Source organism: Durio zibethinus, chromosome 9 (genome assembly GCF_047325235.1).
Source record: "Durio zibethinus cultivar Kanyao isolate XHJ-2024 chromosome 9, ASM4732523v1, whole genome shotgun sequence".
Classification (NCBI taxonomy): Eukaryota; Viridiplantae; Streptophyta; class Magnoliopsida; order Malvales; family Malvaceae; genus Durio; species Durio zibethinus.
In genome coordinates this window covers 9,584,177-9,656,265 of record NC_143170.1, presented here as the reverse complement: position 1 = coordinate 9,656,265, position 72,089 = coordinate 9,584,177, and the positions used below count along the sequence as shown (strand labels likewise).

General features: G+C 30.8%; 3 protein-coding genes and 1 pseudogene across 4 annotated transcripts; 2 read left to right on the top strand and 2 right to left on the bottom strand.

The window, feature by feature from the left end:
• The first annotated feature begins 19,522 nt into the window (after positions 1–19,522).
• Positions 19,523–28,551, top strand: CYP77A5P (cytochrome P450, family 77, subfamily A, polypeptide 5). Of its 2 annotated transcripts, XM_089765810.1 has the most exons (7): positions 19,523–20,154; positions 21,294–21,404; positions 21,586–21,802; positions 22,012–22,345; positions 22,488–22,549; positions 22,663–22,735; positions 28,233–28,551. In XM_089765810.1, coding segments are annotated over exons 1-7 (1,275 nt in total). In that variant the 5' UTR covers positions 19,523–19,677; the 3' UTR covers positions 28,234–28,551. The 2 variants fall into 2 exon arrangements, with proteins under 2 accessions (XP_089621936.1, XP_022766075.2); XM_022910340.2 differs by lacking the exon at positions 28,233–28,551 and having other exon boundaries at positions 22,663–22,739.
• A 19,608-nt stretch (positions 28,552–48,159) lies between these two features.
• Positions 48,160–48,787, top strand: LOC149516784 (non-specific lipid-transfer protein 2 pseudogene; annotated as a pseudogene).
• A 2,262-nt stretch (positions 48,788–51,049) lies between these two features.
• Positions 51,050–56,940, bottom strand: LOC111310930 (kinesin-like protein NACK1). Its single transcript, XM_022910327.2, has 15 exons — positions 56,603–56,940; positions 55,636–55,967; positions 55,465–55,551; positions 55,260–55,360; positions 55,009–55,125; positions 54,816–54,897; positions 54,659–54,726; positions 54,512–54,571; positions 54,179–54,303; positions 53,538–53,736; positions 53,319–53,429; positions 53,134–53,226; positions 52,074–53,033; positions 51,661–51,983; positions 51,050–51,522 (listed from the first exon to the last, which is right to left on the bottom strand). The coding sequence occupies exons 2-15, from the start codon at positions 55,874–55,876 to the stop codon at positions 51,195–51,197; spliced, it is 2,895 nt and encodes a 964-aa protein (XP_022766062.2). The 5' UTR covers positions 55,877–55,967; positions 56,603–56,940; the 3' UTR covers positions 51,050–51,194.
• Positions 56,941–59,673: 2,733 nt separating this feature from the next.
• Positions 59,674–65,285, bottom strand: LOC111310919 (uncharacterized). Its single transcript, XM_022910296.2, has 6 exons — positions 64,468–65,285; positions 63,911–64,122; positions 61,930–62,221; positions 61,740–61,825; positions 61,567–61,658; positions 59,674–60,069 (listed from the first exon to the last, which is right to left on the bottom strand). The coding sequence occupies exons 1-6, from the start codon at positions 64,804–64,806 to the stop codon at positions 59,822–59,824; spliced, it is 1,269 nt and encodes a 422-aa protein (XP_022766031.2). The 5' UTR covers positions 64,807–65,285; the 3' UTR covers positions 59,674–59,821.
• Positions 65,286–72,089: the final 6,804 nt, after the last annotated feature.

Genomic DNA, 72,089 nt, shown 5'->3' with positions numbered 1-72,089 from the left:
CACCATGGCTTATTAGATATTAGAGTTTAAAAGTTATCTAACATAGATTTTCTACTTACTATTATTTAGTTGTGCACTGTGATTTTATCTGCATAAATAAATGAAACAAATTTATTTAGTTTATTTTCTTAATTTTTTTTAAATCATAATAAAAAGGATGTTAGCTTAAGTGGGTTCTAATTAAATTTATTTTGAATTGAGAAATAAAAAAAATGTTACAACTAATTTGAAAAAAAAAAATCTTACCTGATAGAGTAATAGTATATTTAGTGAAATAGTACCTATCATAAAAAAAAGCATGTTAGTTCCTATAGCAAGAATAGACTAATAAAAAGATAGATTAAATTAATAGTAAGAAAAATACGTTTAGCTCATATGCTTTGTGGGACATTGGGAAAGCTATATAACTAAAAACTACTAATAATGATGACTTTCTTGAAGTTGTTATGGTATTTATATTTTATTTTTTCACATTTTCTTAAAATACTAATATTAAAAGTCTATGGCAAATCTTGATTTAAATTTAAGTTTTACTTTAATTCAAATATATCTAAATCAACTTTTAAAGTTTGTGGATTGTTTATTAAAATTATCTTTATCTATAACTAATATATTTAAAAGCTGAAAATAATACAAGAATTATTTATAAAAAATATTAAAAATATTAAATAATATTTTTAAAAGTTTTTTAAGTTTAAATAATCATGTTAAGTGCAGATAAATTGAAATAGATAAATTATTTTAAAATTGATTTTAAATTTAGATAAGGTAATATCCAGGAGAAAGGAATTTCATTAAAATTTAAATTGGTTTTTTTATTAAATTTTAAAATTTTAGATAATTTAATAATTATTGAAATATATTTTTATAAATAATTTAAAATAAATATCTTATGTGTCATCATAATGAAAAATTTTAAGAATTATCTTACGTGAAGAAAAAAGAAGATGCCCATATGTTATCAAATGTTAGCAAATGTTATCTAGTAACTATGTCTATTGTAATATAATATAATATAATATATATATATATATGATGTGTAAAGAATCCATACTTTTAATCTCTATTATTTACACAGATCTAATACCATACGGTGCTGTTCTCAGCCACTTCGCATAATTCTTTTATTTCGCCTTAGATCTTGTTTGAGCTTTTGGAATTTTTGTTTATGTCTAGAAATTAGATATGTGTTTTGCTTTGTTAAAAAGCAAAATGGAAATTTTATAACATTTAACAGGTTTATAATATTATTAATGAATAAGGGTAAAGTAATAATTTTAAAATAATAAATAGCTGTCACATAATCAGTGTCTTGAGGATTCTTTTAATCTAGGTTAGTATAGATATGTTTCATATTTTTTTCTTAAATAATATTTCTAATTGTTAAAAATACTATTCCTTTAAACATTAAATGTTTCAAAGTATTATTGGTCAAAAAAATATTTCATAGTATTTTTATATTTTTAAAATTTAAAATTTTAATTATTATTATTTTTCATAAAATCTTATTTATTTTAATATAGAATAATGTGTAAATATTTGTCATAACGGTTTTGGGATTGCCAGACGTAAAGAATTTTAAAATAGAGAAAAATAAAATGGGAGTCGTCACCTATCTTTGTTAGGGTGTGATTAGTCACCCAAAAATTTATCTTTTTAATAAAACTATAAAAACGGATTTAAAGTTTATCAAAAAGATAAATTTTAGTCTAAGAAAAATCAAATTAGGCTAGGGAGTCGGTTACATGTGCGAAAGGATTAGCATCCTCACAGCACTTATAAATTGGTACCATTTAATCATGTGCTATTTCTGATGTTGGATAAAATGGTTTTGATTTGAAATTTAATAATAATCCATTTTGTATTATTTTAAAAGAAAGAAAATTAATTCTATCAAAATTCTTTATTTAGGAATATCGAGAAAATATTTAAGTTAAAAAATTATCTCAAAATTCTCCAACATCTAGGCAAAACTTTGAAAATAATGTTTTTAACTGATATTTACCATGATATCCCTTAAAAATAAAAATAACATTCTTTGGGAAAGATAATTGTTGATAACTCTCTAACATCTAAGCAGAGTATCAAAAATTATTCCCTTCAGGATGTTATTTTTGTTTTATTTCACATTTTTAAATTAAACACATTTTTTATGTGAAAATGCCAACGATGGTATTATTAGACAACAAATGATAAGTAAAAGCACAAACATGGGAATTGAGTGCAATCAATAATAAATAGATGCATTAATAGATGTTGTGCGTAATAATGAAATGCAATTTTGAAATTGGATTCTTAAATATAATGAGACTGCATTAACTCTCTAACATCTAGGCAGAGCTTAGGTGCGACTATTTATATTTAAGATCCCATTTTATTATTATACATTTTTATTAATTAGTTATTAACCCCATTGTTAAAGCGAATTAAGAACCCGTTTGAAAAACTTAATGGAATAAAGTTTCCTAAATACTCCATAATATAGGTAGCATTCAGGAATAAATTACTTAACTTGGGATTTGCGCACGTATCATTCGAGTTTCTGAATGGTTTTAAGTAAAGGCTCAGGTAAAGGTTTTAAAGGTTAGGGTTTCAAGATTTTGAAGATTTGGATTTTAGGGTTTTGGTTTGAGTTTTAAGGGTTTTAGGGTTTGGTTTTAATGTATGGAAGGTTTAGGGTTTTGATTTTAGGGTTTGAAGATTTTAGAGTTTTGGTTTTAAAATTCGAGGTTTGAGGTTTTGATTTTAGGGTTTAGAAATTTTGGGTTTAGGTTTTAAAAGTTTTGGGGTTTGGATTTTAGGGTTTTGAATTTAAAGGTTTGGATTTTAGGGTTTTGAATTTTAGGGGTTTGGATTTAAGGTTTTGGAATTTAGGGGTTTAGAAATTTTAGGTTTTGATTTTTATTTTTTTTTAATTTTAAAACAAGAACATCTCTAAAAATCTCCAATATCTAGGTGAACTTTCGAAGCAAGTTTAATTTTTTATCATTTTTCAAAAATTAATTAAAAAATCTCTTTTTTTAATGAAAATTTATTATTAAAAAATCTATTTATTATTATTATTATTATTAAAAAAACATTTGATATAATTTCCCAACATCTAGGCAGAATTATAATTTTTTTTATTCCCTCTAACATCTATGCAAGGAAAATAAAAATATTCTATTCTTATTATTGTTAGATTATTATTATTATTATTTTAGCATTTTAATATTTTTTTAATTATCATTCTATTTGTTTTCATTTTGTTATTATTAAAAACAATCAAATATTTATTCTAACAAATTTAAAACTTTATTATGCATAAATGTAAAAAAATAAAACTAAAAATAATAATATAAAAAATTAGAAAGAAAAAAATAAAAATAAAAACTAAAATAAAGAAAAATACCCGAACCGGACCAGTCAACGGTCCGATCAATATAGGTTCGACCGGTTCGGGTGGTTCAAGGAATAGGTGGTTCAGACCGATTCAATTGGATCCATCAAGGCTAAGGGCTAAAGGGTGCTAGATCGTCAGGTCGATTTACGCGGATCCGGGTTGACGCGCGAATCTTCCCTGCCTAAAATGACGTCTTTTTAAGCTTTCTTAACCCTATATAAAACCTAATTTTTTTTACTTCATTGCTTCTTCTATTTTCTAAAAAAAAAAAAAAAAGCCAAATTCTCTTAACCAAAAACAAACAAATGGCTAGCCATTTGCCAGAAACTTGTCGTCGGTGGCCGTACAAGCCGCTGTGCTTCACCGCAAGCCGCCAATCACCGATATAAAAAAATCTTCAAAATCTCCCTAAAGCTCTCTTTTCACCTCCTCTTCACGAATCCAAGCCCTGTTTCGTACAAAATGACCTCAAAATCACCAGATTTGAACCTAAAGCTGAAACTTTCAAATCACCAAAACTTTCTCATCCGTCGTTAGATCTTTTTGATTTTGTAGTATGTTGTTCTCCTCACCTTCCTCCCCCTTTTCACCTTCACCGATCGCCCAAAATAAGCCACAATTGTTCCTTTGTGGTTTTTGAGCTTTTTTTTCTTTTTTTTTTAAAAAAAAATTGACTTTTTATTTTTTGTTTGTTTTGTAGGGTTTGCTCGACGTTATGGTTCCTCGCCTGTGGCGAGGACTGTGTTTTTCTTGTTTGTTTTTTTTTTTTTTTGTTTTTCTGGTGTTTTGGTTTCTTGGTGGACGGAAAGTTTAGTGGGGGTCTCTAGTTTTTTGGTAGATGGGGGGAAGGATGTTTGAGCTTGAAGGTTTTTGGTAGAGGTGGAATGAATGGGTTCTTGGGTGTTCGAAAGCCTCGAAGGTGTTTTTTAGCAGTGGAAAGAAGAGAGGATCGATGCTTCAAGCTTTATGGGTTTTTAGGAGCTTCAAAAGGGGAGCAGGAGATGGCTGGTATGACAGAGTAAAGGTTCTGGCAGTGCAAAGTATGGGCGTGGCCAAAGGGGTGGGTGGCCAATGGTGCCGTGCAATGCACCACTGCCACCCAAGTCTTCTATTTTTATTTTTATTAATTACTATATTTTATAATAATATCAAAAATATTAATAAACAAAACTTGAAAATCAAGATTAATCTAGTAGACCCGAACAAAATTCGGTGTCTACAGCTGTCCCTCTTTGCACATTATTGAGAATCAAAATTAGGGCAAAGACAAAGAGATCAATTTTGTCTGAAAGCAAATAGTGAATTTTTTAAAAGTTTTTTTTTTTAATCACAAGTCAAGTGATAAAGAAAATGACCGAGATGACACCGCGAGTCGAGAAGTAAGAAAATGATTGGGCAACACCACGAGTCAAAAAGTAAAAAAATGATTGGGATAACACCGTGAGTCGAGAAGTAAAGAATTGACTGGGACAACTCCGCAAGTCGAAAAATAAAGAATCGATCGAGACAACACCGCAATCAAAATTATGCCTGGAGTTCTTAAAGATTAAGTTTGGAGGTCTTAAAAATTATACCCGAAGGTCTTACAGAATTGATTGGGATAACACCGCAAGTTAAAAAATAAAGAATCAATTGAGATAATATCGTGAATCAAAATTATGCCTAGAGGTCTTACAAATCATGCCCGAAGGTCTTACAAAATCGATCGGGACAACACTGCAAGTTGAAATTAAAAAATCGATCGGGTTAATACTGCGAATTGAAATTATGCTCAGAAGTCTTAAAGATTATGCCTGGAGATCTTAGAAATCACGTTCGAAGGTCTTGAAAAATCGACTAGGACAACACCATAAGTCAAAAAATAAAGAATCCATCAGGACAACATCACAAATCGAAATTATGCTTAGAGGTCTTAAAGATTATGCCCGGAGGTCTTACAGAATTGACTAGGATAACACCGTAAGTCAAAAAATAAAGAATCGATCGGGACAACACCGTAAATTGAAATTATGCTTGGAGGTCTTAAATATTATACCTAGAGGTCTTACAAATCATGTACGGAGGTCTTACATAATTGATTAGGACAACACCACAAGTTAAAAAATAAAGATTCGATTGAGACAACACCACAAGTCAAAATTAAGGAATCGTTAATTTGGGATTACATGCTAGCTAAATTGGCTTAAAAAAAATTACTGAAGGCCAGATAAACTGACTTAAATCTTTCTTTAAAGGTTAGATAAACTAGGCTTTCATTAAAGGTTAGCTACGCTGGGCTTTAAACTTCATTTAGGGCTATATAAATTAGGCTTAGATCTTTTTTGATGGCCAGCTAAATTGGACTTAAAACTTCATTAATGGCCAGATAAATTGGGCTTAGAATTTTATTGATGGCCAGATACACTAGGCTTAAATCTTCTTTGAAGGCCAGATAGACTGAGCTTAAATTTCATTGAAGGCCAGCTAAACTAGGCTTCAAACCTCTTAATGGCCAGATAAATTAGGCTTAAAACTTCATTAATGGCCAGATAAACTGGGCTAAAATTTTATTAAAGGCTAGCTAAACTAGGCTTAATTGGAGGCTAGCTACACTAGGCTTAAAATTTATGTAGATTTGAATTTTTTTTAAAAACTAACAATTTCTATTAGGAATGAAAAGAATGAAAAATCTCTCTCATTGGACTGGTTGATTTAGCACCCAAAGTTCTTCCTAATTCAAAAAGATCCCACCACTTAGAAGTGATAAAAGAGGTATACACTTTTTCACCTAATCTGAGCTTATGTGTCAGTTGAACTGGGCTCATATGCCATCTAATCTGGACTTGCATGTTAGCTATACTAGGCTTAACTTTTCATTGGTGCCAACTAAACTGGGCTTTAAACTTCATTGGTGCTAGATAATCTGGGCTTATGTGCCAGCTAAACGGGCTTAAAACCTTATTTGAGGCCAAATAAACTAGGCTTAAAACTTTGTTAATGGCTAGGTAAACTGGGCTTAAGATTTCTTTAGGGACTAGCTAAATTGGCTTAAAATTTTTTAGAATTTGGAAATCCCTATCAGAAATGAAAAAGGTGGGAATTTTTTTTCAAATGGATGCAATGGTTTTGTAGACATTGATTTTTATTTATTCAAAAGGTTTCAAGACTTGAAGGGAGTGAAAGAGGCAAATAATTTTTCACACAAGCTCACAGATGAAACATAAGCTTTTTTAAAAAACATGAATTCCATGAAAATCAAACATATTCAACATTTTCCTTAGTCTTCAAATGCGATATTTTGATATATGTTAAGGTCAGCTGTAAGGGCTTGAGATTTTAAAAGGTTATTTGAAAATGAAAAAAAGTTGAGATTTTCGAAATCAACCCATCTCAGACATCCGTGGCTTTGATATTTTAGATCTTTCAAAAATGTTTGGCTTTACTTTTGTTCAGCATCCACCATATTTAGCATCAATAGTAGTCTTTCAGGGTTTACTCTAAATTACCCTTTTGAGGGTTTTCACCTTAGAGCTGTTTTTATTTTTATTTTTTCTTTCTTTTTTTTGCTTGATTTTTTTTACACACCATGCATTTAAAAAATTTAAACCTAATCCGAAAGAGGAAAAAAATTTTCAAAAGGATTTAACGATTCAAATAGGAAATTAGGTAATAAAGATAAACTCATAAGATTCATGTTCATTTTTTCAAAAGAAACTCTTCAAGTTTAAACCTTCATACTTGATCTAATAAGGACTTTTTAAAGGTTGTAACGTAGCTTAAGGTTCATGGTTGCCAAGGAAAAGGATAAAAAAGGCCCAAAACAAGTATTTAAGGGTATTTGAAATTAAGGATCATTTTTCATTTGAAGGATACAATCTAAGGTATATTCCCTTTTATGCTTTCCACCCATCTATTTCTTTTTTTTCTTTTCTTTTTTCCTCTTCCATTCCTTTCACTTTTTCTTTTTTTCTTTTGCATTTTTTCATTGATGGATTCAAAAATTTTGTGAACTTTTATATTAGGCTTTTGCCCTCCACCACATGAGATTCCACTAGACATCCCTATTTTTATCCCTCAAACGATTCCTTTTTGCTCTTTAATGTGGAGGGTGATCCTTAGTCAAGGTTTATTTTGAAAGAATTCAATTAGGCTCAAAGAGGTAACAAGGGATAAATTTTTATTTTTATGAAGGGATAATGAAATATGGCCATTTCTCATTTCAAGCATAAACACTTAAATTGAAAAGCAATTCTCTTCAAGAAAATAAACTTGAAGAAAGGTTTTTATCTCAAAAGTTTTTTTTTGTTTTTTTTTATTATAGGCTCTTTTCTATTTTAGGTTTTTTTTTTCGTCTTTTTTCAAAACTTTGACTTTGTTAGGACTTTTTTTGGATTTGCTCAAATTTTTTAAGTGCATGATGTCATAACCATTTTTTTTTCTTTTTTTTATATGCCTCATAGTTCACACCTAAATTCATTTTGTCAGTAATACATTTCATGAAAGATACTCTATTTTAACAAACCACCCTTAATGAAAGTAATTACAAGAGACTGATCATATGGAAAGAATGAGAAAAAGATTATGTGGGGTAAATATGTTTAAGGTATCAGATGATCTAAGTTACTCCACAAAAAGAGGATAAAAAGGGTGATCATAACTCAAGTTGCCTTAAAGACAATGAGGTATTTCTTTTCTAACAAACATACCTCAGGATAAAAGATCGGGTTAATTTTGGGGCAAAATGCTAAAAGGGTAGTATGTTTGAGTGCCTTTTACAAACTTGGGTTTGAAAATTTTAGAATTGTAACATAACCTTGACACATCAAATTATCACATTTGAATTCTTAAAAAAAAAGTCATATACACTTGATTTTCTAGGAACCACACGTTTTTTCAATGGCTGTTTCATTGTTCATTGTTTTAGAAAAAAAACATTACCCTTTCGATATAATAACAATATCAGGTGAAAGCAAGGTCCACAAATTTGAATTCAAGGCTGTCAATGGGTCATGGTTGATGAATGGGATCAACTGAATGATTAAAGCGAATTAGTGTTTAGGTATTTAGGAAATTCTTAATAGTGATCGCCAATTCATCTTAGACTTAAAACTTTTCTTTTTCTTTTTTTATTTTTTTATTTTTTCATTTTTTTTATTTTTTAAGATATTCTATAGCCTCGACACTTAACTACGTGGGAGCTTTATTCATATCAACATCTTCCCCTTTTTTACTAATTTTTTTTAAAAGAAAACCAACCATATATCGAAAACTTAAACGAAGAAAAAGATCGCAAATGATAATATAACCACAAAACACTATGATGCACAATGTCCACTCATGCAATGCAAACCTTCGAACCTGACAAAAAAATTTGCCATCCTGATGTACTCTTAAGATGACATTCAAAGTTACATAAACAAAAGCTTCCCTCTTTGAAGTTCTAACTTTAGCATCACTAACTTGCAACTCTATTACCATCAATCATCACGACTACCAACTAGCTCTTTAAACTTTGCAGCATTTGCATCAATCAAAGCTTGAACTGTATCCTTGAAGGTAATACAATCTTCTATGGAATGCCCTTTAACTCTATCATGAAATTTACATTTAGCATTAAGATTATACCACTTCGGGTACGGAGGCTTCCTGGGTCTTGTAAGAATAACAAAGATCATATGATCTTGATCAGTAAGGTAAAAAGCTCAGTGTAAGGTATTGAAAGTGAATGATACACTTTGACTCTCTTTCTTTATTGCTTCGTGAATGGCTTGAGTTTATCCTTGGTTCTATTTATGGTGAAAAAATTTGAGCACACAGATGAAGTGGTCGAGAAAAATCATCGATCTGAAATATCGATTGGAGACAATATGGTGACCATTGCGAATAGTCATCCATTAAATTTCTTGCATCATGATGAAGTTTCTCTCATTTTGCCCTTTAATAATTATTTTTTGGGCTTGTTCTACAAAAATATCTCCCCTCATTTCATCACTAACATCTATAATTCTTTCTCTTTTTATCACATCCTTAATTCTACCCATAACAAATAATAAATTCGCAAACTCTGATGAAGTATTATTGATCAAGTTATCATAATAGAGAGAAGAAAGGGTATACGCAAATAGAGAATTCAGTTCCCTATTGGTAAGAGGCGGTTGCACTTGTGATGTCATCTTTTTCCATCTATCAGCATATTCTTTATAGCTCTCATTAGGGCTCTTTCTCATATTTTGAAGGGTTAATAGGTTTGGGGCCAACTCTAACATATACTGATATTACTTTAAGAACGCCTGTGATAAATCTCTCCAAGTACGAATTTGATTGCTCTTCATACTATAATACCAATTAGCTATTGCCCTAGTCAAACTTTCTTGAAAAAAATGAATAAGCAGCTTTTTGTCACCAGCATATCCAACCATTTTGTGACAGTATTGAGCCAAATGTATTTTAAGACATCCAATTCTATTATACTTTTCAAATGTCGAAACCTTGAACTTGAGTGGAATAACCACATCTAGAACTAGCTGAAATTCCTTTACATTACAAGATTTATCCTTACCCTCAATAGCTTGAACTCTTTCTTCCAATAGATTGTACATTCACTGTTGATTTAGATTCCTTGATTTTTCTCTTATGAGTCTTAAGCCAAGTCCTTCAGGATGATTATTTCCCTAAACACACTGTCCATCGATGATATTCTCTATCTCTTCCAAACAGATCAATATTCTCTAGATCCTTAGAAAAAATTGTAGAGATTATTCTCGAAAAGAATTTTTTCTTTTAGAGCACATAAGAATTGCATTATATTGAATGAATGAGTGCACAAATGAATGAAGGAATGAATGCACAAATGAATGAATGAATGAGTGAATGCACGACTAACAAAACTTTTTAGTGAAGACTACGAAAATTAGCAAAAGGGCAAAAATGAAAGATGAACCATAATTCACATATCTAAGTTCAACAAACAATGTCATGTCAATGTAAAAAAATTTCAAACAGAAGAAATTCATAAGGTATTTTATTTTTTGAATAGCCTATCACTTGAAGACCCTCTTTAAACAAAAGTTTCATCCAAGTTTATCATCATCCTTTTTTCAAAATTCTTATATCTTTTAATCTCCTATTGTAGTTAGATCGGACCATTTCGCCTCTATGAATAATTGTACCTTGTGTTTGAAACCCTTACAATTCTCAATAGAATGCCTTGTATTCCCATTATGATATTCGCATCTTGCATTTGAGTCAAAATATTTTAGGTGTGGAAGCTTTAAAGGCTCTGAAGCCACAGCGATAATAATGTGCCTCTCAAACAGATAGAAAAAAATTTTTCATATGAAATAGGGAAAGGATCTAACTATTTCTTTTTCTTGGATAATTTTTGGGTAACAGGTCAACTAAGAGTCCTAGGATTCGACAGTGGTGCAAAGGTTTAGACTTGAGTAATCGGTTGAACAGGTGGTTGGGAAATGAAAGGTTGAATATTTTGGTTCAAATATGGACTTTTTGGAGATTGTATGAAATTTGAGGGCCTGATCATAGATGTCTAGAAAATAGGTCGAAAACAGTCATGGGAATGATTTGAATGCAAGTTTGAGCTTGAAACAATTAGTGAAGTTGCATTGAACCTAGTAACCTCGTCCTGAAAATCAAATTCTAGAGCTCAAACACTTGAATAGTTAGATCACTCATCCCACTCATGATCTTGTCGAGACCTTCATTATTACTCAAACCATTGAATGATTCAGCACGCTTTAAAAGTGTACCAGGCCTAGTGAGAATCAATTGATCATGACTTTATGAATTCATAAGACTCACTTGGGCTAAAATTGGTAAGGACTTTTTTGAAAATGTGTCAAAATAAATTTCTTAAATCTATCCAAGGTTTTCATCAACTCAATAAGCTATTTTGAATGTCATGACCAAACTCTTCTTGATTTCATTTTAACACACTAATTCAGACTTCCAAGTGATTTTCTATATTTTTGGCTTCTTATACCCAATAACAACAATATTATTTCAAAGGTTTAACACCAACAATGCTTATGCTATTATTCTTACTAAATGAATGGTACAATTCCTAATTTATGTGTAACATGTTAGTGAATGCTTGAATATGATAATGATGAAAGTTATATACAAAAATGGAATAACTCAAAAATATACAAACCAACCTAATGATGAAAAGAATGACTAAATTGCAAAAAGAAAACAAAACTTCTTACTTATCCAAATCTTTTTTTTTTTGCTTTTTTCTTTTTTTTTCATCTCTTTTTGTTTATCCTAACTTTATTTACACTATTATTACCATTAAACACAAACTGTATCCAAGTGCCCCATATATCCTAATTTGGGTAATGAAAAAAAAAATGGTATGGCTTTGGACTTCTAAATGATTTTTACAAAAGGTTGACACCACTAATGGCTCCATGAGAACTCTTTTTTTTTTTGCCTTTCTTTTGTTCTTTTTTCTTTTTTTTTTCAATGATTGCCCTAAAATAAATGCCACATCTTAAGATACAATGCACAAAATTAAAGAATATATAAAAAATAAATAACTCAAGAATTCAAAACAAACAAGTTAGAGAAATAATATAACAACCATACAACAAAATAATATAATGTATAATGTCCTAACTTTTGGTAATTTTCTAAAAGGTGGCATGACTCTATCCTAGGCAGGTTTCCTATGGCTCTCAATATGCTGGGTTGGAATTTATTTATCTAAGGTTTTCAGACTATTCCTTACATCATCATCTATTATAGATGAGTATGACTCCCCGATCCTCACCCATTGTAGGCTACTAATGGAAAGGGTTCAATCTGAGTGAAAGCATTTTGTTAGCAAATGTGAAGGTTATCACCTCATGAGAGCGTAGCTACTTCACTTTCTCCTAAAAGGGATAGAGCCCGGGTCTAGAGCTCATGCATGTAAGTGCATATACATAATGTGTGCAAAGAGATGTATTAATTAAAATTATATGAATAAATCACAAGTACAAAATCAAATAAAGTAGTAACAAACATCCAGTTTATGTTATTCATTAACTTCTATATTTTTGAAAAATAAAATAAAAGGAATTAAATTAAATATCAAATAAAACTAATTAAATCCAATAATTATTAATAGTGCATAATTAAAGTTTTGGCCTGACTTTCAAAGTCCCCAGTGGAGTCGCCAAGCCGTCATAATGGTTTTGAGACCGCTAGACGTAAAGAATTTTAAAATCGAGAAAAATAAAAGGGGAGTCGCCACCTATCTTTGTTAGGGTGTGATTGACCACCCAAAAGTTTATCTTTTTAATAAAACTATAAAAACGGGTTTAAAGTTATCAAAAAGATAAATTTTGGTTTACGAAAAATCAGGTTAGGCTCGAAAGTTGGTTACATATGAGGAAGGATTAGCACCCCTACAACGCCCATAATTGGTACCATTTAATCATGCGCTATTTTTTATGTTGGATGAAATGATTTTGATTTGAAATTTAATAATAATCCCTTTTTATTATTTTAAAAGAAAGAAAATTAATTCTATCAAAATTATTTATTTAGGAAAATCGAGAAAATATTTAAGTTAAAAAATTATCTCAAAATTCTCCAACATCTAAGCAGAACTTTGAAAATAATGTTTTTAACTAATATTTACCATGATATCCCTTAAAAATAAAAACAACATTCTTTGGAAAAGATAATTATTGATAACTCTCCAATATCTAGGCAGAGTATTAAGAATTATTTCCTTCGATTTTTTTTTATTTCACATTTTTAAATTAAACACATTTTTTATGCAAAAATGCCAATGACGGTATTATTAGACAACAAATGATAAGTAAAAGCACAAATATGGGAATTAAGTGCAATCAATAATAAATAGATGCATTAACAGATGTTGTGCATAATGATGAAATGTAATTTTGAAATTGGATTCTTAAATATAATGAGACCACCTTGACTTTATAACATCTAGGCAGAGCTTAGGTGCGACTATTTATATTTAAAATCTAATTTTATTATTATACCTTTTTATTAATCAGTTATTAACCCCATTGTTAAAGCGAATTAAATACCTGTTTGAAAAACTTGATGGAATAAAGTTTCCTCAATACCTCATCATCTAGGTGACATTCAGGAACAAATTACTCAACTAAGGATTTTCACACATATCGTTAGTGTTTCAGAATGGTTTTGAGTAAAGGCTTGGGTAGAAGTTTTAAAGGTTAGGGTTTCAAGATTTTGAAGATTTAGATTTTAGGGTTTTGGTTTAAGTTTTAAGGGTTTTATTAGAGGGTCTTAAGCTTGAATTTTAGGATATGGAAGGTTTAGGGTTTTGATTTTAGGGTTTTCAAATTAAATATTTAGATTTTAGGGTTTTGAATTTTAGGAGTTTTGATTTTAGGGTTTTAGATTTTAATTTTTTTTAATTTTAAAACGCGAATATCTCTAAAAATCTCCAACATCTAGGCAGATTTTCAGAGCAAGTTCAATTTTTTTATCATTTTTTAAAAATTAATTAAAAAATCTCATTTTTTATGAAAATTTATTATTAAAAAATAAATTTATTATTATTATTATTATTATTAAAATTTTTATATAATTCCCCAACATCTATGTGAAATTATATTTTTTTTATTCTCTCGAACATCTAGGCAGAAAAAATAAAAATATTATATTATTATTATTATTATTATTATTATTTTAGCATTTTTAATATTTTTTAATTATCATCCTATTTTTTTTCATTTTGTTATTATTAAAAACAATCAAATATTTTTTCTAACAAATTTAAAACTTTATTATGCATAAATATAAAAAAAATAAAACTAGAAATAATAATATAAAAAATTAAAAAGAAAAATAAAGAAAAATACCTGAACCGGACCGGTCAACAGTCCGATCAATACTGGTTCGACCGACTCAGGTGGTTCAAGGAATAGACAGTTCATATCGATTCAGTTGGACAGATCAAGGCCAAGGGCTAAAGGGCATTAGGTCATCGGGCTAATTTACGGGGATCCCAGGTCGAATTCGAGTTGACGCCTAGATCTTTCCTACCCAAAACAACATCGTTTTGAGCTTCTTTAACCCTATATAAAACCCAATTTTTGTTTTACTTCATTGCTTCTTCTGTTTTCTAAAAAAAATGAGCCAAATTTTCTTAACAAAAAACAAACAAATGGCTAGCCATTTGCCAGAAATTAGTCATCGATGGTCGCATCGACCACCGTGCTTTACCGCCGGCCACTGACGTCAAAAAATCTTCAAAATCTCCCTAGAGCTTCCTTCTCACCTCATCTTCATGAATTCTAGCCCTATTTCGCACAAAATAGCCTCAGAATCACCAAATTTGAACCCAAAGCCAAAACTTTCAAATCACCAAAACTTTCTCATCTGTCGTTAAATCTTTTTGATTTTGTAGTATGTTGTTCTCCTCACCTTCCTCCCCCTTTTCACCGTCACCGATCTCTCAAATAAGCCACCACCGTTCCTTTGTGGTTTCTGAGCTTCTTTTTTTAAAAAAAAAATTAACTTTTTATTTTTTGTTTGTTTTGTAGGGCTTTCTCGACGCTGATGGTTCTTCACCTACAACGAAGACTATATTTTTCTTGTTTGTTTTGTTTTTTTTTGGTTTTTCTTGTGTGTTTTGGTTTCTTGGTGGATGGAAAGTTTAGTAAGGGTCTTTGGTTTTCTAGTAGGTGAAGGAAAAGATGTCTGACCTTGAGGGTTTCTGGTAGGGGTGGAATGAATGGGTTCTTAGGCATCCGAATTCGATACATTAGTACTGGTAATGGTGTGTAAATGAATGGGTTTTGGTAGGGGTGTAAATGATACATTAGTACTCGCAAACTACTCGGGTTCGATTCGAAAAAAACTCAAATTCGATTCGATTATTGTCGAGTCTAGCTCGAGCTCGAGTAGCTCGACTTATCGATCGAGCCGAATTTGAGTATTCTTATATCTGACTCGAGTAGCTCGCAAGCCTAATCGAGCTTTTATATTTACATATATTTTTATTATTTTAATTAATAAAATATTTCGAGTCCGAGTTCGAATTCGAGCATGAATAATCGAACTCTTATCGAGTATACGAATCGAGCTTATTTTTACATATTAATCGAGCTTAATCGAGCGAGCTCGAGGAGCTCGATTCGAGCTCGAGCTTGAAAAATAAAACTCGATCGAGCTCGAGCCGAGTATCGAGTCCAGAGTCCCGAGTTATGAGTCGAGCTCGAGCTCGAGCTTCTCACTATTTGGCTCGGCTCAGCTCGTTTACACCCCTAGCTAGGCCAACGCTTCACATGTTCAAACCATCACAAACAACCCTCTTTCATCTTTTCTTTAATTCGGACTACCCTTAATTTTTTTCAAATCTTTTCATTTTTTATTTTGTCTCTTTTAGTCTTATCACACATCTATGTAAGCATCATCATCTATGTTACGTTTATTTTCTTCTCATGTTATTTTTTAATAGTCCAACACTCAGTTCCATATAGCAATGCAAGCCTTACAATTATTTTATACAATTTCGCTTTTAACTTTAAAGATATTTTACGATCACATAACACACCTAACACACTTCACCATTTCGCCCATCCTACTTGAATCCTATGCTTGACATCCTCTTCTATCTCAATATGACTCTAAATAATTGATCCTAAATATTAAAATTGGCTACTCTTTAGTACTGCCTTACCATCCAACTTAATCACATTGGTACTCGTTTCCTTATGATTACTAAACTTGCATTTAATATATTCAATTTTACATCTACTCAATTTAAAACTTCAAAATTCTAATGTACTCCTACATAATTGTAATTTCGTATTCAGGTTATCATTAGTTTCAACAACTAAGACTACGACTCCATTTGTTTCGCAAAAAATGACTTTCGAAAAACGAGTTTTGGAAAATGTTTACATTTTTTTAATTGAAAAATATTTTTTATTATCTGGATGAGTTAAAGAAAAATGTATTCTGTTGTTTAATTATTTTCTGAAAAATCTTTTTTTTTCAAATAATATTAATATAACTATTAAAATATTAAAAATTATTTGTTATTAAAATATATTGAAATTATTTATTATTAAAATTATTAATATTAAAATAATTATATTTTAATAATAATATTTAATATTAAAATATTACGTTAATGTAAAAAATATTTAAAATAAAACTATTTATTATTCTTTATATTATTTATTAATATAATATAATATTATTTATTAATAATATTTATTATATTATATTAATAGTATATTATTTATTAATATATTATTATAATATTTATTAATTAAATTAATATTATTTATTATTATATTATTTATTAATATATTACAATATTATTTATTAATATAAGATTTATTAATATAATATTATTTTATTAAAATTAATATATGAGTATAATATTTATTTATAATAATATTTATTAATATATTATTTATTAACATATTATAATATTATTTATTAATATCATATTATTTATGAATATATTATAATAATATTATTAATAGTATATTATTTATTTATATGATATTATTTATTAATATTATTTATAAGTAAAATTATACTCAAAAGTATTAATAAATAGATCTACTCATAGACAGCTTTTTTCTGAAAAATATCTTTCTTTTTTCGAATCCATAAGACATTTCTAAAAAAATAGCTTCATTTTTCATTGATCAAGAAGTCATTTTTCGTTAATCAGCTAGTTTTTTGTCGAATAAACACCTAAAAATGCAAAAGTCATTTTTCAAAAATCAATTTTTACTAAACAAATGGAACCTATATCATCAACATATAATATACACCACGATATCTTATCTTAGATACATTTGTCCATAACTAATATAAAAAGAAATGGATTTAGTGCTGAGCCTTGATATAATCCTAAGGTAATGAGGAAGCTATCTATCACGTCTCTAACCGTCCTCACATTCGTTACCACTCCTTAATACATATCTTTAACTATGTTGATGTACTTTAAGGGGACTCTTTTCTTCATTAAGGCCCACCAAAACACATCTCGATGGACTTTATTGTATGCTTTTTTCAAGTTAATAAATGTCATATGTAAATCTTTCTTTCTCACCTGAAAACTCTCTAATAAAAGCCCCAAAAAATGGATCACCTTTATTGTGGAGCATCCTAACATAAACCCAAATTGGTTTTCAGAGATAGTGACCTTATGTCTCAACCTACATTTAATTACTCTTTCCCAAAGTTTGATAGTATGACTCATAAGTTTTATTCCTCAATAGTTCAAACTATCTTGTATATCACTTTTATTCTTGTATAAAGGCACAAGAGTGTTCTTCCTCTATTCTTCTAACCTCTTTTAAGTACGTCAAATTTTGTTAAAAGATTCATCAACTATCTTATCACTATTTCACCAAAGTATTTCTAGACTTCAATAGAAATTCTATCTGGTCTTATAGCTTTCTTTACTCTCATCTTTCTCAAAGCTTCTTTAACCTTATAGCTTTTAATATTATGCTTAAACATATAATTCACATCTTGAGAAGGTATGTTTAATGCACCTATATCATGCTTAAAACTGTTATTAAAGAGATTATCAAAATAACCTTTTCATCTTTTCTTAATCTCTTTATTCTTCATTGAAACTCTTCTGTTATCGTCTTTGATGTATCAACACCATTAAGATCCTTACTCTTCTTATCCCTCATCTTAGCAATTTTGAACAGTTCTTTTTCTTCCTCTTTTGTTTTTAGTTTTCTATATAACTTTTCATGTATCCTACTCTTTGAGTCTTGAATAGCCTTCTTGGTTTTCTTTTTTATTGTCTTATACTTTAGATAACTCTCTTCATCCTTATTGTTCCATAAATTCTTACAACATTTTCGCTTAGCTTTAATTGCCATTTTCATATCTTCGTTTCACCACCAAAATTCCTTTCCTAATGGTGTACTCTTCTTAGATTAGCCAAGTATCTCTTTAACAACCCTTTAAATTCCAACTATAATATTTTCCCACATCACGTCTACATTTTCATCAGGCTTCCACTCAATTTCTGTTACTATTCTATCCCTAAACACTATCATTTTGTCCCCCTTCAAGTTCCACCACTTAATACGTAGTTCATGACTCTGATGTCTCTTTTTTAACCCCATGAGGTGAAATAAATTGAATAATAACAATCTATGTTGTGTTGTCAAACTCTCATTCAGTATAACTTTACAATATTTATAACTACTTCTATTCTCTTTTCTCGTAAAAAAGAAATTAATTTGACTAGCATTTAATTCATTTCTAAATGTCATTGAGTGTGATTCTTTTTTTTTAAAACACGTGTTTAATATAGTTAAGTCAAATGTAATGGCAAACTCTAGAAAAATATTTCCAATATCATTTTTTTTTTCAAAACTATATCCTACATATACTCTCTCAAAGTCATTACCATATTTGCCTATGTGACCATTTATATCTCCACAAATAAACAAATTTTCTCTATACGGTATAACTCACACTATCTTGTCTAAATCTTCCTAAAGTTTTTGCTTACTCTCTTGATTCAAAGCTATTTATGGGACATATGCACTAATGACGTTAACCTCTTTCTAAAATAAATTTAATAAGTAAAATTTTCTTTCTTTTATTTTTTAACCTCAACTACATTATTGATTAGATTCTTATCTACAATTAACTCCACTCCATTTTTACTCTTATGCTTAACTATGTACCAAAACTTAGAGCTCTATGTTTTTAACTCTTTGGTCTTTTCTTCGAAACATATAATATTAATTCATTTTTTAACCATTATTATTTTTCGAGTCAATTTAACCATTCATCCAATTAATTAATTAATTAATTCTAGGACAAGTTTAAAAACCACAATAAAAAGCAGCAAAATTAAATTTATTTTGGACTAAACTCAAGAATTAACCGGCCTGCATCACCAGATTTGTAGCAAAAATCTACGCATGCACAGAAATCTTATTATCAACAAAGCAAGTTGCTAATTATTTAAGTTTGATCCACAATTTTTGAAAAAAAAAAAATCAAATTACTTTTTAATATTTTATAATATATACACCGTGCAAATAAAAAATATCAAAAATAAATTACTCAGGTCAGGTGAGGTCAGGAACAATTTGCTCAAACGCATGCATACAATAGCATGAAGACGGACATGTCCAATATAAAATAAGCATTTCAAGTATTTTTTCAACATTTTTCAAACAAAGCCCACTCGAAAGAAGAATCGCGAGCAATGGTTATGGCAGCTTCTCTTCATATCATTCTATTTCTCTCACTCTCACGAACCAATCAAAGTCTCCCAAAACAAAACCCCACTGCGGGAAATGTTTTCAATTGGGTCTCTTTCTGTCTTCCCGAAAACCCCTTTCAATCCCTCAATATCCCACAAACGCCTCAAACTCCAACTGCCCATTTGCAATCTGTACGTCAAAAATTCGATGGAACTGCCCGCTACTGCTTATGCAACAAATTTTGGGTTCAAGAATTTGATGGAAACTTTCACTATGGAAGTCCAGAAAGCTGAGAACAGACCACTGAATGTACCTTTGATTGCTCCTTTCACCATAGCCTCTTCTAGGCTTGAGAAGGTGGAGAATGTGGCCATCAGGATCGAGTTGAAAAATGGATGTGTTGGTTGGGGTGAGGCTCCGATTCTGCCTTTTGTTACGGCGGAGGATCAGCCTACTGCCATGGCTAAGGCCAAGGAGGCCTGTGAGATGCTCAAGAGTTGTTCTTCCATGACTCTCGGGGCAGTACTGGGGGAGATTGGTGATGTTTTGCCTGGACATCAGTTTGCTTCTGTGAGTTTGCTTTTTTTTTTTTTTTTTTTTTTGGGTGTTTTGGAGTTTTGGGTTCTATTTTGCCTTTTTTTGATAGTCCTCTCTTTGGCTTTTGTTATTGGTTGTTTGGATTTTAACTACTAAACTATTTTACTTGGATGATAAAATTTTTCTTCTGTTTGGTTAGTGAGAAAGTGTTTGTGCAGGATAGTAGCAGTTAAAGGTATAACCAAATTGCTAACTTCCTAGTGAATGTAATTCAAGAAACTGTAGTTGGCTTACTTGATTTGATCCCTCCATACTTTACCCCCTCTTTTTACCATGCAACCAGGTAGAAGGTTTTTGAAGGCCTGTGATCCCTTGTTGCTTATTTAGATCATATTAAACCTTATGGGCTTTGAAGAACTTAAAGATGGCACCTGGTTTTAATAGACCACCAATTTCAACTGAGCCAGCATTTTTCCAATAGTAACGGTTCATTTTTCGTTCATAAAACATTCTTACATACAATTTAGATAAATTCTTATCAAACAATAGAACTATGGAAGCGTTTTATATTGGAGTTGGTCTCACCGCACTTATGCATGACTTGCTTTAGAGGCTTATGACTTCTTGCTGGTTGCTACGTTTTGGAATTCACATTTTACCTGAGTGGTTCAGCAAGAGAAAAGAAAATGGCGAAAATAAGAAGTATGTGGTCAAAACAGATGTCTATATTCAATTCCATATTTTAGTTCTCATACATGGCTTCCCCTGTTAGACTGTTCTTGCAATAGAAAGGGAACTAGTTTGAGAATGAGAGAGCACATGCGGGCACAACCATACACATTCTCTTTTTTCAGTTTCTTTTTTGAATTCTTCTGCATAGGAGGGTATTTTTTTTGGTTTCTCTTAGTCCATTATTGCACTTGAAGCTCAGGTCTATAATACACCTTTTATATCTCAGCTTCATTTCTGAATTCTCACAACCTAGAGGCTTTTGTATCCGTTATATGATTGTTCTTGCAACTGAAGATTGGGGTGAGAGTTTAATCAAACGTATGCATGTGCATCTTACAGTCTAATGGAAGATTGTAATTCTCCTTTGTTCTGTTTCATTTTTAAATTCTTGTAAATAGGAGGCTTTTATGTGTTTCATTTGACTGTTCTTGCAACTGAAGGTTAGGGCAGGAGTTGAGATGGCATTGATTGATGCAGTTGCTAAGGGCATTGGCATACCTCTGTGGAGACTATTTGGTGGAGCTTCAAATATGATAACCACTGATATAACAGTTCAGTTTCTCTCTTTCTTCATAAAAAAAAATGACTTAATTCTTTTTTTTCATTTCTGTTTCCTTCCCTTTCTCCTTTAAAGAGAAAAAAAATAAAAATCTGGAGAAATCCCTACTACAACTGATGGTCTCTTCCATTTGTTAGTTTCCATCTGTCACTTCAGCCTTTTTATATGTGCAGATTCCTATTGTTTCCCCTGCTGAAGCTGCTGTATTAGCTTCAAAGTATCACAAACAAGGATTCAAAACTTTGAAGCTTAAGGTGGGAAAGAACCTGAAAGCTGACATTGAAGTTTTACAAGCGATACGTGCGGCCCACCCTGATTGTTCATTCATCTTGGATGCTAATGAGGGATATAAACCTGAAGAGGCTATTGAAGTTCTTGAAAAATTACATGGTAGAGATTGTATAAGAGACACTAAGTTAAGATTCTGCATACCAGCTATGACAAAAAATGAGCACAAAGGAACAAATTATTTGCTTGTGCATGATCTAGGATTGAAAGATTTGTAACATTCTCCAATACCAATTATATTTCAGCACTTTTAGGTATCTCGCAACTTCAGTTTTTTTATTTTTAATATTAATCTTTTCTTTTTCCTGCAGAAATGGGGGTGACTCCTGTTCTTTTTGAACAGCCAGTTCATAGAGATGATTGGGAAGGTCTTGGCCATGTTAGTCATTTTGCAAAAAAAAAATATAAGGTATCTGTTGCTGCAGATGAGAGCTGTCGAAGTATGGCTGATGTTAAGAAAATAGTACAGGGGGAACTTGCAGATGTAGTTAACATTAAGCTTGCCAAAGTTGGAGTCGTTGGTGCTCTTGAAATTATTGAGGTGGCTAAGGCAACAGGACTGAATCTCATGATCGGTGGTATGGTGGAAACCAGACTTGCCATGGGCTTTGCCGGCCATCTTGCTGCTGGCCTTGGATGTTTCCAGTGAGTATCATCATCCTTGTTAGAGAAATGGCAGCAGTTGCTTTCATGTCTATATTATCAGCTCTCACTAATATCAGTTGAATTTTGTTGTATGAGTTTATTGTTGTTGTTTTAAGGTTTAACTTACAAACGTACTGTACAGATTTGTTGATTTGGATACTCCCCTTCTCCTGTCTGAAGATCCAGTTTTTGAAGGATATGAAGGTATATATAACTCCAGAGACAATATGTTAGGTTTGGCTTGTCTGGTATGCGGTAACTTGACATTTTATCGTAATAAATTCAATATTTGACCATGTTTAATTATTTGTGACTAGTTGACGGAGCTGTCTATAAGTTCACAAATGCTAGCGGCCATGGTGGTTTCCTTCATTGGGAAAATATTGCATGGTAAGCACCTAGTTTACTACCTAATTTGTTGTAAAATGTTTTTTGAGATCCAACATGCTATAACTTGTTGACATTGTACCAAAGGTCACTGATGACTCATCTTATGTTGATCAAAAGCATAGAACTCAGTGGTTATTAATCCTTAAACTGGAGGGTAGATACACATAATCATCATGAAATTAGCAACAATAAAAATGGAAAATCAACAATTCATAGGCAACTAAGTTTTGGTAGAGGTGAACCATCTGCGATATTTATATATATAAAATGATTAAAATTGTTAGTACTTGTATGCTTGGAAAATTTTATTAGCTTTTGAGAATATTGAGTACAAGAGAAATTAGTTTGGTTCCAATATGCTATTACATAACTACTGAGTTATGGAGTTGGTTCTGGAGGAGGTGTCAACTTGTACTCTAGTTAGTCTTTTAAGCATATGAACTGTGCTTTCAAGAGATTGATCCAAAGCATTAGGGTGTTGACCCAAAAAAAAAAAGAAAAAACAAGTCCAATGAATAGAAATCCTCATATACCTCTCTAGTAAAGTCAAGGATGTCAGCACTTATTGCAGGCACTAACAATTCTGGTTTGCTGACACTTATTCTATCCCTGGGATTTAATTTGTGGATATATGTAGGCTGGAAATGCCAAGATTTACTTGGTTGTTTTTATACTTATAAATTTGTTTAGTTGCTGTTGTCATGGATTAATGTCATTAACTTATTATGTATCTGAAGATCATACTTGAAAGCATCCACTTAGCATATTTTTAGTTATCCTTTTGTAGAATTTGGCTCTCAACTAGATATTAACATCCAAACTTTTCTTGCTTGCTTGCCATCTTGGATCATTGCCCTAGGGTCTTTGGTATTATTCTTATCTAAACTTTTCCATTTTCGTTTGAAGTCAGTTTGCTTCTATAAGCTGTACACAATGAATTGCTTCTATAAACTGCAAATAGGGTTATTTCCTGTCCATATAGTTAATATTTTCAATGCAATTTTAACTTAAACCGAGTGAAAATCATTCTCATTAGATGGACCATGTAACTTATAATAATTTTCCACCATATCATTGCATCCTCCTATTTTTCTTGACTTTAGGCTTTGCTCGATAAGAATGACGAAAAAAATGAGGTCTAAAAAGTTAGGAGGGGAGAATTGAAGGAAATGAAATGTTTTTTTTTTTTTTTTTTTTCAACTAGTGTGCCTGATAGGGTAGGTGAAAAATGGATAAAAAATATCCATTTCTACAACTATATAGGTACGAAAATTTCTTGTCTATATAGCTATTACTTGTCTATTTCCTTTTTTTAGATCCATCTCTTTTTCCATCCTTTTTTTTTTAAAAATTTTTTTCCTTTTGTCTTTTATATGAAGCAAAGTGTTAGAACTTATATTTACAGACGACACCTGATTTTGCTCCTTGAATCTGCCTTGTACTACTTGATCTTTTCCATTTGGACTCTCAATAGGGGAGGTACATAGACACGTATAAATGTTATTCCATTATTATGTTAAAGAAAAGAAAAAATGTTAAGGATTCATAATTATATATTCTCACAAGAACAATCCTGCAGGCTGTAGCAAAAGTCATTATACCATTGTTCATATTATAGGCACAAATGCAACTGCATGCCTAATCATTATATAGTTTTAACATTCATTTCATTATATTCATATCAAATCAAAGCAAAAACTTCAAGAAAATGGCAAAATGTCTACACGAACTAATTCCAGTGACGGGTTTTTTTATGCGCAGGAAAATGAAAAAAAAAAAAAAGCAGTGGAAGGGTGGTAAATAAGTGTAAAATGATTTTGTAAGATTTTGGTAAAAGTAAGATAATCATTGAAAAACCAAAAACTCTTCATTTTTTTGAACACCAGAAAACAGAATGGAAGGTGTGAAGATTAAAGTGAAATTAGTTATGATATTTAGGGGCCCAGGACTGATATGAAGCGTCTACTTTTGACTTGGAAATGGAGCGGACGTGCAGGTTGAATCATGCCTGATTTGCCTTTTTTTTTTTTTAATTTTATTTCTTATTATCAGGCAAATTTATGTAGTTATTTCTTCTTCTAGGAAAATGAAAAAAAAAAAAAAGATATGGTAATAATTTTTTATTAAACATCATAGTTGATTATTCGAATCAAAGGATAAACTTTTTGAGGCTTGAGTTTGGTTTAGTCTAAAATATTATTTAATGAATAAAAATATTTTTTTAATTTTAATTTTAAAATATTAATATTTTAATATATTTTACAAAAACTTTGAATTTAGTTGATTGATCTAGTAAAAATTTTCAAAAATTAATCAGATTTAATCTGATTTGATTCATGAATATTTTCACAGTTAGACGTTAAATTTTAATGCATTAAAAAATATTATTTAATATAATAATATTAAAAAGTTACAATAATATTAAAGTATTATGTAAAAATCAATTAAATAAATAGACAAATCATCAACTAACAAACAAATTAATATATAATTAAATAAATCTAACATTAAGTTTGATCAAATCTACATATGGTGGAATTTGAATATGGGACATTAAGATTTCGGAACCTCATGCTTACCATAAAATTTCATTAGTCAAATTGTAACAAATTGAGGATTATATATTTGTAATTGTTCTAGTATACCGCTATTAGATTTTAATTGTAATTCAAAATTAAGCTTATAGAGAGGAACTTGAAAATAAAAGATTTCTAATGTAATTAAGGATGTAATGATGGTAAATTGTTTGATCAAGTCACGATTCACGAGTGAACCAATAAATAATCTCATAATTTTACGTACATTTATTATAAAAATTGATCTCTCAGTTGATTAACATGTTGTTTACATATGAACAATTAATTTTCTTTTAATATCTTGTTAGGCGTATAATCGTTAGTTTTGATTTCTTAACTATAAGTTTATTTTTAGCTATAGTTTACTATATTGAAAATCAAACTTGGAGACATGGTAAATTAAGAACGTGCTTAGAGCGTTAGACCAACTTAAGCAAAATCAAGAGGTTTACAAGTGAGAAGTAGAGGGAGGATATATATATATGATGCTTAGTTAATTCGTTTGAATTTTTTTTTTTTTTTTTGGTTCGATGGTCGGCTATCATATCTAACAACCAAATTTTGCTTCCCAACTTTGATGTCTTGTACCTTTGAAGATGAAAAACGTGTTGTCTTTATGGGTTGGGTGACTTGATCTTAATGAAATTATCCTATCTAGAATTATTAAAGTTGATTCATGACTATTTTATTTAATTTACTGAATTTAAACCTTATCCAACTCAATTTGATGAAAAAAAAATCAATAATCCAAATCTATCTAACCCAAATTCAAAAAAAATTTGAACTAAATTAATTCTAATTTGATCAAACGATCCAATCTCAAACATTCCAAAAGATTAATAAGTCAATAATTTAACTCAAATAATACTCAAACTTGATTTAAATCCAAATACCTCAAATATCAATTCTAAAAAATTCAAATCTAAAATTATTCAAATTTAAAATAATTTAAATTTGAAGTAATATGAAATAACTCAACTCAAACTGATCGATTAGACCAAATTACTATAAAAGAAATGGGTCAAAATAAGGATAATGATAAGAATAAAGAAGAAGCAATGAGTCAATATAAGAATAATGATAAAAACAGAGAAATCATGCTTCTTAATAAAAACATAAAAGCCAAATTCAACTCTCCTAGTCAAGCATCAATAATATGCTGAATTTATGTCTCGTATCTTGTACTATCTTAGACTAGAAACCTATCCTATACTTTTGTATAAATTTGTAGCTATTACATTGAGTAAATAGTGAAATACATTCTGTCGACTCCTCATCATCACCACTTACTATCTCCACCTCCTGCCCAACTTTCATCACAAGCAAACCCACCAGTAAGGATTCATCTAATGACTACACGCTCTCCAAACAACATATTAAAATTTAAACGTTTGTTTCTTACAACCAAGCATACTCCTATGAAGCCTCTTGAACCAACATATGCAACATAAGCCATGAAGTATCCCCGTTGAAAATCAGCAATGCAAAGTGAATTTAATGTACTAATGTCTCAAAATACATGAGAGCTAGTTCCAGTGGCTCTAACTCTCAATGTAATTGGTTGTAAATGGGCTTTTCATGTTAAAAGGAAACTAGATAGAAGCATTGATCATTATGAGGCAAGACTTGTTGTTAAAGGATTTCATCAGCGACCCGGTATTGAATATAATAGCACATTCAATCCAGTGATTAATTTCACAACAATCCAACTTGTGCTTTCAATTGCAGTGCAGCATAACTGGCTGTTGTGACAACATGATATCAATAATACTTTCTTTCATGGTCATCTTGAAGAAGAAATATTTATGAAGTAACCTTCTAGTTTTGTGGACAGAAAATTATCCTCATCATGTTTGTTGACTTTGTAAATCCCTATATAGCCTCAAGTAGGTACTAAGGGCTTGGTTCCATGGTTTGATAAATTTCCTGCTATCATTCAATTTTAATAAGTTCAAGTCAGACTCATCCTTATTGATTTATTCTTATAATGGAGTGAAAATATATTTTTTTAATTTATGTGGATGATCTCATTGTTATTGGCAACTCTACCATAACAGTGAATCAAATTATTGTAGTATTATCTTCTCAATTTTCTATTAAAGATCTTGGCCTGCTACACTTTTTCCTTAGTAATAAGGTAATTCCAATATCAACAGGCTTATTTTTATCTCAACATAAGTACATTAGAGAGATACTTGAGCATCATCAAATGCATCTTGCCGAAGCTGTCTCTACACTTATGTCACCAAATCATAACTTTAAACTCGATGATGAAAGTTCATTAACTGATGGAATAGAATATAGGAAAGCAATTGGTTGTTTATAATACTTGGCTTTCACTAGACCAGATATAGCTTTTTCTGTCAATAAACTAGCTTAGCTTATACACAAGCCCACCACAATTTATTGGTAAGCAGTTAAAAGACTTTTACGCTATCTTAAAGGTACCATGAATCATGGTCTTCTTCTCCATAAATCATCATCGTTATATTTGCATGCATACTCAAATTCTGGTCAGGTTATTGACAAAGATACATTCATTTCCACATTAGCTTATATTGTTTTTCTAGGTCATAATCCTATTTCTTAGCAATCGTGTGAACAAAAATCAGTGGCAAGATTATCCACTGAAGCTGAGTATTGGGCATTAGCCTCAACATCAGTTGAAATGGCCTAGATACAAAACTTACTTACATAACTTGGTTTTAAATTGACTGCTCCTCCAATAATTTTTTGTGATAATATTGGGGTTACCCACTTGAGTGTTAATCCAATTATGCATTCTAAGATGAAGCACATTGCTATTGACCTTCATTTTGTTTGATATGGGGTACATAAAAATTTGCTTAAAATTTCTACATTTAGCCGATTGTTTAATAAAAGCATTGCCTAAGTCATGTTTTCATCATCTACTATGCAAGATTGGAGTCTCTAATGGATACTTCATCTTAAGGGGGCATATGGAAGCAATGGATGAAGATAAAGATAATGATAAGGACAGAAAAGAAGCAATGGGTCAAGATAAATAATAATAGTAATAATAGAGAAGCCACACTTGTTAATAAGAACATAGAAGCCAAGTCCAACTCTCCTAAGTCAAATATCAGATACTGTGCTGAATTTATCTCTTGTATTTTGTATTATCTTAAGTTAGAAACCTATTCTATATTTTGTTTAAATTTGTAGCTATTACGTTGAGTAAAAGTGAAATACATTTTATCTTTAGTTTTACCATTTTAATTACGACCTTTAATCATGTCTAATCATCAATTCTAAAAGGAATGCTCAACAAAATAAGCACGTCATGTAAAGGTAAAAGGGAAAAATTAAGCGCATGCTTACTAATCAAATCAATAGTCTTCTTTTTAATTCACATTCTTACTTATTGGAAAACCCTTTTAATTTTATTGCCCATAGAAAAATTTTTAACCATCAAATTGCAACACTAATTATGATCTTATCAACTTAATTATAGAGCAATTTCGGAAATGACTCTAATTATATACAATACGGACAAAAAAGTAAGGCTAGCTAGCGCGTTCCATGTTTAATTTTGTTTTGCTAAATGTTCATTTTTTTAATATAAGGTTTCAAAAAAAAATTTTATAATAAGGTGCAACATTTTGTCTGGTCAATCATGATTTCAGCTTTTTTTATTTTGATTATTAATTTGAGAAAAAATGATAAATGAAAAAAATGCAAAATAAAAGTAATATTTTGTCTTTTAATAAATGAAATTCAGGTGCATGCAAAGTCAAATTAATGAACTGCACGATGAACTATCCATCCATATTTTTAATTTTACTTATTTTGATTAAATCTTAACTTCTCTTAAAAACATCCACATGACATCCTCTTACTCTCGCCTTTTGCCTTTTTTTTTCTTTTTCAATTTTATTAGAGAGAGTGCTATAGAATTGAACCTATCACGTCAACATTTTTTTTACCTTCTTAATTTTTTATTCCCATCCTAAACACAAAGTCTGGAATGGCACTTTTTTTTTTTTTTTTCCTTCACATCAGCATTCATAATCCCATCTATTTATTCATTTTCTTTTGTATTTTTTTCTTTCACATCAATATTTATAATCCAATCTACTTTTACTTTTTTTATTTGCCAAAAAGTTATTTTTTGATTTTTTTATTAAAAAAAGAACAAACCTAATTTTTTTCCTCCCTTTCAATCTCCTAATCTATTTTCTCTCTTTTTATATTTTCCATCCTTCTTTAATTTTCTATACTTAGTTTAGGGTTTTTAAAGTAACAAAATTCCCAGTTGTTGAACAATTAAATGAAGGGAAGCTAAAAGATAATATTTGAGAAGGGTGGTGGAAAAGTGTTGTAGCCAACGGTAATTTTTTTCAAATTCTTTTTTGGTTTCAGTTTAGGATTTGTTTTGTGTCTTGAGCTTGAGATTTGTAAGAAGAAAAAAAAATCTAATGATAAACAATGAAAGGGAAGAGGAAATTGAAAGAATGCTAATCAAAGATGTTGAGGGAGAAGAAGGTGGGGGTAATAGAAATATCAAGCATCAAAGAAAATCAACAAATATGAATGAAAAAAAAGTGATTTTTTTTCTTTTAATTGGTATCTTTATGTGATTGTTTATAATTAATTATATTATTTTTTATTTTAATCATGAATTATATTATGTTAATTTTTTTAGTTTCATGTTACTTTGGAGGAATTTTTTTTAAGATCCAATTGGTGGTTTATTTTGGGCTTTTTGAGTTTGGGTTTTCAAAGGAAAAAAAAAATCCAATTAGCGAATAATAAAAAGGACGAGGTAATTGAAAAAAAATTAGAAGAGGGTGATAGATTTAGTTTTTAAATTAGGTTTCTTTATCTGATTGTTTATTAATTTTAATTTATGAATTATAATATGTTAGTTTGAGTTTCATGGTTATTTTATACTATTACTAATTGGTTTATTTAGCTTCAAGCTAATTTATTTGGATTTTACTATTTTGGTTAAATATATAATTTTCTTTTTTGTTTAATTGCATTCAAAATTATTTCTTCATTTAATTATTTATAAATGTATTATTAGAAATAATAAAATTAGTTGAATATAAATATTATTTTTAATGTTCTTATAATTGAAATTTTCACCTTTTGAGTTCATTGTGCATTTTAAAGTAATTGAAAACTCTGTTACGAAAAATACTTGTTGATAGATACTAATATTACGCTTTTGCTGGGTTTAAATTTCTTAAAACTATACTATGGAAGTCATGGGGAATGCAGGAAATGAGTCATTTTTAGGGAAGAAATTATGAACAATAATGCTTTTGGATCCTTTTTTTTCATGAGGATCACTTCACATAAAAGTTTTAAAACATGCATAAATAACAATAATGATAATGTTAAAAATGATATAAATACATAATATATAACAATAAAAATAATAATAATAAAATTTTGGAAAAGAAAAAAAATATTTTTTTTACCTAAACCAGACCGGTCAATGGTCCGATCAACGTTTCTGCTTGCGAGGGTTAAATCGGTTCACTGGAGGTTCGTTTGGACCAGTTTAGGGCTGGCTAAGACGAGTTGGCAGGTCGATTTACGCGAATCTCGGGTCTGGTAACGGGTATGCTCAGATCCTTTCTATGCCCAAAATAGCGTCATTTTGCTTTTTGTTTTTCTATATAAAGTCAATTTTTTTTAGCTTATTTGACTCTTCCTAAAAAAAAAAATTTTCAACTTCAAAAAAATCCTTTCTGGGTTTGCCAGAAACTGGTGCTATGCCATCGCGTCGACCGCCACCTGAAGTTGTCATTGGTGGTCACCGGTGGTCGTCGTCAGTGACTAAAAAACATCGAAAAATCTCCAAAAATTCTTTTTGATGCCTCTTTTCAAATCCGATCTTTTTTTTACCAGAAATAACCTCGATAGTAGCAAATCGAGGTCGTGAAGTTTCTGGATTCTTTTTTTTTTAAACTTGAACTGATGATTTCTCTTTTTTTGTTGCAAGATGGCTTTGGCACTGAGGTTTCTCCATACAGAGAGGACTACGTTTTTAGGTTTTTGTTTTTGTGGATCTATTTTAGGTTTTTTTTATTTTCTGATAGGTAGGGATGGGGGAGTGTTTGGGTTTCTGGGAATGGTTTTAGGCTTCTGGGTGTGGGAGTTTTGTGCTTTTGGGAATAGAGATGTGTTTGAAAGAGATAAAATGAGGGGAGGTTGAGTGTTTTATAGGACTGAGCAATGGTGCAAGGTGAAGTAGGTGGTGGCTGTAAGGTAGGCTGTAGGTTGGTCGGTCAGGTGGCCAGTGAGGGCGACTGATCTAATGAGATTGGGTAGAGGTGGCTGGATCTGATGGTATTAGGTAGGGAGCTGGACAGGGGGGCAACGACGCTGTACACCAACCCCCTATTTTTTGTTTTTTTTCTTTTTTTAATTATTAATTGTATTTTTTGTTTAATTAATAAATATTAAAGTAAATAAAAAAATATAAATATAAATATGTTTTGGGCTTAAAGAATGAGATTGGGCTTCGGGGCTGGTTTGATCAAATTGGGCTTGAAGCCCAATTGAGTCAAAATCGAGTCTGGAGCCCAGTTGAGCCAAAATCGGGCCTAAGGCCTAGTCAAATTGAAATCAGGTATCGGCTTGAAAACCCAATACATGGGATGAACTTTAAAACTAGACTTGACTAAAAATCGGATAAATTAGTGTCTACAGCTACCCTTCTTTGCACATTACTGAGAATCAGTAATAAGACAAAGATAAAGACACCAATTTTGTTCGAAGCTAAAAAAATTTTGTTTTGTTTTTGTTTGTGTTGTTTTTTTTTCATTTTTGTGAGTAAAAAATTAAAACGATTGAGATTAAATCGTGAGTTGGTGGATAACGAGATCAAGATTTAACTACAAGTCAAAAAATAAAGAGATCGAGATTAAAACTGCAAGTCAGAAAATAATGACCATCGAGATTAAACCGCGACTTAGAAATAAAGAGATTGAGATTGAATCGCCTGTTAGAGAAACTAAAGAGTTCAGGATTTAATCGCGAGTCAAAGAATAATAAGACCAAGATTGAACTACGAGTCAAGGAATAACGATGATTGAGATTGAACCGCATGTCAAGAGGATAAAGATAACCGAGATTGAATCGCGAGTCAAGAGGATAAAGACGATTGAGACTGAACCATGAGTCAAGAAAATAATGTCGATCGGGATTAAACAGTGAGTCAAGGATAACGAGAACTGGGATTAAACAGCGAGTCAGAGAATAATGATGATTGTGATTAAACTATGAGTCAAAAAATAATGAGATCAGGATTGAATCGCGAGTCATAAAATAATGACAACCAAGATTAAATCGTGAGTCATAGAAAATGATGACTACGATTAAATCATGAGTCAAGAATAATGAGATCGGGATTGAACTGCAAGTTAGAGAATAATGAGATCGAGACTGAGCTGTGAGTTAAACAATAAGGGATTGGGCACTCTATAGATCGATAGTTTTGATTCTAAGAATTATGTTAGAGATAACATATCATCTTCAAGGCCATCATTTTTATTTTAAAAAAGAAAAATACTGATTCTTTTTTATGTCTCATAAAGAAACCTTTTATGTAACTTACCAAGAGGTATGTGATCTATGCAATGATTATGATGAATGAAAAGGTAAAGATGCAATCAATGAATTATATCATGCATTTTTATCTAAGTTAATTCAATTTTTTGGTCAATTCTTTCAAATTTTAAAAGCCACTTCCAGTAGTCTCGTCATTATAAATCTTTCGATTTTTGACCAAAAATCTTCGTCTTCTAATGAACCCATTTGGCTTTTAGTTGCTCTAAAATTTTTGAATCCTTTCTTTATCTTCTCTTTCTTTTGTTTTCAGTAATCAATCAATTTCATTTCATTCTTTTTGACCCCTTTTATTATTATTTTTGTCATCCTTATATTGCATTCTCTTTTTGAGTGATGCATTGGTCTATTGTGAACTTTATTAATCATTAACTTAATTTTAAATGAAAAATGCAATGATTTTAGATTCAAGGTTGGGTATGAAACACGGTCAATAATAGGGTATTTTGGGTTTAAAAAGATAAAGATAAGCTTTTTGGGACACAAAGGACAATTAACTCAAAAGTATTTCAAGAATCAAAAATCAATTCTCTAGATAATGAACATTTGAACAACCTTGGCTTACTCAGATCAGGTCTTTTCCAAAAACTCATTACATTTGCGATCTTGTCATGTTTGATTTCATATGACCAATCCTTGCATCATATCTGTGACTAATGAGAACTTGCCCCCTAAAAGTCATCTCTCTTAATTCTAATGACGATTCGCCCATTGGGTGCCACTCCTTCGTTCTTTGAAGGATTTTCTCCTAGCTCCACCTTCATTTAAGTCACATTTTCAGGTTTTCAGCTTTAATGACCCCCTTTTGGTTCAAACTACCGTTTTCAAGTTTTCAGTCTAAATCACTTTCTCTTTTTTTTTCTTTTTTTTATATTTTTTGTATTTTTTGCATTTTTTCTCTTCTTTTTTTGTTTTCTTTGTATTTTTTTACATTTTTTCTTTTTTATTTTAAGCAAAATATTTTTTGATAGTGTTTGAATTCACAAAATTTGGTAGTTCATCATCATTTATTTCCACAAGAATCAGAGTTTTGCCAGAGAATGCCTTTTTTACGACATATGGACATTCCCAGTTGGGCATCCATTTTCCTCTATTGACATCTTGATATGGTAAAATCTTTTTCAAAACCAATTCGTCATCACAAAACATCGAGGTTGTATCTTTTTGTCATGTGCTCGCATGATTCTTCTTTGATAAATTTGCCCATGATTGAATGCCGAGAGCCTTTTCTCTTCAATGAGATTTAGTTACTCGAAACGATCTCGAACCCAATCTACTTCATCCAATTTTACCTTAATCAAAACTCTCAGGGAAGAAATTTCTACTTCAATCGATAGTATAGCTTCCATTCCATACACTAGTGAACATGGGGTGGCCCTCGTGGAAGTTTGAATTGATGTTCTATAGGCAAGTAAGGTAAAAGGTAACTTTTCATGCCAGTCTCTATATGTATCAGTCATTTTTCCTAATATTTTCTTGATTTTCTTATTCGCAGCTTCCACTGCACCGTTTATTTATGGACGATATGGTACTGAATGATAATGTTTTATCTTGAACTATGCACATAATTCTTTCATCATTTTATTATTTAAGTTGCTAGCATTATCTGAGATGATCCTTTTCGAGAGCTCATTCCAGCATATTATTTCTCTTTTTATGAATCTGCACACTACTGATCGTGTAATACTAGCGTATGAAGTTGCTTCTACCCATTAGGCAAAGTAATCGATTATCATAAAGATAAAATGATGCCTTTTGAAGCTTTTAGGATTATGGGTCCGATCACATCCATTCTTCACATAGAGAAGAGCCATGGTGGTGTCAAGATATGCAATGAGACTAGAGGGGAATGAATTTTATCTGCATAAATTTAGTATTTATGGCAATTTCTGGCATAACTGATGTAATCATTTTCCATCGTAGACCAGTAGTAACCTGCTCTCATAATTTGTTTGGCCATCATATGCCTATTAGCATGTGTTCCATAAATTTTTTTGTGTACTTCTTAAAGTATCCTTCTTGCTTCGACAGCATCTACACACCTTAGCAAGATTTGGTCTCGACCTTTTTTATATAGGATTTCTCCATCAAGTACAAACCCTGCTGCTAATCTTTGGATAATCTTCTTATCATTTGTTGATATCTACTCCTGGTAGTTTTGACACTTGATATACTGTACAATATCATAGTACCATGGTTATCGATCTACCTTTTCTTCCACATTCGAACAGTGGGCTGGTGAATCTTTCATTTGTACTTTGATGGGCTAGATTCCTGTAATATCATTTAACTTGAACATTGTTACCAAAGTAGCTAAAGCACCAATAATTTGGTTTTCTTCTCTGGGAACAGGCTGAAATTGGATCTCTTTAAAATGTTTCATTAAATCAGTTATGTGTTTTTGATATAACACTAGTTTCGGGTCCCTGGTCTCTCATTCGACTTTTAGTTGATAAATTACCAAGGCTAAATCCTCATATACTTCTAGTGTTTCAATTTTCCTTTCAATAACCATCTGTAACCACATGACGCATGCTTCATATTCAGCGATATTATTTGTGCAATTAAAATCTAACATCGCGGTACATGGGTAATGATTTCCTTCTGGGGATATTAACACTGCCCCAATGCCATGCCCCATTATATTGGATGCCCCATCAAAAAACATCTTCCACACTTTTATTACAAGCTCTTCGTTTTCATCTAGCAAGATCGCCATTAAGTTTTTATCTGAAAACTCAAACTTTATAAGTTCGTAATCTTCTATAGTTCGATCCGTAAGAAAATCAACTATTGCACTTCCTTTTATGGACTTTTACGTCACATACATAATATCATATTTCGAGAGTATAACTTGCCATTTTGCTATCTTGCCTGATAGAGATGGTTTCTCAAAAATATACTTGAAGGGGTCTAACTTCAATATCAACCAAGTTGTATGATAGAGCATGTACTGTCTGAGTCTACGAGTAGTCCAAGCTAAGGCATAAACATATTTTTTCTATTTAGGGATACTTAACCTCTATTCAGTAAACTTTTTACTCAAATAATAGATGGCATGCTCTTCCTTGCCAGTTTCATCTCTTTGCCCTAATACACATCCCATTGATTTTTCTTGAATTGTTAGATATAAAATTAACGGCCTTCTTGCAACTGGCGGTACTAATATTGGTGAGCTTGTCAAATACTCTTTAATCTTTTCAAAGGCATTTTGGCACTCTTCATCCCATTCACCAGGATTATTTTAATGAAGCAATTTAAAGATTAGATCGTATTTTGAGGTGAGTTAAGATATGAAACAAGAAATATAATTCAATTACCCAAAAAACCTCTCACTTCCTTCTGCATGAGTGGTGTCGACAACTTTTTAATGGTTCGATTCTTATTAGGGTCTACTTCTATACTTCTTTTACTAACTATAAACCCTAGCAACTTTTTAGATTGGACACCAAAGGTGCATTTGGTTAAATTCAACTTGAGCTGGTATCTCCATAACTTTTCAAAGAGCTTTCTGAGATTAACAACATGACTTTGACCTTCTTGAAACTTAGCTATCATATAATCAACATACACATCTATCTCCTTATGCATCATATCGTGAAAAGAGTGACCATTGCCCTTTGATATGTGGCACCAGCATTCTTTAGCCCAAAGAACATGACTTTATAGCAAAATATCTCTTATATCGTCACAAATGTGATTTTCTTCATATCTTCGCTAGCCATTTTAATCTGGTTATAGCCGAAAAACCCATCCATGAATGAAAAAATGGAGTGCTTAGTAGTGTTATCCACAAAGGTATTAATATGTGACAACGAAAAATTATCCTTTGAGCTAGCCTTATTTAAATCTCTATAGTCTACACACATTCTAACTTTTCCATCTTTCTTAAGAATTAAGACTATATTGGCTACCCATTCAAAGTACTTGGCTACTTCTAAGAAACCAGCATCAAATTACTTTTTTACTTTCTCTTTTATCTTCAATAACATTTTTGGCTTCATTCATCTCAACTTTTGCTATACTGGTCGATACTCTGGTTTTAAAGGTAATCTATGCTCAACCACTTCTGTGCTAAGTCCAGATATATCTTGATAAGACCATGCAAATACATCCATATATTCTTATAGTAAATTCACTAGTTTTTATTTTTCGATTGGTGATAATGAAGTATCAATCCTAACTTCTTTCTTATTCTCATCGTCTCTCAAATTCAACATGTCAATTGATTCTTGATGGGGTTATATAATTTTCTCTTCTTGCTCAATCTATTTCAGTAGATCATGAGGTAAATTATAGTCTTTTAAATCAACATCATTATCAAGCTCGTAAATGTGAATCGAATTTTCAAAATCAAACCCGGTATTATTGTCTTGGTCATCCATAATGTTCATTATTAGAAAACCTAAAATGGATTTAGTCACAAAGAAATATATACTAATCTTGGCAAAGGCAAAGAGGATAGTAATGAAAAAGGAAAGAAAAATGAAAAATAGAGAACATGGTATACGTGAAATGCATTGCATCCATCATTTTATTAAGACAATGAAAATAAGCCCATACATTTGACATCCGTATGCTCTTAGACAGAAGCAAGAGAAATATTTGAGTTAAAAGATTCAAGGATAATAAAAATGATATACTATTCTAGGGTCTTAAAAAGAAAAAAAAGATCTCTTCATCCTGCATGACTTTTTCATCTGCTTCAATTTAAAATCGAGAAAAGGCTTCCTCAAACCCCATTACTAGTTCCCTTTGTTCAACCTCTATTGATCTAGGATAAACATGCCTACCTAAATGGAATGTTTCATACAAATAAGGGAATACCCTTTTTCTATCAATTGAATCTTATCCTTTGAGACGTGTCATTTTTTTTTTCAGCATTATGTTCTTTTTATTAGCAGTTGTTGGCTTATAGCCTAAACCCTATTTTTCTTTATTTTCCATTGAGCAAGATGTTGTTGTGATTCTTTGTAAAACTTTTTCTAAGCCTTGTCTTGCTTGCTAATCCTTGCCAACAATCTGTTTGATCACTATATTTATAGTTTTTAACAATTGAGGGATCGATATCTTTAATCCCTCTCTGACATAAGTAGCGTTTGCTACTTTAAAAGCTCTGAATGAACATTTGATTGCTTCTTCTGTAACCTCAACGTAAAGAGTGATTAAGGTCTTTGTCACTAATAAATCTTTCTCACCATCTACATATACTTGTTTCTCTTCCACTATAAATTTGACATTTTGGTGCAGAGATAAATGTATAACTCTGATCATGTGAATCCAAGGTCTTTTCAGTAGATAACTATATGTCAGTGTTATGCCCATTACTTGAAATAAGATGTTGAAGGTATAATGATCGATCTACAATAAGATCTTTATATCATCGATTATCTCTCTTCGTGCTCCATCGAATGCTCTTACAATCATATGACTAGTTCGCATATGATAAGGGTCTACCGAAAGTCTTGTCAATGTCGTTAGAGGAATGACATTAATGGATGATCCATTATCAATCAGAACTTTGGTTATAGTGTGGGTTTTACACTTTACAATAATATGCAAGGCCTTAACACTACCTCATCTTTTTCAAGGTATTTTGTTATCATTAAAGGAAATAAAATTTATGGCTATAATATTCTTGACCATGTGATCTACCTTTTCAACAAAAATATTATGCTCGACATAAGCTTGGTTGAGCATTTTTAGCAAAGCATTCCTATATGGCTCATAATTCAACAGTAATGATAATAAAAAAATATGAGCTGGTAGTTTGTTTAGCTGATCGACCACACTATACTCGTTATGCATAATGATCTTTAAAAACTCATAAGCTTCTTTCTTTGACATTGGTTTGCTGATCTACACTTCTGAGCTTGTTACTGGCTGAAAATTTTGACTTTCCCTTATGTCTTCCTCTCTTATTTTACCTTTTCCCTTTTTGACATTTCGAGAGTGTAAATCTGGCCAATTCGAGTCATTCCTCCTACTTCTGTTATGTTGGTAGTATTTCTCATACCTGGATCATTCGAGGTCACATCAATCCCTCACATCACAACATCATAATCATACCTTCATAAGACTGCTTTATCGATCTGATAAAGGAATGGACTGGAGACATAGATAGTCATTGGCATTTTAGAAGAAGAGATGGCTTTTTCGACTACAAGCTTTGATTTTTCATCATAGTAGACAATAAGAGGTTTGAGAATAAAAGACTTACCAGAACACTCATCACCCATTGTATTCACATTGTTTTCATCACATTCATCATAAAACTCAATGATGGCCTCATCCATTTAGCTCTGTAATATTCATTTAAAAGTTTCATAACCTTGGATCGAATGTCCAACCATTCCCCCATGGTATTTGTAAAAATGGTCAGGGTCTTTATGACTTCCATTATCATCCAAAAATAATGGTTGAATCATGCCCGTCTCATACAAATAATCATACACACGTTCAAAAGGGGTTTTAATTTCATCCATGCATCTTTTGATTTTTACATCTTTTCTCTTACCCACTATATTAATTTTCTCTTCGGTGTGATCTGGCAAAGGGTTTTCACTGACACTTGCTTGAATTTGGTGTCAAAAGTTAAAAGCCCATCATTTATCAGACCCTGCACTTTATGTTTAAATACCGTGGCATTTTTAGTAGAGTGTCCTATAACACTATAATGATAATCGCACTTAGTGTTAGAGTTATACCAACTCGAGTAAGGTGGCTTTAATGGTTTCACTTAAAAAAGAGCGATGAGGTGGCCTTTCACCAATTGAGGGTACAAATCGATGTAAGACATGAGAATTTGATCGAAATGAGGTCTTTCCCGATTGTTATTATTTTATGGATTTCTTTGATTATTGTTTTGGTGGGTTGGTTGGGCGAATGGTCGGGTTAGAGGTGTAGAGATGTAATTAGATGGTTGAGGGCTAAAGCCTGATCTATACAATGGTTGTTGAGGGGCTTGGTAATAATATGGTTGCTAAAAAATTTGGTTGGTAGTAGGGTAATAGTGAGGGCATGGTGGGGTTAGATTATATGGGACAAAAAGACGATGTGAGAAATTTCTGTGAGTGACAGCATGTGTCTCTTATTCTTTCTTTTTTGAATTTACCATTTTTTTTGCCCTTTAATTTTACCACTTTTGATGGCATTTTCTATCATTTCTCCTGAGATTACCATATCAGATAACTTTTTCATGGCATTATCCACCAACCTGTCATAGTATGGGGCTTTCAATGTATTGGCAAATAGCACAGTTATCTCTTTTTTAGTCAATAGTGGTTGGACCTGGGCCACTACATTTCTCCACCGATATGTATATTTCTTGAAAGTTTTCGTTGATTTCTTTTTCATATTTTGTAATGATAGTCTATCAAGGGCTGTATCAAGGACATGCTTATATTAAGCAATGAATGTTTTGGCTAAGTATTTTCACGTATGGATTTTACTTCAATCTAACTACATGTACCATCTTGCTATTGTTCTGGATAAATTATTTTAAAAACAGTGTATCAAGAGTTTGTCATTCTGGGTATGACCTATCATCTTTTAATAGAACATGGTAATATGAGCAGAAGGGTATTTTGTTTCATTGTATTAATTAAAATTTGGGGTTCTAAATTTGGTTGGGATAACCAAGTCAAGTACCAAGCTCAGTTCATTAGCGTTAACAATCTCGTAGATATCGTTAACTTCCACTACTTTGAGCCTTTCTTCAAGTTGATCATACTTGTTTCATATTTTTGAGTTTATAACAGGCTCTAACATTTCATGAGACTTTTTTTGTTCAACTGGTTTATTAAGATTTGGTACCATGGTGGGATTAACTGGGATAGATCCCATATTAGTATTCAAATGGATCGGTTGGTGATTAGCAGAATGATTGACATAAGGGTATGGCTGCAAACTCAGTGGGAGTATGTGTATGCCACGAAGGGCTTGAGCTTGGGCTTGAGACGAAGTAAATCTTGAAGGATAGAGTGGTTATTTCGTATTAACTTCTTCCCTTATCTTTGATACACCAGCAACTCATTTACCTTTCAATGAACTAGTCAGTAATTGTCTTAATTCAACCATCTGTATTTTGATACTTTATTATATCTCCATCACTCTTTCTCTTATTTCCTCTTATGCCTTTTCAACTCTCTCAAATCTGACTGCATTCTCTTCTTCCATAACTCAAGCTTGAGAATAAGTATTATATCTATACGAGATTGTCTGACTTAGATTCTTCGATTTTGCTATCCTTGAACCTTAGTTTATTAACCATGAATTAGAATGCATGATATAATATCATTTTTTATTATTATTAGTATTTACCTTTATTAAAATGCATGTATGAAATGAATGTTATGCAAATTGTGGGTATTGTTTTAGATCAATTTGAGTAAAAAGAAACTTTTATTAATCGTGGAAATCTTTATACATCATCCGATCATCCTTGCATTAAAACTATAAAAACATTTGATTTGAACATATTGCTCTCTAGTTTCACACAAAAAGTTTAATAATTCTTATTATGGCCTTGGGTTAGTACAATCTCTCATTTCAGTGCTTCCACCTTTTCGACCATGTAGCCTACTTTTCGAATAGCCTTGTAAATTTGAACGGTCAAACGTTCTATGTATTGCTACCTCTTTAAAATTTTAAATCTCTACATTTCTCGAGCATCCACTTTCATATTACAAGTACGAGCCCAATAATCCTCTCTCTCTTGTCATTCAGGTAAAATCTTATTTATGTGACTCTGATTGCTTGTCAACTAAAGTTTCAAGCTTATTAATTTTTACTCTAAAACTTTTTCTCATTTTTGCAAATCGAAGTTCCTATTCTATTCTTTCCTTAGTTTAGCTTTTAGCCTTTCTTTTTTTTTTTTTTGCCTCGTTACCTTTTCATAAGCTCTTGAAAGTTTTTCTTTCCATTCATGCTATTTTTTGGTGAGTGTAGAGATCACTTCCTTGTTCTCTCGAGCTCTATTCTTCCAATACTCCATCATATCCCTTAATTCTTTCATATCTTTTTTGGTTCCTTTTAAAAGTATACTGTCCAACCTCAATTTCTTATTTTTTTGATGCAAATTTTATAGATCTTCTTTCAATACCTTTTGTTCTTTGATCAACTTCTGTACTACATCATTTTTTTATCATCAAATCATATCTCGATTGGTTAATCTGATCTATCATAGCCATATTCTCTTTCTTTAACTTTTTTTTAATCTCAAACTCTCATTGGGTAATCTCAAAAGTCGATAATATCGGTACTGAAATAGGAGTTGGTAACTTTTTTGAAACATCGACTGGTAAAGGCCTAATTTTGTTAACCATTTTCATTCTTCACGTAAGGTAACCTTTTCAAATCTAGTTGAGCTCATTTGGTTGACCTACTTTCATGCTTTGATGATTTCACGAACCTTTTTCATGTAAATGGGTTCCCCATAATCAAACTCGAGTCTGAGTCTATAAGTCATAGGGATGAACTGCCATAAGTCATATTGTCTTTGAACCATAAGAGGTGCATACTTGCTGCCCCCATATTCTTAACAAAGATACCCATGACTCATCTTCACAACTATACAAGATGACTATAGAAAGCATCCATGGTGCCTTCCAGTTACATCTTCGATAGTGAGCTCCAGAAAGAATGACATTCACTGACCTTTTGACAAATCCCTTCTTCATTCCTTAGCAACAAACTCCTTGATGATAATGAAATGAATAGAGAATGGTCAAAATGATATCTTTTTTTTCGCAAAAGTGACTTCTAAGCCAAAAAAAAAGTAACTGAGCACACCCTATAAATTGCCCCTCACCCTTCCTTCAACAAAAATTAAGGGACCTAATAGTCTCTGCCAAAAAGTTGGTAAAAGGTTTATACCTTTATCCAATTACTCAAAAAAATCAACCATTGATGCTTTTATATGTCCCATCACCTTAGGGAATATCATCAATCCATACATGATCAAAGTAAACACATCCAACCCCTTATCAGTATCAATATACTTTTTTATATACTCAAACAAAAAAGTTGATGGAATAGTCTCAACCTCGTTCTTTTCCTTTTTATGTTTGTTTATCTCTTTAACCCCTACTTGCATGATCTTGGCTAACTTCTTTCTATATCCAGTGATTTTTTGCTCATTCCAATAGATCTTATCTTGATTGGCAAACCTATCTGAAGTAAAGATGAATATTCTTCAATTGTAGGGGTCAAGTCTTATTGATTGAACACAAAGCATCGTAAGATAGATCTTAGAATTATGCTGCTACTTTAATCAGCTATTCAGCAATCTTTACTATATGTCAGGTTAAGATTTACGCGTCTAAAGGTTCCCAGACTATTTCTTACATCATTATCCATTATAGACTAGTAAGGTTCATTGATCCTCACCCATTATGAGCTACTAACGAAAAGGGTTCAATTTGAGTAAAAGTATTTCGCTAGCAAATACGAAGGTTATCATCTCACGAGAGCGTAGCTACTTCACTTCCTCCTACAAAGGATGAAGTCTCGTCTAGAGCTTATGCATGTAAGTGTATATGCTAAAGTGCGCAAAGTGACATATTAATCAAAATGTCATAAATGCAAAATCAAAAGAAAATAACAACTAACATACAATTTATCTTATTTATTAACATGTATATATATATATAATTTTTTTTGAAAAATTGAAATGAAAGGGATTAACTTAAATGTCAAGTAAAATCGATTAAATCCAACAATTCTTAATAGTGCATAATTAAAAATTTTGGCTTGACTCTCAACATCTCTAGTGGAGTCGCCAAACCGTCGTAACGGTTTTGAGATCGCCAGAAGTAAAGAATTTTAAAATTGAGAAAAATGAAAGAGTTGCCACCAATCTTTTCTTAAGGTGTGATTGGTCACCCAAAAGTTTATTTTTTTAACAAAACTATAAAAAATGGTTTAAAGTTTATCAAAAAGATAAATTTTGATCTACAAAAACCAGGTTGGGTCCAGGAGTCGGTTACGTGTGTGAAAGGATTAGCAATCCCACAACGCCTATAAATTGGCACCAATTAATTATGCGCTATTTTCGATGTTGGATGAAATAGTTTTAATTTGAAACTTAATAATAATCCCTTTTGTTTGAAAAAAAATTTTGCTAAAACTCATTATTTAGGAATATTGAGAAAATCTTTAAGTTAAAGAATTATCTTCATATTCTTCAACATCTAGGCAGATTTAAAATAACTATTTTCACTTAAGATTTAACACAACAATCCTTAAAATGAAATTACACTCTTTATAGAAGATAATTATTGGTAACTCTCCAACTTCTAGGCAGAGTACCAAGAATTATTTCCTTCGGAATGTTATTTTTATTTTATTTTATAATATCACAAATAAAATTTATTGTCCCTTTTTCGTTATAAAACATTTTATCATCAAGTAGTAAATAAAAATTAAAGATAAAATAATGCAGACAATTATCAATGATAACATGTTAACGTATGTATGCCAATGAATGTTATGTAAGATGAAATGAAATTTTAAAGTTGGGTTCTTAAGTATATGAGACCACCATGACTCTCTAACATCTAGACAGAGCTTATGTGCGACTGTTCATATTTAAGATCCCAATTTACTATTATACTTTTTATTTACTAATCTCATTATTAATGCGAATTAAGAATTCATATGAAAAAACTTAATGAAATAAAGTTTCCTAAATACCTCATCATCTAGGTGGCATTCGAGAACAAATAATTTCATATAAGATTTTTACAAGTATCCTTAAAGTTTTGAAATGATTTTGAATATAGGCCTAGGTCGAGATTTTAGGACTTGCATGATTTTTGGGTAATGGTTAGGGATTGTGTGCTAAATTTGGGGTTTAGATTTTTAGGATTTGGGATTTTGGATTTTAGGGTTTCAATTTTTAGAGTTTGGAATTTTGGAATTTAGGGTTTTTATTTCGGGGTTTAAAGGTTTTAGGGTTTAGTTTTAAGGTTTGAAGGGTTTAAGATTTTGATTTTAGTGTTTCAGGTTTAGGATTTACGGGTTTGGATTTTAGGGCTAAAGAAAACATGAACATCTTCAAAAATCTCCAACATCTAGGTGGACTTTCGAAGCAAGTTCAATTTTTATGATTTTCAAAAATTAACTTTTATTATTATTATTATTATTATTATTATTATTATTATTATTATTATAAAGAGTTAATATTAATTTACTTAGTTTAAAATTTTTTTTAATAATAATTCTCCAACATCTAGACGAAATTATCATTATTTAAAACACGATTGTATTCCCTCCAACATCTAAGCAGGGAAAAGTTTTTTTATTATTATGCATATTTTATATTTTTTATTTAATATTTGGATTATTAAAAAAATATTAAAAGGAATTAAAATTTTTAAAAATCATTTGAATTTTTATTATTGTTATTGTTTTAATTATTATTATTGTTAATTATTTTTATAAAACAAAAAAAAATTATTCTAATAAACTCTAAAAGTTTTAAAACATGCATAAATAACAATAATGGTAATGTTAAAAATCATATAAATAAATAACTAACATATAACAATAAAAAAAATTTGGAAAAGAAAAAAAAATTTTTTTACTTGAATCGGACCGGTCAACAGTCTGATCAACGGTTCTGCTTACGAGAAATCAAATCGGTTCAAATCGATTCACTGGCAATCTGTCTGGATCGACTTTAGGCTGGCTGAGGTGGGTTGGCGGGTCAGTTTGCGCAAATCTCGGGTTGGGTAATGGGCATGCATGGATCCTCCCTTTGCCCAAAACGATGTTGTTTCGTTTTTTGTTTTTCTATATAAAGTCAATTTTTTTTATTTTTTTAGCTCATTTGACTCTTCCTCCAAAAAAAAAATTTCAGCTTAAAAAAAATCCTCTTTGGCTTTGCCAAAAATTAGTGCCTTGTTGTCCCGCAGGCCGCCACCTAAGATTGCCGTCGGTGGTCACCGGTGGTCACTGGTGACCGAAAAACATTGAAAAACCTCCAAAAATTCCTTTCGATGCCTTCTTCCGAATTCGATCTTTTTTTTACCGAAAATAGCCTCGATAGTAGCAAATTGGGACTGTGAAGTTTTTGGATTCTTTTTTTTCTTTTTTTTTTAAAAACTTGAACTAATTATTTCTCTTTTTTTTGTTGCAGGATGGCTTTGGCGTTAAGGTTCCTCCCTATTGGGAGGACTGTGTTTTTTATTTTTTATTTTTGTGAATCTATTTTGGGTTTTTTTTTGTTTTCTGATAGGTAGGGATGGGAGAGTGTTTGGGTTTCTGGGAATGGTTTTAGGCTTCTGGGTGTGGGAGTTTTATGCTTTTGGGAATGGAGGTGTGTCCAAGAAAGATGAAAGGAGGGGAGGCTAAGTGCTTTATAGGGTTGGATTGTGGTGGAAGGTAAAGTAGGTGGTGGCTGTAAGTTGGCTGGTCGGGCGGCCAATGAGGGCGACTAATATGATGGGATTGGGTAAGGGTGGTTGGATCTGATGGTATTAGGTAGGGGGCTGGACAGGGACAGTATCGGTGCCGTACACCAACCCTATTGTTTTCTATCTCTTTTTTTCTTTCCTTTTTTTATTATTTTCTTTTTTATTATTAATTATATTTTTGTTTAATTAATAAATATTAAAGTAATAAAATAAAATAAAATAAAATATAAATATGTTTTAGGCTTAAAGAATAATATTGGGTTTCGAGCCTAGTTAGATCAAATTGGATCTGAAGCTCGATTGAGTCAAAATTGAGCCTGAAGTTCAGTTGAGCTAAAATCGAGTCTAAGGTCCAATCAAATCGAAATCAAATCTGGGCTTGAAAACCCAGTACATGCAACGAACTTTAAAACAAGACTTGACTAAAAATCAAATAAATTTGATGTCTAAAATCATTGATTTGATTGGCAACAATTTTATTGTAGTGCTTATCATAAGAGAATAATAATTAGTTTAAAGAGTTTAATATGAAATTAGTGTCATATATATTGTTAGCCCATTGGGATTAGGGAATGTGAGAAGATTAATAACTTGGCTCTTTTTATGTAGTTCAAAAATCAAATGTTTCAATAATATATTGCTTAAAAAAATAGGTGTGAAAAAGAGAAACATGAGATTTTTTACTTGATCAACAACAAATCCTCAATTAATTCAAAAACACGGTTGGTATCAATGTTATCATGATCAATTTTTTGGTCATTCAAGGAAGGTAGAACCTACATTAAGGAGAGAGAGAAAATTGGAGTCGAATCCCAACTTTAATATCTTTTTTAAGACTATCTTGATCACTAGACTAAGTAGTTAAAGACCATCATGATCAATTGAATCAAGTTGTTAGATGCACTTGTAAACGTCTGACAAGGCACACCTTATTTCGGTGGGAATATATCATTGTCTAATTTGTCTGTTACCTTTTACCCAATGAAAAACTTGATGCTAAAATTCAAGTGATTAATTTTCATTTTGTTCACACCATTTTGTAGAAAATCGATCTTTATATGAATACCCCTCCTTCAATTATTGTAAAAAAACCAAAAAATTCAAATCTTAAGCCTTAATCCTCCAAGTATTGTTAGATCAGACATGAGTTGGTAATAAAAATTTTTGTAATACTTACCTTGGTAAACAGAACTTCCTTAGCGACCTTGTTATTGTTTCCTTAGAAACTTCACTTTTGTTATCTATCCGTTCTTCTTTTTTTTTTTAATATAAAGGAAACTGTAAGTTAAGAAAAAATTAATGGTATATTGATATTTAAATTTCAAATTTATTACATGTTATTTTTTTAAAATAATTATATGAATCACTTTAAGTTTGTTGTGATCTTTCTTTCCACGAGTTCTCTTGGTTACTTTAATAATTTAAAGAAGCTTAGCATACACAAATTTATACTTTTTATATACCTGATACAGGGAAGAAGCAAATGGAAAGCTATATCGAGTAAAAGCTTGAATTGTTAAGACTTCCTGAAATCATTTGGGCAATCTATTCTTTTTCCATTGTTCTCTTTTGTTAGTGACTTGAAATTATTAGATCAAGTAGTTTTCACATGCACGCTTAGATCTCACAATCTTTAATATTTCTTCATTTAGTAAGGTATCAGATTTATTATATATATATAGAGAAGTGGGCCAGGCCGAACTCAATGTATATTTTACAAGTTGCTTTTTCCCTGGCAACTAAAATTTTACAAGTTAAGGGGTAAATGCTGCATGAAAATTTCCATTTTACGAAACCCACATCTATAAATTGGGTAGGAAACCAAGCCAAATGCAGCAAACATCACATCTATACATTGATCTGATTTCTCTCCCATCATACAAAACGTGAAAAAGAAAAGATCAGAAAAATGAAGGCATCATATATTGCACTGTGTGCCGTGGTGGTGTTCCTCTTGGGTGAAGCACAGGTCTCAATGACAGTGACATGCAGCCAAACGCAGCTGAGCTCCTGCGTGAGCTCGATAACATCTTCATCTCCACCATCTCAATTGTGCTGCAGCAAGATCAAGGAACAGAAGCCTTGTCTTTGTCAATACCTTAGGAACCCCACCCTCAAGAAATTTATTAACACGCGCAATGCCAGGAAGGTTGCTACCACTTGTGGTACTCCCTTCCCAAAGTGCTAGGAGATTAAACCCTTTTTTAAGGCTCTCCCTTTCTATTTCTCTGAGGAATATGAATCTATAAAGTGTCGATGCTGGATGGATAGACAGAAATTATTTTATTATATATATATATATATATATATATATAGTTATGGTTGTTTTGCTAGCTGCTCTGTGAAGGAAAATAATACGTTGGCGTCATGGTCTATTTTTGTATGATCAATCATATACTACTAGTTGTTGCGGACGCTATCTTTAATGGAAATCAGTGTCCTTTTGACTCTCTCCTTGAAATTTCTCTATTTGTCACACACAAATACACTTTTTGAGATTCCGATTTCATATTATCAGCAAAATGATGCAGTTGGTTCCTGATATGATACAATTTATAACTTGTCCTGCTCTAAGAAAAATATGAGATGATGATGATCAGCTGCCAAAAAATCACAAAATAAAAGCCAAATCCAGCCGACAACATAGATAAGTTGGCGGAAACCATAGTTTTAGTTCACCCTATATATAATATAGGGGGAGGTTAAGTTATACAAAAAAAAGTTTTATATTTTTTTTTAATTATTAATTTTAATTTATTCAAAAAATGAGAGAAATAAATAAATAATAATTTAATTTTATCTTTTAAATTTATTCAATACTTAAAAAAATATAAAATTAAAAATTTTATACTGATATAACTTAATCGCATTTTATATTTATATAGAGAGAGAGGTAATTCAATTTTCGGAGCCTTGGGGCTAGAGTGCTTGATGCGGTTTTCCTACATCAAATTCATTGACCTCAAAAAGTCAAATCATCTTGCTTCCCGCCATAACTGCGACTTAGCTCTTTGCACGCTTCCTTTTTTTTTTTTCCCCTTATTTTATTCTTCATTTTCTTGCCTACCAAAGCAAATGATGAGTAGCAATAGTAAAAAACTAAACACACTTAGTTGAGACTCTTTTCTAAAATCGACAAATGATACTAACAAAGCCTTCGTTTGCCTAAAGAAAATATATTGATAAATGTGTTTCCTGAAAAATTAAAAATATAATTTAACCTTCCATCGACTTTGATTTTATCTAAACAGTTTAAATTCAAAATCAATTAATTAATTTTTTTCGATTGTTGCGATTTAAATTATATTGTTTATTAACTTTTTTCAAAAAATATATTCATGAATAATATACATTTAAACTAATAAAACAAATTTATTACAATTTTTTGATAAAAACTGGAAGCACAGTAGAATAAAATAAACTAATGAAACAATAACAATTGTAAATTAATTTACTTGATTTTTTTTTTTGTGAGAACGAAATTTTGGAAGCAAAGAATCGTTACTACAACAAAAAATTTCTAAAAATTAGGCTAATGAAACAATAACAATTATAGATTGATGTACTTAATTTTCTTTGCTATAAAAAATGATTACTACAACAAAAACTTTTTCAAATTTTTTAATCTAATATAACAACCATGATATGAATATTTTGTAAGAAAACATAGATTTTGAGAAAACTTGCCTAGGTTTGAAAGAGAGAGGATTAGAATAGCATGGAGATCAATGAGCTACCAACGGCTTGATTTTCTTGTGAAATTGATAAAAGAAAGATCATTCGTGTATTTGGGGATATAAATAGCTGGAAAACGATTGAAGAAGGGGATTTCAAAGGGAAGGATTCCATAATATTTTACATCATTTCGTTTTTTGAGAAAATTTAACAACCGAATGTGAAAACATTGTTCATAGTCAAAGAATTTGAAAAACGAAAAGGGTTCGCTAATGATAAAGAATTTGAAAAGAATGAGCTAGAATAATGTGAAGAACACACTCAATTTTCATTCAAACTACAATGATTTTTTATTTTTTTAAAAAAAAATTTAAATAAAAAGGCTTTTTATATTCTCAAAAATCTGTATCTCTGATTTCTACTTGTATGTTTTAGGTCAGTGACTTGTTGCAATAAAATAATGACCTAGGACCAAAATAATAGTCTGTTAGATTACCATGATGCTTCAATATAATTTTCTTTTTGATAGGAATATTTCTTCTAGAAAACATATTTCTTTTATTAAAATTTTGAAAATAAAATTAAAATAATAAAACATAAACCAAATAATGTTTTAAAACATAATAGATATAGCAAATAAGTAATTTTGCTTTTGAAATTGCTTTTGTTATATACTTCTTGTACTGTTTTGATACATTGGATCTGGACATTCTTTTTGAAGTTTGTATTAAAAATATTTCCTTTTGAATAGATTTTTGTATTAAAAAAGAGTTGTGTTTTGGAGTTTGATGTATTAAAAAGAAAAAACTAAGTGGAAAACGTATGTTCAGAAAATCAAAATAAATTTCAGAAAACAAACTTGAAAAAAAATAGAAGAAAAACAATTTTTTTTCAAACTCTAATTTCATATAATTAAAAAAAAAATCCCTTTTACCATTGTCTAATAAATTATTACCTTTGACCTTTGATCTGGAAAAGGATTTGAAAGCAGAAAATTTGTTTTTCTTCATTGCAGTTGCAGATTCAACATTTTAAATTTTAATTGCACAAAGGACCAAAGCAACTTTATTATAAAACATGAGGAGTACAAAGAATATCTCAATCACAATCTTCAAGCGCAGTTGGAGAACATTTGGAGAAAGAACTCCAAAAATTCATTTACATGTAGAGAATGGGGGGAAGTACTTACAAATTAAGAAGGTTTGAAATCTGATTCCACCCCACAAACCAAGGCCTCTTATCAGCTGGTAGCGCAAAATTGAGCTCAAACATCTCCTTTGACATGTTACCTCCTTCACAGAATCCTACAAGCTTTGCCACTATCTGAGCACTCTCCTCTATGTGTTTGGCATCATGAGGATCTGTCCAGAGCTTGTTTATGAATTGCAGTTTCCTCTGCTTTCCTTCCAGTGATACATCCCATTTAATGTACAACGCATCTCTCTCCTCCTCACTCAAACGTGAGGTCAACCTCTTTGCAAGGAATTCCCTTTCACGCTTCAGGGCTCTAATACTGTAACAATTATACACAAATTTCAAGCAGAGATAAACTAACACAATCAACTGAAAGCAACAAGAGATGTGCAACTTCAAAACGTTCCAAGGACTGTGTGTTGTTTGTTTGAGAGAAAGAAAGAATGAGAGAGAGAACCTTGATGACAACGACACTGTGGGTTCATCTCCTACTAGAGCTGGGCTTGCATTTCCAAGTTCTGTAAAATGCTGCTGCAGCCAATTTAAACGCCTAAGCTCCACTTCCATGTATATTTCGTCGGCCGGATCGCCCCTAAATAACAAATAGAACTGTGTCCTATGAATGATGGAGACATAGCAGACATCCCATAACTCAATGATCTGCTGCCTTTGCTCCCTGAAGGTTATATGCCATGCGACTTGGGGTTCCTCTGGTTCAATTGCACTCTCATCGTCCTCTATATTGTATCCAGCTGCTTCATTTACTTCCAGCTCAAGCACCTAAAAGCAAGTCAAATACTAAATAAATCCCCTATAAATGGGAAAAAAGCAAGATAAATCCTATAGAAAGGGCAGAGGCAATTATTTTACCTGACAAACAAGTAGCTGCTTCTGGTATTGCAGTTTAGCAACACGCTCTTTCAGTTCTGTTACGTATGCTCTTATGCTTCTTACATTCTCTTCAGCCGCATTCTGAAACATCTTCTGCATTTTCTTCATGTTAACTGAACTTGAACGTCTATATCCTGGAGTGCCTTCCTTCGACAAGACATCTCGACCCTCTTCACTCTTCACAGGTGTTTCTTTCTCGGACTCTGGGAATGTCTCCTTGCAGGCAATGTCATCATCCTCTGGAGGTCTATTTTCTTCATTCTCAGGCTCCACAATTTGTGGAGAGGTTGATAGAGGTGAGCATGGAGATTTTATAAAATTTTGCCGATTTGCAACATTACTAGAAGTTAAAGGGAGCAACTTCTTCTTTTTAGACTGATTCTTAGTTTTGGGGGTTGCTTCACAGTTGGAATCTTGATCATTGCTTGGAAGAGACATTACTAATTTGTCTATTGACTTCTGAACATTCTCTAACTGCTCCTCAAGGTTAGCTATTGTGCTACCTTGTGAATGAAGTCTGGTTATCTCTTCCTTGAGGTTAGCACTAACACTTTTGTTAAGAGCTATAGCAGTTCCAACTTCAACCTCCTTTGTAATTGACCGGACAGCACGCATCTCCCTTATTTCTGCCTGCAGCTTGGCAATTGTCTCAGCCGCATCTTGATTACCTAGTCTATGACAAGCCACCTCTTTTTGAAGTACTTCCAAAGCTCGATTTGCTTCTTCTCCAAGCTGCTCTTGAAGGTGTTCAAGTTTACGAATTTCATGCATAAGTGTGAAAGGAGCAGTTGATGATTGCCTCATAGACTGCCTTAACATTGTGTTTCTTGTTTTATCATTCCGGCCTAGCTTCTTCCCATCAAATTTTGGAGACAACACAGCAGAATAAGACAGACACTTCTTCACTGATGGACGTTGTGATTCAAGTGGGTTTGAGATCTGGATAGTGTATTAGACAAACATGAAAAAGTAAGTAGAAATTAATCAAGAAATAGAGTGAAAGGACAGAGGAAGTGATAAGAAAGGACGGAGAGTGAACCTGCTGATCCTCCTGAAGTTTTCTGCGTAACTCATCCACTTGAGATTGTGCCATATCTCTTTGGCGCTTCAATTCTTCAATCTCCATTTCCATCTAGAAAGCAAAAACAGAAAATGTGATTACTTATGGTTTCATTTGCAGTATAAAATGATTCCGAATGAAGTCAATCTTCAATAGCTTATTACCTCTTGTATTTTTAAGTCTTTTTCCCTAGATGGATCAGGGGTGCGGAGCTCTGCTTCTAGCCTGGCTACTTCCTTCTGCAGATGTTTGACTAGCTGCTTATCTGAAACAACCTAATAATGTTTTCAAAAGAGAAACGAAATTCATGTTACTTCATTTTGAAATTCATGCATTTGGAAATCCTTGTCAATCTCTTAAAGCAGAAACGGAAAAATAAGTACCATATTGACTTGTGCATTATTTGTCACTTCCTTTGCCCGGGTGGCAAAGAAGAGAGTATTACGAGATTGTTCAAAATGACTTAGTGCTGGACTCAAAGTACATATGATGGCAGTACGTGCATTTCCACCGAGAGAATGCTGCAATATACGAGTAAGCTTCGAGTCTCTATATGGTATATGACCACTTCTTTTTCCAACACTGCAAAGAGAAATAGTTCACCAACACAAAGGGACAAAATCAACTAGAAGTTAATCAAAAGTTCTAATGGGCACCTATTTAAGAGTATATTTAAGAAGTTTTACTTCTGCACAAATTATGACAACAAGATTAGCTTAAGAAGGTGGGGTCTTTCAGCTAATTTATTGAAGTATTGATTTTATAGCCAGGTATAGAAGTTGTGACATTTAGAGACATCACGATATTAGTTTCTCTAGATGCAAGGTGAGTTAAAAAGTTGATGTAGTTGACCATCCAATGTTTAAATATGTATTTTTTCATGTTCGTTACATTATTTTTCTCCCATTCATCATAGGAAGACTTTATTCCAGAGCGCAGTTAAAAGTTTCAAGACATATGAAGGAACAAAATTCAAGAAATATAATGATAGAAGAACAGCAAATATGTTAGGATACATTCTGACCTTAGTTTTCTGATTACAGTTGTCAGAGTCATCAAACTAAGGTTAATATGACAGCCTTCCCTGAGCCTTGCACCATCAGCATGTGTTTGTGAAGCTCTTTCACTGCCAGCTAGATCCACAAAGTTCTGGAAGTGTTGATCCCAACATTTTGTCATCAGGAGCAAGAATTCATAAATCTTTTTTTGGTACATTTGGATAAGATGGGGAGGCCAAGTAAAACCTGAACCTTGACTTTCTATCTAACAACTACTAAAACAAGGGTGGATTGTAAAGCTCATATATATTTTTTTCTTTTTATTGGATAAGGTAGAGAAAGGATAAGATCATTCTTACCAGGCTTGCAACAAATGATCTCACACAATCAGAATTTTCACGTAGAGTACTTTGAATTGTCTACATTGTTAGCCAAAAGAATTTATGAGTTAGCTTCCTTTAGGCATTGAGTATGTTAACAAAACCAGCAGAAATCATCATTCATACCAGCCTTATTATTTGGTGCGACCGTGAGCTAGTATCATTTAAGGCAGTTTCACCAACTTGCCTTTGAGCTACAAAATGACAGAAAAACAATTAGCCTCACGTTTAGAAGAGGAGGGAGAAAGCTTTGATAACTCAAACCAATAGCTTCGTCAATTACCCTCACAAATGCTAATTAGATCTCTTAAATGCTGATCATTGCTAACTGTTTCTTCCACCAACTTCTCAACCACAGTACCTTTCTGCAAGCAGAGATTAAACAAACAAAATCAAGTGAATGAAAGAAAGAGGAGGATTGAAAGCATAAGTGCTTCATTCCTGCGAAAAGAAGTTAATTTAAAAGAAGTCATTACTTCCGGATCATCTAGAAGCTTGAGATTGCGGCCAGATTCTGAATTTAACAGGTCCCTTACATTCTCATTATAAATTTCTAATCCTGAAATTTTAATAGTAAAATCTCTCTCTGGTGTCTGCAACAATTTCAAATAAAGAATAACACAATTAGGAAAAATCCCAACCATCTTATTGCAATGTTTGATATTGCTCAAATAAATCCAAACCAAATTATGGGCAACAAAAATAATTAAGGGAAGCTCAGTCTCACATTCATTATATGCTGGTAGATGTCATTAACAGCCTTTTCTGTTATTCCTCTCATTGTGAATGTCTTCCCACTGCTGGTTTGGCCATATGCAAATATAGTAGCTGTGCCAGAAATTACATAATTCAAGTGTTCGGTAAAGGAAACCAAATATTAATAAACAGGCTTAAAAAAAGTAGTAAGTAGAAAAGATAACACCAAGAAGTACCATTTATGCCAACCAAAGCTGACAAAGCAACATTCTTCACTTCTTCGTACACCGTTTCAGTTAAGCATGAAGGTCCAAAAACTTTGTCTGAGCAAACAAAAGAATAACCCCAAACATCAAATTTGCATGAAACGTAAAACCAACTGTATAACAAATATGTAGTTAAGTTACCGAATGTGAAAGAAGATGGCTGAGCTGTGCGTTCTTGAGAAGGATGCTTAGAAACAATGGTGTGATCATCGACACAATCCCATGCTACTTGATCTTTGGCTTGTTGTTCCCTTTTACTTAAAGGCCTTAACCTTACAGTAACTACAATCTTCTCTTCCTTTGATTTTGGGCCTCCAGGGGTTGTTACTGGTGTCCTGTCTATCTTACTGGCTGGGGTTCCCGGAGTTCTAACTGTCATCATCTTTTTTTAGTTCCTTTGTGTTCTTGAAAATTGACAAGACCAGAAGAAATGCAGTCACAAGTTAGAACCCTCTCTCTCCTGGGCCTAAGAACTGTGAATTATAAACATCATATACAATTAGAAAATTATATACAAAAAGATAATTTTTGGCAAATTTACAAGGCCAAGAATTGAAGAACATTTAGTCATTTACCAAATTAAGGACAAATCTAAGAACAAATGTAAATATATAGAACTTCAAAATTCCCAGTTATTCCAAAGATTAGTTGTCTAAGAAGCTGAAAAAAAAAAAAAGAGTCACTTTTGAAAATTTCAAATCCTTCGCAGTACGTATAAATCAGTTGAAAAAAAGTAAGTGAAATAGAAAATATTATGAGAATAAAGAAGCCAAAAAGCCACACCTTTCATTCTTATTACTATTTTAGCAACAAAATTAGGTAAAAACCAAAGGAAAATTTAAGGTTTCTCTAGCGACTTAGACGATGAAATAAAAATTCCAAAAAAAAAAAAATCTCACCTAATAGCATATTTTCTAGCATAAAAAATTCTTTTTAATTATCTCTAAAAATAGAAGCGTTTTCATGATAATTTTAACTTAATTCAGTTTATAAGTGAACAGCAAAGTAATTTCGTAAAAGGAAAGTTCACTTCCTTCAATTATTTTCCATTTTCAACTCAAATATTACCCCAAAAAAGCAAAAATTAAAAAAAAATTCACATACTTACTCAAAATTCTAGATCGAAATCAAGATTATTTGATTGAGATTCAGATCCAAACCGTGAAAGGAAAAGAGAAAGGAGCGCAACGGAGAGAGACAGTTTCAGGGTTTGGGGAAGTGAGAAAGTTTGAAGCTTTGTGTATAATGAAGAGAGAGAAAGGGGGAGAGTGACCAATAGATTTGAAATTTAGGTCCCTAACGGCTAGTTCATTATTCTCACCATTTTCTAGGAATTTCTTAATTCTCGCCGATTTATCGGGTTTATTGATACCGTGATACGCTTTTTTTTTATCGTCTGAGAGAAGCGGCACCGGGTCTCAAATTTTTTTTTTTCCTTTTGGCGAGGGGGTTTCAAGTTTTAATAACGGTTTTAATTTATAATAATTAATTACTTAGTACATTTGTTTTTTGCCCCGACAAAAAACATAAAGTAAAGGAGGTAATTTTGCTAAATAGACCCTCAAAGATTTAAAAGATAAATACGGTTAAAAAGCCTTCAAGTCAAATGTTTTTAAATTATAAGATGCTCCCTATACTTTTCTAGAATTAGATTCAAACCCAAGTTATGAAACCCTCCCAAGTATAACCGAAGATCACAGGACTTAGTAACACCTAAATGTGGTATAAATATAGAAGTATTTCATACTTCTTCCCCCTTTTTTTTCCGACTTTTTTATTAAACACCCAAAACTACAAACTTATTCCCAACAAAAAATGATAGTAAAACATTTTTTAAATTATTTTATTTTTAAAATAAGCCTTTTTATTTTATTTTATCTAAATAAGCTTAAATTTCGATTTGTATCTAAATAAATATTTATTTCAAACAAATTATTAATTTATTCTAAGAACTTATTTAAATATAAATTATAAATTAGGGATTTATTTGAATATAAATTAAAAGTTAATGTCTTATTTGCATATGAATTATATGTTAAAAGTTTATTTTGGTGTATTAAAAGTATCAAAATTTATATAAGTAAAGTAGTAAAGTTCATAATTTTTTTATTATTTTAGCAAAACATAACATGAGATAACTTTCAATTTTATTGTTTTACTTAAAGATTAATCAAATTTATCTCACGCAATAGGTGTAATTTTTAACATAGCTAAAATGCTAAATAAACTCTTGAATTTTTTCATTTTTCTATCATAGTTCCATTTTTTTGTGTTTTGCGTCTAAATAAGCTTTTAACTTTCAATTTATACTTAAATAAATCTTTCCTTCTAAACCGCAACAAAAGAAAAAAAACATTAATTTGAAAGTAGATTTATCTAAATCTTTTTTTTAACTCTATTTGTTTAAAATTAAAAGTAGTTTTTTAATTATAATTTGTATATTTTAATAAGATAAAAAAGTCAAAAAATTTTTAAAAAATTTAATACTCATTTAAGCCTTTAATATTTTATTGTAATTAATTAAGTTTTGAATTTTTTATTTCGATTCAGTTGAACCTTTAAATATATATTTTCACTTTGTTGAACCCTAAACAACTATTTTCACTCCGAATAAACTTTTGATTAGATGAAAATAAATATTGATGATTAACCAATTTTCGTCTTTTAAATATTTAATTAGTAAAAATAGATGTTTAATTACTTAATTGATTGTAACAAAATAATAAAGATTTCAATAATTATTATATTTTTGTTCAAAAACTTTTTTGACTCTTTAACCTTTCAATAAAAATATTTTTTAATATTGTATTTAGGATCCATTTAACTTTTACTAAATTTAAAGGTAAAAAATTGGAAAAAAAAAAAAAAGATAAAGTATCTCATTCTTAAAATTTTGTAGGTCAACAAAATTGTTTAAAAAAAAAATCAAGTGTAATTGGTCGACAAAATTAATCAACCTTATTAAAAAAACTAAAAAATCATGATATATTTATATAGTCAGATTTTGTAGTTAATCATTAGTCTTTTTCTCTAATAGAATTCCTCCAATGACCCTATCTTCTTCTCTTCCTTTTTTTTTTTTTTTTTTTTTTTTTTTTTACATTATTTGGAGAAAGGAATATGAATTATGAAGTCTTGGCTGTATGAATAATATGTCCAAACTAGTCAATCCTCCAATAAGTTTCTCATTGTTCATTTAAATAAGCCCATGGTCTAGCATGAGATATAGACTTCCTTTCTTATTTTTTTTTATACACTCATTAATTGTACCATGATTCATATATATAATATCATTTGATTCAAGACGCTATTGATATTGAATCCAATATATCTCATAGGATGGTGTGAGTTCTATATTAGTTATCATATAAAAATATTAACAATTTTAATAATTCGTGCGTTTATATTATATAAAATATTAATAATTTATATATTTATATTTTATTTTATTTAAAAATTGAATGTCACAATTTATGTTGATGTACAAATATGAAATACTTTTTAATTTTATCATATGATTGTTATAAAAATTTTAATCAAATCATGTTCATATATTTTTACGTATTATTTTTTTTATATTATATGACTGAATCATATTTTAAATTACTATATTAAGGATTACCGTGACATAAGTGTATAGAGAATCCCACATTCAATATGTACTTAAGAGTAATATTGAACATATATAGAATGATGATCACCTCAGCAATAACCATATAAAAGCTTGTCGTTTTAGCTTGAGACCTAAGCCGTGTCTCATGGATGTGCTTTGTGTTGCTGTTGGGATGAACGAACTTCCATGTTTATGCTGAGCCCATACCGAACTTTTATCTTCTAAATACAGACCAAAATAAAATGCCTTTAAAGCAGAGTAAACAAATCTAACAAAAGATTAAAGTCTAACCCATTATCTTCTATTGCCTTTTTATATTATCGTAAGTTATATCATATCACAAGTTAAATATCCCTATTTCCTACTATCATTTCTTTTTCTACTATCATCAAAACTCATTTTCATATATGAGTCTCCCAACTCAGTGATTAGGCTTTTTCTAATGCCGTAAAATTTATTATTATTATTTTTTTATCATTCTCTTTTGTCCTTTCCACGTTATAATGTCTTAAGGTTAACTACCTCAATTCCTTTGCAAGTAACAGGAAATCCGGTCCAGACAAAACTCCCTCAAATGGTATGCCATCATCATGCCAAAAACTTATAGCAGTTAACCTCAGTTTGACCGAACACGCATTAAAGATACAAGTTTGGACATTATTTTTGCAGCATGGAAAAAGGAAGAAATTCACACAACTGACTTATCCCTTGATTTCACCAGTGGTGCATCCCATGTGAGGCAAAAAACTGAAAATCTGGGTGATTGACCTGAAGCAGTCTTAGCCAGTTTTCTGCAACCTGCATAAGGGAATTCGCATGTTGGCGCTCCCTCACGCCAGTCTCTGTCCACATGGATCCTTTGAATTTATAAGATGCCATTCCAAAAACAGGTAGCGAAATCTTTGGGATACCATCAGCTTCATTGGGATATACTACAAATGGTGTATGGCCACTTTCACTACCTACAAAAGCCAAATAAGGGTCACTTAAAAGGACTTCAGAAATATTTAAACTATTTCAAAAAAAAAAAAAAAAAGCATGCAAAAACATGTACTGCAGTATGAACCGTAATTTCAAATCTAGTAGGAATCACAATTCACAATATTCTTTGCTATAACAGCAATAATGGCATCAAGGAGGTGAATAAAATGTTCTTCAAAACTATGAGAAATTATCTTACAATGGAAGTTTTTTAATTCTACAAAGGGGATTAACAGAGTGACACATACCTCTTAGTGTATATTTAAAAAAAAATAATAACTAAAATAAAAAGGACATTTGTCACCCTATTAACTCCACTTGTGAAGTGAAAATACTCCACAGACAGTGTATCAAATAATTTCCTCCAAAACTATATCATATATGTTGTGCGCTATATCATATCTTTTTATCATAGGATACAAATAAGCATACAGATGAAGAGACAAGAGACAAGATTCAAAATGCATCTACCAAATACCAAAGAAGATATCAACTTGCAAAAAGTTGAAGCAGATAAAACAGACCACTACCAGTAATATAAAATGTAAGAGCCACTTAGTAATTTAGAATTGGCTGGACAACTGCAGAACATCTTGCAGAAGCCAATCGACTGATGCTGGAAAATTTAACCACAGCCTAAGATCCCTAAATCTAACCTCACAAAAACATTATGGTCAACTATTCCCCCCTAGAAAAGTATGAGAAGAAGATATCGGTCGAATTTCTAATCGAAAGTGATAAAGAACTTAAAGTAAACATGTGTGTTATCAGAGTTTGCAGCCTTTCTATATGGATAAATCAAACTTTGATGTTTTCCCCCCCTAGAAGACCAGAATGCATGCACACTTATGTCATGCACCAAAAGCCTCAAGAAAAGTATAAGAAGAAGATAGTGGTAAAAAGAACTAAATATAAACATGTGTGTATCAGAGTTTGCAGCTTTTCTATATGGAGAAATCAATCTTTGATGTTTTTCAGGTTGATGGTCCGTCTTCCTATTCATCTCCTCAATTCAAATCTCATATGCTAACATTTTAAGCTTTCCAAACAAAGATAGACACCTAACAACTAAAAGTGATCAATTTGCTTCTGGAGTAAAGTTTATCCAAGCTGACAAGGAACTGGATCCAACAAATGCATGGGGGTGAGGAATACAAATCAAATTTAACTAGACAATACTGTTTAACTATTTGGTATAACAGCTAGTAGATATTGCTGCAATACCAATCATATCTGTAATGATATCATAAAAGCAACTTTATAGGTACAAAAGGTAGATATTCATTTTCTTAAATGCTGCATTAAAAAACAATATAATTAATAGATAATCTATCAATTTAGTTCACTACTTCACTACCAAATCAAGGCCGAGTTTACAAATAAGATAAGCGAAGCAGCAGAAAGAAAATGGGAAGCAAGGCAAGGGACAAGAGAATTTCCCAATCCACCATAAAGATAATCAAAACGATCATGATTACCTTCCCTAGGTGTGCAAAGAAAATGGTAAGTTAGAAAGCATGCATCCAAATCTTTTAATGTAGGACCTGTAGGTATTCGGTATATGGGATACCTACAAAGGTAAAATCAAAGAAAATGAACATTGTACAATACCCCCAAAAGGGAAAAGATCATACAGATCACACAATTTTACCATGCAACAGATATCCAACTGATCGGTAGTAAGTCACAACTTCTTAATGTCTTCAAACCAGGATACTTGCAAGCTAGGTCAAATATCTGTAACAAAAGTAGAAGAGAATAACAAATAAAAAACAAGTGGAGTTCATGCAGAGAACAAACCAGAAACCTGCCCATTAAACAATAAAAATACAATAACTAGCCTTGTCTGCCAAGGGTTCACGACTATAAGGAGTATCCTGCTCAAAAAACTCAAACAGCAGGTGATGTTGAGAGTTCCCAGTTTCACCATCATCACTAGAAAAGCCTTCCTGCAGTGTACTGTTTTCATCGCTTATAGACAAACTGCTCACTCCAAAAGGGATCTTATTTGCCAAATTATATTGACTGGGCTGTTCTCTAGAAAATTTAATGCCTTTCTCTATTTCATAATCACTATTTCCATCACTATTTGAATCTCTGATGTAGTCACCATCACTCTCTTCTCCAGCTAGCCTAACCACACAAGTAAAATTCGATACAAATTAATAAATCAAACCATCTAATTCAAACAACAAAGTATAAACACAGAATTGAGACAATCACGTTGTAACAAAACACATTATAACCTACATACCAGAGAAGAGAAAGGAAGAACAACCTGATAGCAGCAATATTAGTTGATAAATACTACGCATGTTATCATAATGAAAATGTTTATAGCTACAGAAATTACTTGTACAAGATTTTTATTAAAGTATCATAAATATGAATAATTGCATATGCTATAGATCATTGATCATCTAAAAGACAACCCATTAGGGTTTAAAATTCCTATAAGAATATAGCAGATGTAAATTTTTCTAGACCAGGAAATTGTATTTCTTGGGCATTAAAGAATCAAGAGCTAGACGGAAAGCTACACGTCTAACTACCTGATTCTTCAACAAATGTGAAGCATGTGGCTCCAAGACATATAGAGGATGGCTAATGATTATCAGGAGAAGTTATTTGCTTTAACAATATTACCATCACACCAAATGCTTTGCAAGCCCAATATACATGTGCTCCAGCTGAAACACCTGTGTCAATTCATTGTAGCAACCCTCATATTTCCATTTTTGGAACTAACAGACACATATACAAGACCCAAAGCTATAGCCATCTAATACTATGAATAAATTTGCATTGAATAAATGAAATGCTGAAGAGGCAACAAGGGATGCAATAAAAAAAAATTAAATTCTCTAAACCATAATTCACAGGACAACATTTACTGAGAGTTGATTGATTACATTTTGCTCTCACTAAGTAAACAACTAATAAAAAATGTTTTTGAGACCAAATTAAAATGAATTTTGGTTTTTAATGAACCAACACATAAGTAGATCCTTACTTGGAGTAATGTAAAAATAACCAAGATTAACAATTTTTCCAGAGAAGAAGATAGCTCAAAATGACTTATCTAAAAAAAGTTTTATCATGTTTTCTGAATATCAGTAGGCAATTTTCCTGCTGTTTTATACTGACAACAACCACAAAGTAAGCAATACAACCCAAGTCTCAAAGAATGGGATCAACACACAACATCATAAAGGTAGTTTCCTGTTCTGGAGCTACAAAGGGACCGTTCAGTAAACGGGTGTGGAGCAAGGTGCAGCAGGAATGTGCTCCCATCGCACCACACCAGTCTAATGAGCATTGCCAAAATAGTACATGTTCATTTGAAAAATCATAAAGAGAGAAAAAAAAAAAGAAAGGACACACCATTCTTCCATGGAAAGCCAAGCAAATGTCTAAAGTACAGATAAACAACCATTGAAAGAAAAAGAGTAAGATCATGGGATTATGGATGATATAAAGTCATAGCATAATGATAAGATAAGCATAATGCAATGAAAGATACCAATCTGCACATGGAAAAGAAGAAATAGCACTATTTACTGTGCGTCAGATGCATGATGATGTACCACAATGTGAAAAGCATAACCAATATAGTGAAGCTAAATACAGTAATCATTCCCCTTTTCTAAAACAATTACAGTATTGTTCAAGAGAGAGATGGGAAGAGAAAATGAAACTTCATCTAACAGAAAAGAACGAAAAATAAACAAAACTTGTTTATCCAGGTGAAATCTGTTCTAAATACAGCAAAACAGACTGCATATTTTTCATCAATGTATCAAGATATAGAGAAAATAGTACCTAGGCTTAGCATTTGCCTGCATAGATTCACCATATAATTGGATCCCTGACAAGTATGGAACATAGTACTGAACAACACCATCACTCCCATCAAGCACCAAAGGCACCCCTGCGCCATATGCACTCCATTCCTTGAAAGACTCCCATAAATCACCCAATGTAAAGTAAGGCTGAAACTCCACATCAGAAGTCCTCCATCCCCTCACTGTTGTCTACACCAATACAAAAAATCAAAATTCTGAATCAAAATAATAATAATAATAAATAAAAAATCACCAACAGGCATATGATTCTAATCTACCCTATGCTCAGAGAAACGAATTTCCCCAAATTCTCCAATTCCAAACAAAGCCCTATCCTAAAATTCTACTGTTGACACATCTACACATGATGAAAAAACAATTCAGTCAAATATGAAACAATATAAACAAAAGTAATTATATATTATTTAAGAAAAAACAATAAGATTTCTTGCTATTTTCCAAACATTCTTAGCAACCAAAGCTAATCATCATAAGTCATACAGATGAAAAAAATGAACATCAGACTATATCAACCTTTGAAAAATATTGAGCCAGGACCGAAGGCCTGGTCGATTCCAGGAACCTTTGGAGGTTACTGCTTAAGACCCCCGATTCCTTATAGCCCTGAATATTACTTGAAACCAAAGTCTCCTTATGATTCTTGTTCTTATTATCATCAGAAGCTAAAGCCTTGCTCTTTGCAGATGATGCTGATGATTTACTATTACTTTTCTCATTATCTTCCTTAAAAACTTCTTGTTTCTGCTTTTGCTTTTGCTGTTGTTTTTGGTTTTGATTTTTTCTAGCTTTTACTGGAATGTAAAACCCATCCTCTCCTCTAACTGTCCCGAATTGCAAACCAGTCCCCAGCATTCTCACTTTAACCTTTTTTCTTATTATTATTATAAGCCCTCCGCTTGGCTGCCTAGGAAACGGAGGAAAAAACAGCAAGAAAATGCAAAAATTAAAAGTTCAAAATCAACTGCTTCTTTCTTTCAAAACTTTGAAAACTCAACTCAAACAAAATTCAAGTTAAACAAAGTATGGTTTTGTTGAGTGAAGGTCAAAAAGTTAATCAAACTCTCAAATCTGAAAAAAGAAATAATGATTTCCCTGAAGTTTCTTGCAGTTTCTTAGGCAACAAACAAGAATAAGAATAAATTGAAAAAAAACAACCCAAAATTTTTTCATTCAATGTATGGAGAAAGAAAGGGATTATTTGGCTGATTAGAAAAGGGCGAGGTAGAATTTTTGAGAGAGAAAGAAAGGGAAAGAAAAAATTGAAAAGGCGTGAAGGAGAGGAACTGAACCACACTATTTCTATATACGCTTCTTCAACTGAGTTCAACAACAGCAAAGGAAAGAAACAGAACATTATCATTATCTCCTTTTTTCCTTAATCCACCCTTTAATCATCAACTTAATTTTCATTATTTTATTAATTAATGTCTTGCATTTTCTTTATCTTTTTATTTTCTTTAATTTCATTTTATGGTTTTTGAGAAAATAATTTTTGGTTTTTTGTTCTTGAGGATTAATTGGGTGAAATAGTTACTATAAAAACATTAGGTGAAATGGTTGAAAAATACAAAATGTTTTTACTTATAGGATTGGATTACGAGGAAACCAATACGTGCGGAGTGTTAAGAGTCGGTAATGACACGTGCACGAAGCATTTCTAACGACTATTTTTTTTTTTTTTATAAACATAAATTTATCAATAAATAATTGATTGAATCAGTTAAAGTTATTTTTTTTGACAAAAAAATTTTAAATTTAAGTCGTTAGTCATTTATTGAGATCATATCAAATGCACAACCTATAACTATATATTTTAAGTTATCAGATACGACACAGAACAACCTATTTACTTATAAATTTTTTTTTTAAAAAAAATAAACATAAATTTCTTTTTTTTTTTTATAGTAAACACATAAATTTCAACAAATTATATAAAAGTAATATTTTTAATTATGCATATTAGTTTTTGGATAGTCCATCGTCTACGGTAAGACTATATTTAAATCATAATTAAATTTAGTTTGCCTTTTGTAAAAATATATAAATCATAAATTTTTAAATTTTGTTTAGATTTGAATTTTTTTTTGTTTTATAAATTGATTCAATTCAAACTGAATTTTATAAATTTAGTTTATTGATTTTTTTAATTTAATTTATTATTGTTATATTATTTTAATATAATTTTTTGTATATTTAAATAGATTTAGATATAAAATAATTATTTTTAGTAAAGAGTAATTAATTTATATAAGTGCAAAATTTTTTAATTTTACGTACTTTTGTAATTATTAATTTTAATAAATTCAAAAAAAAGATTAAATTATTATTTTCATTTGTCTCTTTTATCTTCTAGATATATTAAAATCAATGTTTAAAAAAAATAAAATTTTACATTCATGTAAGTTGCTCTATTTCTATTTTTTATAAAAAAATTGAAATATATATAAAAATTAATAAAAGATATATAATTTGATTCAATTTTAATTTTTTAATTTTTTAATTTTTGATTTAAAATTTGATTCGAATATAATATAATATATATTAAATGTACAAATTTAATCTAAATCGAATAAAAATTCAATTTAAATCACATCAAATAATATAATTTTAAATCAATTTTATTTTTAAAAATTTTTTCATCCAATAAAATGCAGTCAACTACCTTTAAAGTAAAATAAAATCAATTGCTCACCAACAAATGGTTGGTTCAATTGATTAAAGTTCATTCTCCTCAACGAAGAGGTTTTAGATTCAAATCCTATTGGTGGTCACTTGTTGGAGTTATTTCGAATGTACGACTTACAACAATTTGTCTTAAACTATCAGATATAGCACATTTTATCTTAAGCTTATGGATTGAGCAGCATGACTTGTAGTCATTTATCTTAGACTGTCAGATATAGCACATCTTATTCTAAGCTTACGGATTGAACAACTTATCTACCTAGAATTTTTTTCTCTACAAAAAAAAAATAAAACCGGTTGCTTATTAAAAGATTTATCCTCAAATGAACAATAGTCATTTGTCTTAGGCTATTAGATATGATATATCTTATCATGTATGACTTACAACGACCTATCTTAAGCTATGAGATATGACACATCTTACCCTGACCTTAGGGATTGAACAACTTATTTATCTCAAAATTTTTTTACAAAAAAAAAAAAAAATTGATTGCTCATTAAAGGATTTCTCCTCAAATGAACAATAACAACTTATCTTATATTATAAGATACAATACTCTTATTTTAATCTAAAAAATTAAATAATTTATCTACCTTGAATTTCTTTCTACCAAAAAAAATAATAATAAAACCGGTTGCTCACTAAAGGATTTCTCCTCGTATGAACAAAAGGAATGCAGCACAGTGAATAATGCATCCATTGTACGACATCTCTGGCACTCAGAATAATCCACGCAATTAGAGCTAAAAGTGAGCCCAACCATGCCCCTTTGAGTAGGGTTTGGTTTGGTTTGGTTTGGTTTGGATTCTATTACATCTCTAACAATGAGTAGCTAACAACCAAAAAACCATAAAAAAAAAACTATGGTGAAATCTAAAGGTCTCAATGGTGAAATTAATTTTATCACACTAATCCTCAATATTTTGGTGGACTTTTGAGGTCTGGTGAAAATTTTTTCCACTGTGCCTATATTTTCCAATATTATTCATGTTTATTTATTTATTTCTTTTTTTTTTTATCTTAAGTATATAGCTCATTTGGTTTTTTATATTTTTCTTTTTTTGTTAAAAAAATTTATTAGTTTAATATAATAAATAAAATTTATTAATTTAATATGAATAAATAACTTTAATCTAATTATGATTTGGACTTTAAATATAAAAATTATTATATTCAAATTTTAAATAAATTTATTATATCAAAATTTTAATATAATATATTTAATGATAAGTTTTCTTTTAATAATAATTGATTTCATCACTATAATTATTTTAATATCTAAACATATATTTTATCATTATAATAACAATTATTCACCATTACGATAATTAATCTTATTATTATTATTATTTTTAATTTTATCAAAATTAATTTCTTCCTTCCACTAAAAGGATTTTAAGTAAATATCATTTGAGGGACCCAATCTGTTCTACTTATCTTTACCTTTTAACTATTTTTTTTTTCTTATTTGCCATTGATAAAATAATGATGTGGCCAAAACACACTCTTACTATGGAATTTTTACACAAATATTTAATAACTAAAATAAGTTAATAATTTTTTAAATTTAAAAATTCCAAATAAAATACAACATATATAAAAAAAATAATTTATTTTTATACTTTCAACTAAGCAGATTTGGATTTTTATTTTACAAGAACATATTTGAAATTTAAAATTTTCGTGAATAAATTAATTGTAACATGTCTAAACAAATTAATCTTATTTAAATAAGTTAACAATGTTATGTGGCGTACAAGATTTACTAGTTAAATGTTTAACTATATCTTGTGGCGTAATATATGCAATAAATGTATTGTGTTAGTATCAAGAATCTTGACATAATTAAGTAATTGTATCATATTCATGTTGATTCATCTATATGTTTATATTCTTACTTTGACACGGCACTATTATGATCAGCTAACACAAATTGCTAGTCTGTTAAATATATAATTATATAAACGGTTACATAATTTATAAACAACTAATTCATTAAATAATCATGAAATATACAACTAATTTATCTAGTAAATATAGATAAATAGTACCTACATAAAATGATATACATATTTAATATTGTAAAACAGAAATATATAAGTACATAAATAATTAAGTAAAAAATTATTTTATGAATTTTTATTCTATATAAAATGTAAATATGCTTTTGTTAAATTAATTTTTTATTTTTAAATATATTTTAAAGGAATTTATGTCAACCCTCTCTATTTATGTTAATGAAATTTAAAAATTTTATAGATCATAGACAAGATAAATTTTTAATAAATTATTTGTAAATTAATTTTTAAAACAATAAAAGTATAAATTGCATGAAACTACACCGTTTAAAGTCTTGATTAATAATAAGGTAAAATTTATTATTGCTTACTCAATTATAATCATATTTTTAAAATGATTACTTAACTATTAAAATTTTCAATTTAATCAGTAAAATTTGAGTACATATTTTTTTTATCACTTAATCATTGGTTTCTAACAAAATGCTGACATAATTGTTAGGTTAATTTTTTAGGCACCACAGGACATTTTCACGTCATATAATTTGCCATGTGACATTGTTGATGTAATATTAAAATTTTTAAAAAATAAATTTTATTAATAAAATAATATCACATGATATCTAATAGCTAACATAGCATTGTCATGTCACTTTATAGTTAGAAACTAACAATTGAGGATAAAAAAAAAAAATACTTACTCAAATTTTGATGATTAAATTAAAAATATTAATAATTTAATCATTATTTTTGAAATATAATCATAATTAAATAACTAATGATATAATTTATTCTTAATAATAATGACCAAAAAGAAATCCTAATTAATAGAGTCCATTCGCCCTTGCCCACACAACTGTCGAATCAAATGGGTTCGAGATGTGTCGCTTTAGGTAGCAAATGCGAGTGGCGGAAGCAGGCCCATCTGATTAATGATGTTAAGCTAATATTGGACACAGAAAAGGTAGATAGCAGAAAGGACATTTGGTGAAGGAGGTGGCGAAGTTGGAATCTGTTGATAGATAGAAGTGGGTCCATAATCTTTGATTTAGTGGGATTTCTCCTATCTTTTGTTGAGCAAACTTAATCACTTAACTGAGCCCATACTATGAGATGATAAGCATACCGATATTGTATATTATCCTTCATTGTTCTAGTATGTGTTTGAATTCGAATCTAATCGAGTTAAAGGAAGAAAAAATTTGATTGAGTCGATTTCTTCTGAAAATCATATTAAGGATAATAGTGTTTTCACTGTGATGCAAATATTATCTTAAAATACAATGCCCCAAAAATTAAGATTGCATTCAAGTTCTTCTTGAGCACACATGAATTATAGATAAAAAATGAGAGTAAGAAAAAATATGACTCTTGAGGAGAAAAGATATAAAGATGTATAAAAATAAATGTTAATGAAAGTATTTGAACATGTTAATGAATGTTAACCATTATCTCTGGAACGAAAGAACATGTTCAACAAATTGATTTTTTGAATTCCCCGAACAAGTAGTCCATTGTTCGAAAAAAAAAAAGAGTCGATTGCCCAAAGCAAATTATTTCCCAAAGATAGTCTATTTCACAAAGCAAATTAAGGAAAAGTAATCGATTACTCCCCGAAAGCAGTAGACTCCCTATGCTTATTCTTTGCCAAAAAATAACCCGAAAGTTAGTGATCCAGTCTGTTTCATGAATTGTTGTTAGAGAAATCAGCTACACTTTTTTACCTAACAGTTAATAGGGCAGTGGGCTGGTCTTGCCTAATTTCATTCTAAGACTATTTTTCAACTTCCAAACCTCTTTTTTTTCAACGAATAAATTTTATTTATGTTCATTGAACATTGATCGAAATTTTATTTAGGCCGACGGCAATAGCAACGGTTTCTGTTGAAGACCAAGAATAATTTAGTCTTTACTTTTCAAGTTTTTTCTCATTTAAGTTCTAACCTCAACACTGTCTTTCTTTTATATATGCAGAGAAAAAACTGAAAAATCATTTGAGTGTTTGGTCTGATATGTGGTAAAAGGGAGAGATTTGAGTAAAAAAGCTTTGCTTTGCTTTGATACATAGTTTTTCTGATTTGTTTTCTTTTTTTGTTCCTTTCAGGGAGTTGCATTTGTATTGAGGTAATATTGGGTTTTCGGTGTGCAATTCCAAGGATTGGATTGACAACGCTTATGGCGGTGGTAGGAGGTTTAATCAATTTTATTTTTGCGTTCAAATGTAACAACACTGCAATTAAATTGATAAGAATTGAAACTTACTGTCATTTTGGCCTTTTCATTTGTTACAGGATTGACATTGAAGTAGGTAAAGGTCTTTACTTTTATCATTATGAATTTTAATGCTTATAGACTTATTTGTTTATTTATTGTGATTTTAAAAAGGCAGGAAAAGTGACAATTATAACAACTTTGATCTAATTGATAATATGCCGCTGTTATTAATTTTAATTTTATATATTTAATTGCTTAAAAACAAGTTGAGTACAATATATTCAAATTGAGGTTGATTTTGATTTGCTTTTTGGTAAAAATATTATTTGCTTCAATCTATTTAAATGAAGTTTTATATATTTTTTCTTTAAATAAAACATGGATTTCCAGTTTCTACATATTTTTTACTGTAAATGATATGCAGGTGTTTTTGCATTTGTAGATTAATAGTTTGACCCCTTCTGCTGAAGCAATTGGATTTCTTTCTGCTGCACAAGTTTGAATTTGACCCTTTTATACATGTTTGTTTGTAATTAAAGCAAACAGTAGAAATTTTTATTCATAGTGTTTTTTTTTTTACCATAACTTGAGGTTTCTCATTTGAGTTTTTTCATTATGCTTCCATTATGCCATGTTAGATATGACAGTAGAAATAGGAAAGGCATGGAAACTATGACTTTTCCCTAATCACCCAAAGTTAGAATGTGGTCGCTCCACATTTTGAAACAAATCTTATGCAGTGTGGAATTGTTGAGAGGCTTAATATAATCATAAAGGTGGGTGGGCCAAAGCTTTTTACATGTAATGATTTTCATTTTTCACAATTATTATTGCATTGGATTGTAACGTTTTACGTATTTGCATGGTTTTTATTTTAGCAGACTTTACGGTGATCATCATTTACTTAATGTTGCAAAAATATTCGTTGATCTTCCACTAGGTTCTATGGAATGTGAACACCCATTTCATCGACTTTGTCCATGATAGGTGCTATATTCGGCCAAGGTTACTAGAAACTATGGGTGTTTATTCGAAAAAGGTTAACAGAAACTATAGTTATCTTTTTCTTTTTCTTTTTTAATGTTATTTGTTCATGTTTTTATGTTATCATTCTTGATTTGAAGTTTTATTTTATCTCTTTAAATACAACTTTCATATTTGTTTTTATGATTTCAATTTTTGTAACTCTTTAAGTTCAGCAATCATATTTATTTCCA

Excerpts from the sequence above, each read along its gene's own strand:
- CYP77A5P (XM_022910340.2), top strand. The coding sequence starts at position 19,678 with ATGTTTTCAATTGGGTCTCTTTCTGTCTTCCCGAAAACCCCTTTCAAT. Across the intron at positions 20,155-21,293 it reads CTGGACATCAGTTTGCTTCT|GTTAGGGCAGGAGTTGAGAT; the intron begins GTGAGTTTGCTT and ends TTGCAACTGAAG. Across the intron at positions 22,346-22,487 it reads GCTGGCCTTGGATGTTTCCA|ATTTGTTGATTTGGATACTC; the intron begins GTGAGTATCATC and ends CGTACTGTACAG.
- LOC111310930 (XM_022910327.2), bottom strand. The coding sequence starts at position 55,876 with ATGATGACAGTTAGAACTCCGGGAACCCCAGCCAGTAAGATAGACAGG. Across the intron at positions 55,552-55,635 it reads GCCATCTTCTTTCACATTCG|ACAAAGTTTTTGGACCTTCA; the intron begins GTAACTTAACTA and ends TTGTTTGCTCAG. Across the intron at positions 53,737-54,178 it reads ACTGTAATCAGAAAACTAAG|TGTTGGAAAAAGAAGTGGTC; the intron begins GTCAGAATGTAT and ends TTCTCTTTGCAG.
- LOC111310919 (XM_022910296.2), bottom strand. The coding sequence starts at position 64,806 with ATGCTGGGGACTGGTTTGCAATTCGGGACAGTTAGAGGAGAGGATGGG. Across the intron at positions 61,826-61,929 it reads GTGAACCCTTGGCAGACAAG|ATATTTGACCTAGCTTGCAA; the intron begins GCTAGTTATTGT and ends CTTTTGTTACAG. Across the intron at positions 61,659-61,739 it reads AGTTGGATATCTGTTGCATG|GTATCCCATATACCGAATAC; the intron begins GTAAAATTGTGT and ends TTACCTTTGTAG.